Source organism: Schistocerca cancellata, chromosome 6, assembly GCF_023864275.1.
Source record: "Schistocerca cancellata isolate TAMUIC-IGC-003103 chromosome 6, iqSchCanc2.1, whole genome shotgun sequence".
NCBI lineage: Eukaryota > Metazoa > Arthropoda > Insecta > Orthoptera > Acrididae > Schistocerca > Schistocerca cancellata.
This window is the reverse complement of record NC_064631.1, coordinates 457,315,677-457,387,765: the sequence shown is the minus strand read 5'-3', so window position 1 is coordinate 457,387,765 and position 72,089 is coordinate 457,315,677.

Sequence of the window (72,089 nt, the reverse complement as noted above, 5' to 3'; positions counted from 1 at the left end):
AATAAGAAACAAACGGCTGTTGTGACGTAGCGCTGTTTACGTGCAGCCTGATGCTGGCTGAGATGGCCAGTATGCTGTGTCCCATCGCCCACTGTAGCCTGTTGCGCGCCTATGTGCGTTGCTTTGCGAACGCTGAGATCCCGTTGCGATGTCACTGCTGGAAACCAAGACGCTTGTAGTCTGTACCCGTTTCCTCTACTCATGTCACTCAGACATTTCTACCGCCTCTCTGATCTTCCTTCTCAAGGTAACAGGCTATTTCGCCAGTAAGTGGGCTTTTCGAAATATTATCGGTTTGTAGCACTCATCTTGGTGTTCCGCCACCGCTGATTTGCCGTGCTGTCTCCGAAGAATGTAATCTTTAATGTTCAGATATCCGCATATTGATCGGTCGCCCCATCTCGCCTGCGTAGACTGGTGCACACTCGCAGTCGAGTTCATAGACTCCAGTAACAGTCGGCACCAGGCAACATGTACATAACGTTACGTCATAAGTGCACTTGTTTCTCATTTGCCTATTTCCACCAATGGTAAGAAATAAAGGAGGCGTCAATAAAGTATATGAAACACCACTCATCCTCGTCCTCGATACGCTAGCAGCTTACGAAAACGGTCTTTTCCACTAGTATGTAAGAGCATAGGTTTTTCTCATTCAGCAATCAGTTCAACGCCCCAAGGGCCAAGGGATGCCATCTGCAACAGTGTGGTCACATATCCTGAAGAATTTTGTTGACAAGTATACGTCGCCACATTTTTTTTCTTTTTTTTTGGGGGGGGGGGGGGGTGTGTCATGAGTCCTCTGACTGGTTAGATGTGGTCCCTTACCAAGTCCTCCCCTGTGCCAACCTCTTCATCTCAGAGTAGCACTTACAACCTACGTCCTCACTTATTTGCTGGATGTATTCCAACCTCCGTCTTCCTCTACAATTTTTGCCCTCTGGTACTACGGAAGTCATTCCCTGATGTCTTAACAAGAGTCCTATCATCCTGTCCCATCTCCTTGTCAATGTTTTCCACATACTCCTTTCCTCTCCGATTCTACGCAAAACCTCCTCATTCCATACCTTATCAGTCCACCTAATTTTCAACATTCGCCTGTAGCACCACATCTCAAATGCTTCGATTCTCTTCTGTTCCAGTTTTTCAACAGTCCAAGTTTCACTACCATACAATGCTGTGCTCCATACGTACACTCTTGCAAATTTATTCCTCAAATTAAGGGCTATGTTTGATACTAGAAGACTTCTCTTGGTCGGGCATGCCATTTTTGCCAGGGGTAGTCTGCTTTTGATGTCCTACCTGCCCCGTCCCTCACTGATTGTTTTTCTGCCTAGGTAGCACAATTCCTTAACTTTATCTTCTTCGTGACCGGAAATCCTGATGTTAAATTTCTCGCTGTTCTCATTTCTGCTACTTCTCATTCCTTTCGTCCTTTTTCGATTTACTCTCAATCCATATTCTGTACTAATTAGACTGTTCATCCCATTCAGCATATAAAGTAATTCTTCTTCACTTTCACTCAAGATAGCAATGTCATCAGCGAATCGTATTATTGGTAACCTTTCACATTAAATATTAATTTCACTTTTGATCTTTCTTTTATTTCCATCATTGCTTCTTCGAAGTACAGATTGAACAGTAGGGACGAAAGGCTACATCCGTATTTTACACATTTTTTTAATCCAGTGCTTCGTTCTTGGTCGTCCACTCTTATTATTCCCTCTTGGCTCTTGTACGTATCATATATTACCCGTCTCTCCCTATAGCTTACCCCTATTTCTTTCAGAATTTCGAACATCTTACACGATTCTGCATTGTCAAACGCTTTTTCCAGGTAGACAAATACTACGAACGTGTCCTGATTTTTCTTTAGTCTCGCTTCTATTATCAACCGCAACGTCAGAATTACCTCTCTGGTGCCCTTACCTTTTCTAACGACAAACTATCGTCATCTAGCACATCCTCAATTTTATTGTCCAGTCTTCTATATATTATTCTTCTAAGTAACTTGGATGCATGAGCTGTTAAGCTGATTGTGCGATAATTCTCACACTTGAGAGCTTTTGCAGTCTACGGAATTTTGTAGATGATATTTTTACGAAAGCCAGATGGTATGGCGCCAGACTCATACATTCTACACACCAACGTGAATAGTCGTTTTGTTGCCACTCTTCCCAAGGATTTTAGAAATTTTGATGGGATGTTATGTATTTCTTCTGCGTTATTTGATCTAAAAGCCTTCAAAGCTCTCTTAAATTCTAATTGTAATACTGGGCCGCCTATCTCTTCTAAATCGATTCCTGTTTCTTCTTCTATCACGGAAGACAAATGGTCCCCTTCAGAGGGGCCATCAGTGTACTCTACCCACTTATCCCCTCACTCCTCAGCATTTAACAATGGAATTCCCGTTGCACTCTTAATGTTACCACTCTTGCTTCTTATGTAACCGAAGGTTGTTATCATTCCTTTTTCGATTTTTTTCACATTTCTCATAAAGCCATTTCGTCCTTCTGTATTTTCTGATCATCTGAAGAATTTCTTCGGTTACCCATGGTTTCTTCGCAGTTACCTTTTTTGTACCTATGTTTTCCTTCCTAACTTTTGTGACTGCCTACTCTTCATCACTACTACATTCTACATTGTGACCTGACTCCATATCTGCTCCTGGGTATGCCTTTCAATCCAGTTCCTGATTTCGGAATCTCTGTCCGACCACGATGTAATCTAACTGAAATCTTCTCGTATCATCCGGTCTTTTCCAAGTATACTTCCTCCTCTTGTGATTTTTGAACAGAGTATTCACTATAACTAGCTGAAACTTAATACAGAACTCAATTAGTCTTTTTCCTCTCCCATTCCTTGTCCCAAGTCCACATTCCCCTGTAACATTTTCTTCTGGTCCTTCCCCTACAACTGCATTCGAGACCCCCCCCCCCCCAATGACCATTAGATTTTCATATCCCTTTACGTACTGTATTACCCCTTCAATATCTTCATATACTTTATCTCTTCATCTTCAACTTGCGACGTCGGCATGTACACCTGAACTATCGTTGTCGTCCTTGGTTTGCTGTCGATTCAGATAAGAACAAACCTATCACTGAACTGTTTACTGTAACACACTCTTTGCCCTAACTTTCTATTCACAACGAATCCTAGTCCCGTTACACCATTTCCTGCTGCTGTTGATATTACCCTGTACTCATATGACCAGAAATCCTTGTCTTATTTCTATTTCACTTCACTGACCTCTTGTGTATCTAGATTGAGCCTTTGCATTTCCCTTTTCATTATTTCTAGTTCCCTAGCACATTCAAGCTTCTGACATTCCACGCTCCGACTTGTACAGCGCCATCCTTTCGTTGATTACTCAGTCTTTTTCTCATGGCCACCTTCCCCCTTGGCAGTCCCCCCCGGTGATCCTAGAGGGGGACTGTTCCGATATTATTTGCCAATAGATAGATCATCACGACACGTTTTCAATTACAGGCCACATGTCCTGTGGACACACGTTATGTGTCTATAATGCAGTGGTTTCCATTGCCTTCTGCATCCTCATGCCGTTGACAATGGTTGATTCTTCCATCCTTAGGGACAATTCCCCACCGCAAAGACAGGTGAGTGCCCTGAATCTCTATCCGATCATCCTCCATCTTTGACAAGGCCGTTGACAGAATGAGGGTAACTTGTTATGCCGGAAGTCTTCGGTCATCAATGCTGATTATTGATCAAAGTTTAAGCGGTGGGGAGTTTCGAACGCAGGACCAAGGTCATTTTTGGTTATTAATGAAATACGCTACCCCTAGACCATGGGAGCATCACAACAGTTTTCATCAGCTGAACTAAATAGTAAAATGTTATGCAACAGCAAAACAAATTAGAAACCAACTGCGTGTCTGTGATAAAACTGTCCTACCAAATTGTTTTCTGCCAACCTTGTTTAAAACTTTCAGTGTAATCTTTATCCGTATCCCGTAGTCCAGTGCACAGAGACTTCCTAAAGCATGATACATACTTACTACTGATAAAGACGAAAGGGGGGGGGGGGAGGAGTACAGAAACAAGCTGTTCAACTTGTACGTCGAGGACACGATGAAGAAAGTGAAAGAAACTTTCGCAACAATGTAAAGAGTAAGCCCAGATGTAAGGAAGGCTTAGCGGACGTTTTGAAGGGACTGGAGGGTATGATTGGTGCAAAATGTTGCCTCGGAATACGCAAACTAGTGACGAAGGTGATAAAGAGTAGCAGATAGGATAATGACGATTTGCTGACCCCCGGAATTACAAACAGCAGTACAGAAAGTGAGAGAATTCTCTTTTCTCGGAAGCTATAGTATACAGGTTAGCTGAAGCGAGGAATAAATCAGAAGCAGACTGACACAGGCATAGAACTTTCTTCAATAAAAGAGCTCGTATCAGTTTTTATATGGAGTTGAAGAAGAAATTCCTAAACGGACACGTCTCTGGAACAGCATTTAATGGAAGTGAAACGTGGACCACGAGAAATTCGGGGAAGTGTAGTGCTGTCGACGAATGTTGAAAATTAATTGGACATGTAAAACAATGAGTAATTTAGTAAAAAGAATAAGTGAAATATACTAGTCCTTTTTTTAAAAAATGCTACTGCCGTAGCTTTCTAGAATAAGGCATTCAAATGATTTCCGGTAGAACAAGCAAATACGGCTTTTGGAAACAAACGATCTTTGGGTAAATCAGTATTTTGTCAAATCGAAATTACCAAATTTGTTGCAGCTGTCTTGAGTTAGGTGTAGCATATTGTACTTAGAGTCTTCGAAAGTTACTTGTGCATGTCTTCCAACGCAAAAACTATTGCGCAAAAAGAGTGACACGTCATTAGAAGAGAGTAAATGTTCCAGATTTCCTGGCGACAAAGCTCTGCTGCGACGTGGATAACAGATGAATGAAATGGCGCCGCAACTGTAAACGTACTCCAGAGCTGAAGTACGCGGGTTAGTAAGATTCTTGTGAGCAAAATGTCTAAATTGCAGACAGATTCACCGTGAATTTCTGGCGGTGTATGGACCAAATACACTAGTGGAAAATAAAGTACATCTGAAAAGACGACGTCGATTATGATCCGATGATGGTGTGTGCCACCTTTGGGACAGTAGGTGTAATGATAATGGTTTCAAAGTCGTCCGCCAACAGACGGCGTAGTGGCATGGCTCCAAGAGCGCCATCTGTGTCTGCCCTTTAGTATGGAATGCTCACAGTCAGAAGACTGTGTGGTACAGACATGCAAAGCAAGTAGGCAAACATGCCACTGAGTGGCACTCGTGCTTCCTACAGCAAACTGAACGAGTTTGAAGGGGTCAAATTGTGGCCTCCCGAGTGGTGGGGTAGTCAATTCGGAGAATTACCGCACAAATTGGACGTGCTGCGACAGTTGGGCAACGATGATGGTATCATTGGCCAGGTGACCATTTTCACACCTGTAGTCGAGTTTCTGAAAGTCCACGCATGACAGACGCTCTCCAGGATTGTCGTATTGTAAGGGCAGCAGTGGCAAATCGTACAGCTTGAGATCCCAGACTTGCCAACACGAACGTGAAACGGTTCTTAGCAGTGCGACTAGGGACACGCACACCAATAGCCCGTCTGCCACTCATCCTATAGCATCTACGTGCACGGCTCGACTGGTGCAGTCGGAGGGTCACTTGGAACGTCGCGCCGTGGTCTTTAGCGATGACAGAAAGATTCAACCTGCACGCAGGTGACGATTATTTGTGCATACGACAAAGACCTGCTGAGTACTGTCCCGTAGAGTGCATTCTTCGAAGGCACACGGACCTCATCCCAAGCCTTATGGTTTGGGACACGATAACTTCTCGTTCACCATTCGTGTTTCCGGAGGGAACGCTATTCAGCGCTCGGTACATGGTGAGTGTTGTTTGAACCGCTCTTTTGAATTCGTCCAACATATAGGTCATGTGATGTTCCAACAGGATAATTCTCGCCCACATGCTGCCCGTTAACGTCAAGGTGCTCTGCAAGACGTTGTAAGTAGGCTGTTTAGGTTTTTATGTTGGTAACGCCATGTAGCGCTCTATATGAAAATCACTGACTGTGCTGTGTGCAGTCTGTGGCTGGTTTACATTGTTGGACTTCGCTATTGTAGTGTTGGGCAGTTGGATGTGAACAGCGCGTAGCGTTGCGCAGTTGGAGGTGAGCCGCCAGCAGTGGTGGATGTGGGGAGAGAAATGGCGGAGTTTTGGGAGCGGATGACCTGGACGTGTGTCCATCAGAGACAGTAAATTTGTAAGACCGGATGTCATGAACTGCTATATATATTATGACTTTTGAACACTATTAAGGTAAATATATTGTTTGTTCTCTATCAAAATCTTTCATCTGCTAACTATGCCTATCAGTAGTTAATGCCTTCAGTACTTAGAATCTTTTATTTAGCTGGCAGTACTGGCGCTCGGTGTGTTGCAGTAGTTCGAGTAACGAAGATTTTTGTGAGGTAAGTGATTTGTGAAAGGTATAGGTTAATGTTAGGCAGGGCCATTCTTTTGTAGGGATTATTGAAAGTCGGATTGCGTTGGGTAAAAATATTTTGTGTCAGTTTAGCGTTGATCAGTGTAGGTAAAGAGCGAAATGTCTGAGTACGCTCAGTTCTGCTCAATAATCAAATAATGTAAGGGGTTTATCAGCACAGTAATTCATTAATTTTTCTAAGGGGACGTTTCAACGTGCAGCAACTTCCCTGGCCAACATGGCCTCTGAATTTGCCTCCAGTTGAGTACATGTGGGATACGATGGGACGAAAAGTGACTCGTACAACTGGTAAAAAAATAACTTGTACAGAACTACATGAACAAAATGTTCAAATGTGTGTGAATTCCTAAGGGACGAAACTGCTGAGGGCATCGGTCCCTAGACTTACACACTACTTAAACCAACTTACGCTAAGAACCACACACACCCATGCCTGAGGGAGGAATTGAACCTCCGGTGGGAGAGGCCGTCCAATCCGTAACATGGCGTCTGAAACAGCGCGGCTACTCCGCGAGACCTCCGTGTACAGGTCGAGGAGGAAGAGCACAAAGTATCCCAGGACAGTATTCGCCATCTGTACAACTGACTGGATGCCAGTGTCAGCACCTGCACTGCTGCCCTTGGAGCAATGAAGGTACTGACTAATACAGGTTTTTCAGCAGGGGTCGAAACCCGGTACCACAGAACCGCCTGTGTTATTCATCCGTAAACGTAATAATTTCATATACGACAAATGCACTGTTGCAACAATAAACCTTGAGTGAACTGGAAACTTCTAAGGTGGAGTGCTTTTTTTTTTTTTTTTTTTTCCAGCAGGGTATGCGACTATGTTGAAAAATAGTGTCATGTATTTGTGTAAGTGTACTGTGTCGCGTTCTAGCAAAGGTTCCCTACTCCTGTGTGGCGCAGTCAGGACTTTAACGATTTAGTGGGCTTAATTTGATTTGCTATCAGCTTTTATAGCGGAAATAAAAGAGAGAAACTCTCCTTGGTTGGAGGGGGCTATGTTAACAATAGATTGGTAACTTTCGTGGAGTTGGCTGGAATGGTTTGCTCAAGTAGATTGGAGGGGGCTATGCTAATAGTATGTTGGTGACTCTCGTGGAGTTGGCAGGAATGGTTTGCTGAAGTAGCAATTTATTTCTTTTTCTTAAATCAGTTTATTGTTCTAACAGACACATTTACTTAGTGTGGTGTCAGACTAAAACCCCTTAAGAGTATTTCAGATCTCGCTTCCCACGCCCGGGTTCCCGGGTTCGATTCCCGGCGGGGTCAGGGATTTTCTCTGCCTCGTGATGGCTGGGTGTTGTGTGCTGTCCCTAGGTTAGTTAGGTTTAAGTAGTTCTAAGTTCTAGGAGACTGATGACCATAGCTGTTAAGTCCCATAGTGCTCAGAGCCATTTGAACCATTTTGAAGTATTTCAGATACTTTCAATGATTACTGAAAAGTATCTCTACTAGAGGCGAGTGCTTGACTCTTATTTAGTCTGCTAAGTACCAGCCAGATGGCCTAATTAAACCATCATCAGCACTGCGAACTACTATACTAATATTCACAGGCCGCTTCACCTACAGCAGAGGAGACAAATAGCAGGCAGTTAACTTGTTCCTACTATTCACTTAAATCCCGCTATTCTATTTCAGAATGAGACAGACAGTCTCTGTCCATCACTATTCCAATGAATATTGTAAAAAGCTATTTAGCATGCAGTTGCGGTGTGTCCACCAGAGTCTATCAAACTCTTCTCGTTTATTGAACTGCTTAATGCTCCAATATGTGCTGCTGTGGAGCGTCACTGCCCTCTCGGTCAATGATTCCCAACCTTTCTTAGACCTGAGTTCAATCAGACGTTAGCTAGAACCCCTGCCTTGTCATCTATTGCCGCCCCCCTCTCTCTCCCACATTATATCCAACGTTAGCAACTAACTACAATGTAGAATAAAAGACTTTACTTGGAACACTTTTATTTTTGAAATAATGAAAGATGTGAAAAGTGTGTGTGTATGTGTGTGTGTGTGTGTGTGTGTGTGTGTGTGTGTTGTGTTACGATGAATGATTAACATCTTTCATCGTAAGTGCTACCCACAACTCTTTCCCAGATAAGAAACCTAACTGTCCATAGTGAGGGTAGGCATTTGCTCTGACGGATGCTTCACCCACATTACTCCTCTCCACTGCGTCACTTGCTTGACCTGCACAGTGAAAACCCATGTAAAATCAAACAAGTTCTGACGTCTTCACTATACTTATTGCCGGCCGGAGTCGCCGAGCGGTTCTAGCGCTACAGTCTGGAACCGCGCGACCGCTACGGTCGCAGGTTCGAATCCTGCCTTGGGCATGGATGTGTGTGATGTCCTTAGGTTAGTTAGGTTTAAGTAGTTCTAGGGGACTGATGACCAAAGAAGTTAAGTCCCATAGTGCTCAGAGCCATTTGAGCCATTGGAGCCACTATACTTATTGTTTGTGAATCACTTGATTGATAATACCCCTTACTTCTGGACTGGAACAAACTGGACGACTTCAGGCTGTTAATGTTTTGTGTCTAACCAATCTAATAACAATAATAATAATAATACTGTATACAGCCTTATGCTGTTACTGATGTGCTGTGAATTAATTCAGTTATCTGTTTCTAAGCGAGTAATTAAGAAATTTATGGACGACTGTAGGTACTATCTACAACTTAGAAAAGACATTTTCTTGAGATATTTAGCAATTTTTACGTACATATCTCACTTTTATCATCGGCAACGTACACGACAAAGCATAAAATATGTGTGTGGTGGGTGGACAATGTGAGGAAGCTGTAACCTCCTCTGGATTAATGCTACTGAGAAAAAGTAATTATTGATAACTTATGTAAACAATATTGCCAACGGCCTTGCCGGATTGGTAACACCGGTTCCCGTCAGATCACCGAAGGTAAGCGCTGTCGGACTGAGCTAGCACTTGGACGGGTGACCATCCGGTCTGCCGAGCGCTGTTGGCAAGGGGGTGCACTCAGCCCTTGTGAGGCAAACCGAGGAGTTACTTGACTGAGAAGTAGCGGCTCCGGTCTTCTGAACTGACATACGGTCGGGAGAGCGGTGTGCTGACCACAGGCCCCTCCATATCCGCATCCAGTGACGCCTATGGGCTGAGGATGATACGGCGGCCGGTCGGGACCGTTGGGACTTCCAAGGCCTATTCGGACGGAGTTTTTAGTTTTATACAAACGACAGTAGAATCTCACAAAACTGCGATAACAGTAATGATCTTTTGAAAATACACTCCTGGAAATGGAAAAAAGAACACATTGACACCGGTGTGTCAGACCCACCATACTTGCTCCGGACACTGCGAGAGGGCTGTACAAGCAATGATCACACGCACGGCACAGCGGACACACCAGGAACCGCGGTGTTGGCCGTCGAATGGCGCTAGCTGCGCAGCATTTGTGCACAGCCGCCGTCAGTGTCAGCCAGTTTGCCGTGGCATACGGAGCTCCATCGCAGTCTTTAACACTGGTAGCATGCCGCGACAGCGTGGACGTGAACCGTATGTGCAGTTGACGGACTTTGAACGAGGGCGTATAGTGGGCATGCGGGAGGCCGGGTGGACGTACCGCCGAATTGCTCAACACGTGGGGCGTGAGGTCTCCACAGTACATCGATGTTGTCGCCAGTGGTCGGCGGAAGGTGCACGTGCCCGTCGACCTGGGACCGGACCGCAGCGACGCACGGATGCACGCCAAGACCGTAGGATCCTACGCAGTGCCGTAGGGGACCGCACCGCCACTTCCCAGCAAATTAGGGACACTGTTGCTCCTGGGGTATCGGCGAGGACCATTCGCAACCGTCTCCGTGAAGCTGGGCTACGGTCCCGCACACCGTTAGGCCGTCTTCCGCTCACGCCCCAACATCGTGCAGCCCGCCTCCAGTGGTGTCGCGACAGGCGTGAATGGAGGGACGAATGGAGACGTGTCGTCTTCAGCGATGAGAGTCGCTTCTGCCTTGGTGCCAATGATGGTCGTATGCGTGTTTGGCGCCGTGCAGGTGAGCGCCACAATCAGGACTGCATACGACCGAGGCACACAGGGCCAACACCCGGCATCATGGTGTGGGGAGCGATCTCCTACACTGGCCGTACACCACTGGTGATCGTCGAGGGGACACTGAATAGTGCACGGTACATCCAAACCGTCATCGAACCCATCGCTCTACCATTCCTAGACCGGCAAGGGAACTTGCTGTTCCAACAGGACAAGGCACGTCCGCATGTATCCCGTGCCACCCAACGTGCTCTAGAAGGTTTAAGTCAACTACCCTGGCCAGCAAGATCTCCGGATCTGTCCCCCATTGAGCATGTTTGGGACTGGATGAAGCGTCGTCTCACGCGGTCTGCACGTCCAGCACGAACGCTGGTCCAACTGAGGCGCCAGGTGGAAATGGCATGGCAAGCCGTTCCACAGGACTACATCCAGCATCTCTACGATCGTCTCCATGGGAGAATAGCAGCCTGCATTGCTGCGAAAGGTGGATATACACTGTACTAGTGCCGACATTGTGCATGCTCTGTTGCCTGTGTCTATGTGCCTGTGGTTCTGTCAGTGTGATCATGTGATGTATCTGACCCCAGGAATGTGTCAATAAAGTTTCCCCTTCCTGGGACAATGAATTCACGGTGTTCCTATTTCAATTTCCAGGAGTGTAATTTAGTTTTGTGACTGAAACAGAATCGAATTTTTTAGTTTTTACCCCTCAGAAAATTTCATTTTCCCCTCAAGGAGTAATTACCCCCAGTTTGGGAAGCACTACCCTAGCTACTCTGTATTGAAACTGAATTCTCACTCTACTCGCTGCCATATGACTGGCTCTTTTACTTCTTTCTTAATTGACTCTGGTTCCACACGTCCCTCTTCACCCTTTTCCAACAACATCCTTTGGGCCCTTCAATCGACATGTGATCGCCTTAAAGTTTGATTAGCTCTCTAAATCGTACTCGGAATTCTTCCATTACAGGCATTTAAAAGTTTCGTATCATTCCGTTGACCTCGACGCTGCGAGCCGCTGACGAGGTGCCAAGTGTACTATTTTCTGGCATGTTTGACCAGCCTCGAGGAACCAATTGGTGTCCAGCTGCTTTGGGAAGCATTACATGCCCAGATATCCTGTTTGGCTTCCCTCTGTCACGCACATGGTCCGTCTTGCATGCGGAAACTGACTCCCTTCTGTCGTTCTGATCTGACACGTAATGAAGTTTATTCAACTTTTCTATGATCACGGCCTCAGCGTTCAATTAAAGTTGCTTGTCCTAACATAATAATTTCGAACTTACTTACGTTCCTAATTCCTATAAGGGGATGTTGTCGTTGTTGTGGTCTTCAGTCCAGAGACTGGTTTGATGCGGCTCTCCCCGTAAAGCTGCATGCCCTGGGGAAAAATTACGGCTGTAGTTTCCCCTTGATTTCAAAATGGTTCAAATGGCTCTGAGCACTATGCGACTTAACTTCTGAGGTCATCAGTCGCCTAGAACTTAGAACAAATTAAACCTAACTAACCTAAGGACATCACACACATCCATATCCGAGGCAGGATTCGAATCTGCGACCGTAGCGGTCGCGAGGTTCCAGACTGTAGCGCCTAGAACCGCACGGCCACTCCGGCCGGCCCCTTAATTTCAGCCGTTCGCAGTACCAACATAGCAAGGCAGTTTTGGTTAGTGTTACAAGGCCAGATCAGTCAATCATCCAGACTGTTGCCCCTGCAACTACTGCCGGCCGGGGTGGCCGAGCGGTTCTAGGCGCTACAGTCTGGAACCGCGCGACCGCTACGGTCGCAGATTCGAATCCTGCCTCGGATATGGATGTGTGTGATGTCCTTAGGTTAGTTAGGTTTAAGTAGATCTAAGTTCTAGGGGACTGATGACCTTAGAAGTTAAGTCCCATAGTGCTCAGAGCCATTTGAACCATTTTTCTTTTCTTTTTAAGGCTGCTGCCCCTCTTCAGGAACCACACGTTTGTCTGGCCTCTCAACAGATACCCCTCCGTTGTGGTTGCACCTACGGTACGGCTATCTGTATCGCAAGCCTCCCCACCGACGGCAAGGTCCATGGTTCATGGTGGGGGGATAAGGGGATAGCACTAGTGAAAAAAACCCAATGACAGTCATCTGTCTTTTGAAACAACAGTTTTTTAGTGTGGTTTCAAGTACTACAGATTCTCAAACACGCTTCAGTCCTCATAAAAAAAAAAAAACACCATTTGCTTTCAGACTTGGGCACATAAATGAGAATCACAGTCCTGTAACTTGTTCGCTTCCTCAGTGTATGTCGAGCCCAACAATGTCTTTAAATGTGTCCGTAGAGACGGCGCTGGCCTACGGAAGGTGCCGGAAGTTTCACTTACTGCTGCTGGTTGACCACACTTCCGTCCGTACTTGCCCCCAGCTCGGCTACGGCGGCGCTCCCTACAGTCACGTGACCGCGCCGTCCACTGTCTCGCAGCTCCTTCGTGACACTCGGCTAAAATGACTCCCTGGAGGCGAGGAAAATAACCACCCCACTCGACACGACACAGCGCATATTATCCCGTATCTGAAAGGGGATGAAACACCGTACTGAACAATTTGTAAGATTAAATGTGGCGCTGTGGACTTCGCTCGGCCCAAGTTATACTTGACAGTCAATTAACGCTGTCGCTTAAATCATAGACCATCAACTCTTTGATTGAATTTTCTCATTTTGAGAGTACTGAAGGGCGATCTGTGTAACTGTTAAAAACCATTCAACAGCCAAAATGGCATAAAATATTTCTTTATCTAAGACGACAACTACGTTGTGATCTTGAGGTCTCAAAAATCTTTTTGTTGTAAAACGTGATCGTTTTGCAACGAACCTCACGTCAAGGTGTCAGTTCGATAAAAATCAGCGCATTATAAAAGGTTTATCATCTCTAAAACATTTTAAAACGTAAAGGACCTTGTGCAAAAGGCACGTCCGTATGCAGAGTGCTCACAGATGCTTGCTACATCACACAAATACGGTACTTAATAGCACATCTGTTTGCATCTGCTGGATTCACAATGCTTAGAATACGTCCAGCAAATGTAAACACATGTGCTATTATGTACCGTTGTTTGTGTGATGTAACAAACATCTGTGAGCACTGTATAAACGGACATCCCTTTTTGGAAAAGGTGCTTTAATTTCTAAAATATTTTACCGATGACAAACCTTTTATAATGCTATGATTTTTATCCGCTTGACATCTTCACATGAGTTTCAGTGAACACGATTTACAACAAAAAGATTGTTAAGTCCTGAAGATGACAAAGATGTTTGTAACTGTTTATTTATGTAACTTATTCTCGATGTATGCTGCGCACAGCAAATTGCTTTTGATATTTAACATGTGTGAGACTCTGGACAAATGGACATTAAGAAAACTTAAAGTCAAGAGAAACACACACATCAAAAACATTACATAAAAATGGCATAGTACACAGAGGAAAACGCACTTGACAGTGGGAATCATCTCCTGAAACACGTCTTCTAAAACAAATTTTTTAGAAAATCGTGACTGGTACCAGGACAGTTATTTATAAACAAACCCATAACTGAGAGCTGTTAAACTTTTTGCGATTAACCATGATTGCCTATCTATATAAGTTTCCATAATTTTTTTGAAATGATACTGGGACTGTATGGACACGATGGATTCGCGCGGGTTTAGCCGCGCGGTCTGAGGCGCTGCAGTCATGGACTGTGCGGCTGATCCCGGCGGAGGTTCGAGTCCTCCCTCGTGCATGGGTGTATGCGTTTGTCTTTAGGTTAATTTAGGTTAAGTAGTGTGCAAGCTTAGTGACTGATGACCTTAGCAGTTAAGTCGCATAAGATTTCACCCACATTTGAACATTTGATTTGACATGATGGAGTACTGCCCCGATCTCTTCTGATATCTTACACGACCATAGTCCGAAACGCCGCCACCTGCAATTGCACAGTTAAAGTGTCCGCACTATGCTGAGGTAAGACAGCAAGAAGCAGGTACGCAACCGCGCCGCTACACACGCAAAAGCCTCGGTCTGTAGGACCGAACCGGGGCTCGAACCACTAAAAAAGACGAAACTCCTTCCGAAAAGGCCTCCAAATGCCAAACGTCGGTCTTCGTAGCCGGAGCCGCTACTTCTCGATCAACTAGTTTCTCAATTGGGTTTACAAGGGCTTAGTGCACCTCGCTTAGCAGCAGCTCTCGGCAGCCCGAATGGTTACCTGTGTAAGCCCTAGCCGACGGTTCTTAACTTCGGCTATCTGACGGGAACCGATGTTGCCACCGCAGCAAGGCCGTTGGCTGTTCGAACTACCATCCTCCCAAATACGAGTCCAGTATTTCAACCGATGATTCGGTGAAGTGTTGGAGACTTTTCTGTGCGGCCTCACAGATGACTCTCAGTCCCGTGAGGTGGGAGGTCGTCGCCTCAGCGGTGACCCTGCCGCCGTGCAGTATGGAAACGAAGCAGAGCGTGTTCCCTGGCGGGAGATAGCAGCCAGGCGGTGGAAATGCGCGAGCAGAGCGGGGCAGACAAGGCCGCGCAGGCCTCCGCTGCAGCCGGCGGCGTGTCGTCTTCCCTGGGCTGGCCTGCCGGCCTGGCCGCTCGCTTTGGTCTGTTTGCGGTCGCGGCCTGGCGCGCCTTTTTTCCCCGTCCCTCACACACACACACACACACACACACAGGGCCTGATGATATCGCGTCGGCGGCGGCCTGTGGCCTTGCGCGGCTGGCACGACGCATCTAATTAGGGGGACGGCGGAGCGGGACGCCTGAATATTGAGCGCACTTAGGGGACCGCCGGCCGCTCATTTACGTCTTTCGGTGAAAGGAAGGTCTCAGCAGTCGCCGGCAACCGTTTGTGATACCATTTGCACAGAAGGAGAGGAGAATATCTCTCCGCGGTCGTCTTCGAACACCTGTCAAGTGAGTAACTGCATGTAATTATCTAGTTATTACGCCAGTGACTAGATTCGACCCCACTGGGTGCCACTAAATGGATTTATAACCCATCAATTCTGGGTCCAGTGTTAAAATCAGAATTAAAAAGACCTTTAGAAAACTTAAGGACGAATAAGGATGGAGGGATAGATAATATTCCGTTTGGATGTCTAAAATCGTTGGGGGGATTGGCAACATAACGACTAATCACGCTTGTGTGTTGTATGTATAACACTGGCGATGTACTGTCAGACTTTCGGAAGAAACATCATCTATAATTCCCAAGATTTCAGGAGCTGACAAGTGCGGGAATTATCGCACAGTCAGCTTAACAGCTCGAGCATCCAAGTTTCTGACAAGATTCATACACAGAAAATGGAAAAGAAAATTGAGGATCTGGTAGATTACAATCAGTTTGGCTTTAGAAAAGGCGGTTCTGACCTTCCGGTTGATAATGGAAGCAAGATTCAAATGGTTCAAATGGCTCTGAGCACTGTGGGACTTAACTTCTGAGGTCATCAGTCCCCTAGAACTTAGAACTACTTAAACCTAACTATCCTAAGGACACCACACACATCCATGCCCGAGGCAGGATTCAAACCTGCGACCGTAGCGGTGGCGCAGTTCCAGACTGTAACGCCTAGAACCGCTCGGCCACTCCGGCCGGCTGGAAGCAAGACTATTGTATAATCAACACACGTTCTTAGGATTTGTCGATCTGGAAAAACCGTTCGACAGTGTCAAATGGAGCAAGACGTTTATAATTCTGAGAAAAATAGGAGTAAGCTGTAGGGAGAGACGGATAATATATAGCATGTACAAGAGCTAAGAGGGACCAGTGGACGACCAAGAATGAAATCCAGGGATCAAAATGAGAGTAACGCATGCAAGTAGTCTTTCGTCCCTACTGTGCAGTCCACAGATCGAAGAAGCAATGAGGGAACAAAAAGAAAGATTCAAGAGCGGGATTAAAATTCAAGCTGAAATGATATCAATGATAAGATCCGACGATGACATCGCTATCTACAGTGAAAGTGAAGAAGAACTACATGATCGGCTGAATGTAATGAACAGTCTAATGAGTAAAGAATGGGGATTAAGAGTTTATCGAAGAAAGAAGAAAGTAAGAGAAACAGCAGAAACGATAACAGCGAGGAACTTAATATTAGAAATGGTGATCAAAAAGTAGATAAGTTTAAGGTATTCTGCTACCTAGACAGCAAAATAACCCATGAACTTAAAAAGCAGACTACCACTCGCAAAATGGCATTCCTGGCCAAGAGAAGTCTACTAGTCTCAAATATAGGCCTTAAACTGACGAAGAAATTTCTGAGAATGTACGTTTGGAGCACAACATTGTATGGTAGTGAAACACGAACTGTGGGAAAACCGGAACAGAAGAGAATCTAAGTATCTGAGATGTGGTGCTACAGAAGAATGTTGAAAATTAGGTGGGCTGAAGATAAGGAATGAGGAGGTTCTTCGGAGAACTGGCGAGGAAAGGAGTATATGGAAAACACTGACAAGAAGAAGGGACAGGATGATAGGACATGTGTTAAGATATCACGGAATAACGTCCATGGTAACAAAGGAAGCTGTAGAGGGTAAAAACTGTAGAGGAAAACAAGATATTGGAATATATCCAATAAATAATTGAGGAGCTAGGTTGCAAGTGCTACTCCGAGATGAAGAAATTGGTAGAGGAGAGGAATTCGTGGCGGGCAGCATCAAACCAATCAGACGACATAAACTAAAAAAAATTATAAAAAAATGCCTTCATTGCTGAACTGTTTCGGCTGCGAAACCACTTTCAACTTAAGATCAAATCTTACCTCTGGCCAGTTGGATGCGAGACGTCCCTGTGCATCAGGGGCGTCCATTATAGTGTCAGAACATGTGGAAATATTTCTCCCACATCCGCAACACCCGGTACTGAGAACAATGAAAAAGTATTTCATATTTTTTTGAGCTTTTTTTTTAATTCTGACTGGTTTGATGCGGCCCTCTACGAACTCCTCTCCTATGACAATCTCTTCATCTCAGAGTAGAGTTTTATTACGGCATAAAAATTGATTTCTTGCTTCGTTTCTTACGTTTCGCGTCCACCAAACGAGGTTGTGGCGGATCGACGTCCATTCTGTGGAAATCACAGACGTTTGCGGAGATGGCTCTTACATACCCGATCACAATTGTTCGAACACCTATTACAGGCATCGAACGAGGTGGCACGGTGTTTAGCACACTGGACTTGCATTCGGGAGGGCGACGTTCCAAACCCGCATCCAGCCATCCAGATTTAGGTTTACCGTGATTTCCCTAAATCACTCCAGGCAAATGCCGCGATGGTTCTTTTGAAAGGGCACAGCCGATTTCCTTCCCCATCCATGACAATCAGAGCTGTACTCCTGCTCTAATGACCTCGATGTCGATGGGACGTTAAACCCAATCTTCCTTCCTTCCTTTTTTCCTTCCTTTCTTCCTATTAGAGGCTATTAATATGGTAGGTGTCCATCCTCTACCTTTATGGCGACTGAAACTTTGCTCTGGGCACTTTCTATGAGGTGTGTGAATGTTTGTAGGGATGAAGCCCAATCTTCCTCGAGAGTCGAATCCAGGGAGTGCAGTTATGCTGGACGCTGAGGTATGGTGCGAAGTCGACGTTCCACCGTATCCCAAAGGCGTTCCATTTGGTTCACGTCGGATATGTGGGCAGGCCAGTCCATTTCAGGAATGTTATTGCCCACAAACCACTGCATCACAGCTGCTGCTTTATGAAAGGGTGAATCGTCATGCTGATACTGTCATGACCTCAAACTGTTCCTCCACTGTACTCAGTACACAATGCTGTAAAAGGTAGTCATATCCACCCCCAATTAGCGTTTTCTTAAGCCCAATACAGGGATCACATCGCAGCCACGAGAAACACCTTCTCTGTACCTCACTTTTGGCATTGCGTGGTACGGCAGATAATTTTCACCAGGCGTTCGCCATACCCAAACCATTCCAAGGTATGGTGTGATTCATCACTCCAAATCACTCTTTTCCAGTCATCCACTGTCAGGTGACATCGCTCTTTCCATCACCACAGGTGGCGCTTTGCGTCGACTACAGAAATGTCTGCTGCTCGACCATCGCATCACATTCTTTTTAACTCTCCAAGCGCAATCATTGTTCTAGATGGACTGCTGTTAGCACTTTGGAAGTTACTCGTAATTCCTTCCGCTGATTTAATGAGATTTTTTACAGCTATCCACTGCAGTGCTCCATAATACCTGTTCTTCAGTACATGAGGTCTACCATGATTTAGCTGTTCCTGTTATTTCGTGATCTCATTCACAGTCACACCAAAAATAGACGACCTGGGCAGTTTAGAAGGACTGAAGTGCTCCTGATGGATTTGTTACTCAGCTAACATCCAATTACTAGTCCTGCCAGATCCATTCTGCTCTTACTGCTGCTCTGTTGACAGCACAGCCCGACTCTCTTTATATTAGCGGGTCCACTTCTCGTGACATCCAGAGGGTAATTCCGCATTATTTAGGGTTATGCGGATAATTTCAATGGGATGCAGTAAATGTATGCGAATTGCAAGTCTGCAACCACAAGAGGATCAATGTTAGGCGACTGCGCTATATTTTGACATTATCATGTAATTGTTACAAAATTAAAGTGTAATGATTTATTTGTGATGTCCAATTGTTAAGTTTACTTCTAAGATGCTATTGTAATCAGACATGTTCGGTTTAACTTAGGGCAGTAAATCGAATCTGGGCAAAGGTCTTGGAAATTTTGGTATGTATTGAGAATCGACGATTAAAAGAATATTAGATGGGTAATAGTGTTATTTATTTGATTTATATTCTATGGAAAAGGATTGCTGTTGTGTACCTTTTGTAGCAAAAACTGCTGCAATAATTTTAATACGAACGTTTTATATATTCGTTGATGCCAGAACGAACAAATGAGAGTTTTTAACGAAATCAGTGAAGATATGTTGCGGATTACACACATAAAACAGTCCATAATGTTATGCAGTACTATAACCGCAGAGTGAGGATAAATCAAAGGCGTTACATACCGCTTGTTACACCAAACCAAGTATTACAACGCTGAGACAGGGCCAGTGCTTCAACGGATTTCTGAAATCAATGGAAAACAGTATGACAATAACTCGAGAAGCTGTGCATTACGACGTACCATTATCCGTCTCTTTGAGAGCCTGGAACTTATGGAACTGAGTTGAAGAGTGCAACATTCATTAGAGAATAATTTAATAATTTTTAAAAATTTTAATGCTAACATCACTGAACATCTTTCATTACAAACGAGAAATGAAGAATTACTTTTGCGATGTGTTTTTTCGACTGTTTATTGCTGCTGTGAACAGAGTTGTCAGCCATATGACTGGCACAACTGTAGAGGGATTTGTTATGGACTGTATAATTTGAAGGCTTTCTTCTGAACGTTAAGTAGTGGTTTCTTATTAATATGTCTCTACAGCCTCTGGCGATGTTCACCGAAATACGAGAATGACCCCTCACCAATAGGTTTGGGGTAGCTTTAGCAGAAAACCGTGGAAGATAGACCCACATATTTTATCGTTTGTTGATGTATTGCTTAACAACAACATTAACACTACAATTTAAAAACTTATTAAAAGAATCGGAACTCTCACCAAAACTTCAACAGGCTCAAATCATAAAAAAACTTTAACAACTATACCATTAAGGGCAGGACATGTAGATCGGAAGTACGGAGTTTCCAAAAATTAGAAAAAGTCACATCAACTGATTGTGGCTATAAGCAGGTTCAACACACAATTTTATCAACCAAACGATTTAAATAACATCTGTTAAATGCACTAACAAATTGCAATCCTAGGTAACCGTTAAGCAACTGGACAACATTCATCCATAGGCGGGAATGATCACAAGACACACCAATGAATGTAGCTGTTGGAAAACTCTTAGCAATGTATAACCCATAATAAAAAATTCCCTTAAGTAACAAAAGACCCAGTCCCTCAAACAAACCAACTGGGAAGCTATAAAATTTAAACATTAATGCTCGCCCTTATATTGCAACCAAACCTCACCAACAGCCATTACTAAATATACAAATGCACAAAAATCACGATAAGTTGGAAGTACATGCAACTGAAACTTACTTCAACTGGGACACACCAGCAGAAACTGTTACACAACTTTTAATAACAATTTAATACAATTTCCCAAAATTGAAAGTAAGCAGAGAGTTACAGCATAGGGCTACTGCAGCCGACAAGGAACGAGCAGCCAAATTTCACAGCAAGTGTAGTAGCTAACGACTGTGGATGAAGATAAGGTTCGGCAGTTTATACTGGTAAGTAACAGGTCTTAAACTTAACGTACTGAGAAGTTGTAATAAGAGTGCCAGCTTTAAACGAATAGCTACAGAGGCTACCTCAGGCTTGGCAAACATGCCTTAACCTCCTGAGATGTTTAAATTCACCGTACAGGTCGAACTACTGGCTCCCGCTTAAGCGGCGACGCTCCGCCGTGGCACGCATGAATCCATCACCTTAACTTGAGCCATCACGGCGTGACTGGTAGGGGCGGCAGACTGCCGGTTAAACCAGGCGTCGTGCGATGACACGAGTGTCGCCACCGCCACGCCAACAAACAAACACACCTCTGCTCCGGGCCCAGGGAACAGGAACGCGTCCTTTGCCGCCAAAGCTACCCTGCCAAGACACGTGAAGATGGAACTACAATCTGCGCAAATAAACCTTTACACAAGAAGGAGCAAAAGAAATATAAATTAATGGCAAAGCGGGTACCAATACAGGTTAAATTAAACACTCCTTAAAATTTCTAGTATTCACAAGTGATCATATCAGCGCCTGCTGATGTCATATCACAGACATACATATGTACCTCCCACACAGATCATGTTACAATTTAATAGCTCCACGGAACCTATCACAGGGAATACTCTTATACTTGCACGACATATAGCCTAGAACACAAATTACAATTAGTAACACTGGCCGATGGACTTCCACTCAGCCGGTCGGAGTGGCCGTGCGGTTCTTGGCGCTACAGTCTGGAACCGAGCGACCGCTACGGTCGCAGGTTCGAATCCTGCCTCGGGCATGGATGTGTGTGACGTCCTTAGGTTAGTCAGGTTTAAGTAGTTCTAAGTTCTAGGGGACTGATGACCTCAGAAGTTAAGTCCCATAGTGCTCAGAGCCATTTGAACCATTTGAACCACTTCCACTCAAACACTCGTAATCGCGTTAATATAACAGGTCCAGTTCCATATAACACAGCCATGGCCATATATATATATATATATATATATATATATATATCAATTTCTCAAAATAAGAAAAAATCACTTAACTCAACCCAGGTGTGAAGGAGCCGTGACTGGCAGGGTTCCAGCCTCGGCGTTATCCCTCCATCCGACACAGTCGATCGTCGAGGTGCCGTACCTTAAGTTTGTAGAGTAATCCGCTAACCTGCCGTCCAGGTTGCACTCAACGTCCGTCTGTCTTGGCGTCGCGCCGCTTCCGATTCTTAAGCGAGCCGCCCAGACTTGTCCCCGACCGATTTAACCTTACTTTGCTTCCCGAGAACCGCGGCGGATAGCTTTAAAGCCACAGCTTGCCAGCCACGTGTCCCTCAGCCAAGTGACCCTGAAGGTCCCGCCAAACCAACCGCACAGACACCTCGTCCAAAGACATTAGCTCGCGACACGCGGCTGAATCGATATTGGCAACTCAAGTAGCCAGGGCGCCAGTCGAATGCCATACCCCCAATATTAGAACCGCGACTCAGAGAAGAACAAGTAAGCAGGAGAACAAAGCTTAGATAATTCGTAAAATCCCAAAAAAGAAATCGTACGTCACAGGGGAAATATCAGCATGTAATCTTGGCTCTGATCACTATGGCACTTAACACCTAATGTCATCAGTCCCGTAGACTTAGAACTACTTAAACCTAACTAACCTAAGGACATCACACACGTCCATGCCCGAAGCAGGTTTCGAACCTCCGACCGTAGCGGTAGTGCGGTTCCAGACCGAAGCGCCTAGAACCTTTCGCCCACACGGCCGACCATGTAGTCTTGAAGCGATCACTGCAACAGAAAAGAAATTTCACTTTTGTTTAGGGATCCGAAAACGAGCATTTTAACATACTTCAGGGAGCTGACTGCAGGAACGTGATATCTATAGTGGGCAATTCCGCATTACATGCGGGTATGCGGATAATTTTTATCAATGCATTCGTACACGACCTCCTTCGCTTCAATACAGTTATGCTAGACTGTCTTCCACGGGTCGCCAGTAATACAGAGACCACAAAACAGTATGTTTTTGCTGCAGTGCAGGTAAGGGAAGTTCCCACGTCCAGATATGTGAAGCGTATCAACTACAAGTTACTAAGAAAATAACAAACTTCTAACGGAGCTCTTTGGTAACTCACATGCTCGGATTTTGTTCCGCCTCATATAAGATCTCCGAAACATTTTGATCCATCACCAAGTCGTTCCAGCACTATTTCTGAGATGTAACTATCACATTTATTAACGTTTTTATCTATGAGAAATGTTAAAAAGTAACGATGGCTAGAGGCCAATCTTGTAGTGTTCCATCTTTACAGATATCACTTGTAGACATCGGGAACGATGGGTAATGAAATCAGTTGTTATTTGTCTAAGGAACAATTAAATTAGCAAAGGACAGCATTATGCAGTCGTGAAGACAGATTCTCTTACGGACGACGCAGTAATAAGCATACCTAGCGTAGAGAATGATTTGAAAGCAAATAAATCTCCAGGTCCGTATGGAATCCCAGTTCGATTTTACAAAGAGTACACTACGGCATTAACCCCTTGCATTTGTCGTGAATTTCTTGCCCAGAGCGAACTCCCAAACGACTTGAAAAAAGCGCATGTGACTCCAGTGTATAAGTAAGGTAAAAGAACGGACTCGCAGAATTACTGACCAATATCCCTAACCTCTGTTCGCTGCAGAATCCTTGGACATATTCTCAGTCCGAATATAACAAACTTTCTTAAGACAGAAAGTCTTATGTGCACGACGCAGCATGGTTTTAGACAGCATCACTCGTGCGAAACTCAGTTTGCCCTCTTCTCATATGACAAACTGAGAACTATGGATGAAGGGCAACAGCCAGATTCCATATTTCTAGATTTCCGTAAAGTATTTGACAGTGTGCCCCATTGCAGGCTGTTAACGAAGGTCCGAACATATAGGATAGGTTCACAGATGTGTCAATAATCGAAGACTTCTTAAATAATAGAAGCCAGTATATTGACCTCGACGGCGAATGTTCATCAGAGACAACGATACCGCCAGGAGTGCCCCAGGGAAGTGTGATAGGACCGCAATTGTTCTCTATAGCCATAAATGACTTGGCTGCCATGGTGGGCAGCAATGTGCTGATGATGCCGTGATGTACGATAAGGTGTCGAAGATGAGTTACTGTGGGAAGATACAAGACGACTTAGACAAAATTTGTAGTTGGTTTGATGAGTGGCAGCAAGCTCTAAATGTGTAAAAATTTACGTTAATAAGGGTGAGTAGGATGATCTCACCTGTAATGTTCGGATACAGCATTACTAGTGTCCTGTTTGACACAGTCAGGTTGTTTAAATATCTGGGTACAACGTTGCAAAGGGTGTGAAATACAACGATCATGTGAGAACTATGGTAGGAAAGGCGAATGCTCGACTTCGGTTTATTGGGAGCATTATAGGAAAGAGTGGTTCACCTGTGAGGAAGACCACACATAGGACGCTGGTGCGACCTATTCTTGAGTACTGCTCGAGTGTCTGGGATCCGTTCCAAGCCGGCCGGGGGGGGGGGGGGGGCGAGTGGTTCTAGGCGCTACAGTCTGGAACAGCGCGACCGCTATGGTCGCAGGTTCGAATCCTGCCTCGGGCATGGGTGTGTGGGATGTCGCTTAGGTTACTTATGTTTGAGTAGTTCTAAGTTCTAGGGGACTGATGACCTCAGAAGTTAAGCCCCAAAGTGCTCAGAGGCATTTTTGATCCGCTCCAGGCTGGAAGGAAGGAAGACATCAACGCAATTCAGAGGCGGGCTGCTAGACTTTTTACCGGTAGGTTCGAGCAACACGTAAGTGTTACACGGATGGTTTGGTAACCCAAATGGTAATCCCTGGAGGGAAGGCGACGGTCTTTTCGAGGAACACTATTGAGAAAATTGAGAGAGCCGGCATTTGAAGCTGACTGCGAACGATTCTACTGCCGCCAACATACATTGCGAGTAAGGAGAACGAAGATAAGATACGAGAAGTTAGGGCTCATACGGAGGCAAACAGACGGTCGTTTTTCCCTCGTTCTGTTTGCGAGTGGAACGGGAAAAGAAATGGCAAGTAGTGGTACAGTGGATCCTCCGCTACGTACCGTACGGTGTGCAGCTGTAGACACCACAGTCATCCGTATATTCGAATCGCGAGAATGACACAGTCTTAATTATAAATTATTTAATTTCGATTGCCCATACCTGTCTGTACAGAATAGAGAGTGTGGGTATGTTCTGGAGGAAGAGGGTTCACAGAGGTGAATCAGAAGTCGCTTCTTGGAGTCAGAAACCCGTTATTAATTTATTACAAATTCAAGCCCTCATCTACAGTGGCTGGAAGGTGGACCACTTTAAGAGATCCATGATTAAGGAATTTTTTCCTAGCGCACTCGAGCAGATGTAATTTCGATGGATTGCTCACGCGGTGCCTCCGATATGTAAGCTATAAGAGAATCTCAGACCAGAAAGCAGTGTTGTATGCAGTAAGAGCAGTGTCAGTAGCCGTAGGAGTTTGTAGTAGCTAAGAGTCTGGTGTATCGAGTTGGCTGGGCCGGTCGTGGGGAACGATGGCGGTGCGTGGGCGATGTAGTATAACGTAAAAGCAGCCTCTGACATATGTACTATTCTTACATCAAGTTCCATGTAAATGTTTTTTAAAAAAATTTCTTAATATTAATCTTTCTTTGTAAGGTGTCAGGCAAATCCAACACCTTCCATGAAAACCCTGACGTGATAAGCAAATCCAGTAGTATGTCACAAAGCTCCGAATAAATCGTGACATTAAATTAACCAAAGTAATACGAGCAACGAGTGAGCAAATTGAATACCACAGACTAACACAAGAATGCCTAAATGCATGTCATACCTTCCCACCGTGAGACAGACGCAGTTCCGAGGGGAGAAACGAGTACAGAAGCCGAGAGCAGAACCGTGTTGAGCCGGAAGGCCCTACGATAAGGGACGGACGGACACCCACGTCGCCAGCTAACCGCTAGGACCACACCACCAGCAAGTTTTAGCATGAGACTTTTTCGCGTCTCTGTTACGTCAGGACCACCCCCAAGCCCATGTTAAAAGATAGAGCCCTCCAGAAGAACAGTATAGATCTTACGAGAACGCTAAAAGGACCACACCAGCTGCAAGTTTTTGCATGAGACTATCTCGCGTCTCTGTTACGTTGCAAACTTTAAAAAACATTGCCCCACCACGAAAAGTATAACGTTTCTCATTGGATAGACAGAATTTTTGTAGGCGGAGCTTAAGGTTAACATTGAGACCCTGATTGGTCAGATGAAAACACAGCCAGATAGTTTTTTTTAAACCAAGTTCGGTAAATTGTAGTAAGGAGAAGTTAGGTGAGAGTTGCTTCCGACACGGCAAGGTGAGCGGAGCTGTGCTGCCCGCCGCCCCCTGACGGACACCGACAAGGTAATGAACGCATGCGATGCCGCATAACAGCGCATAAAGCTTCACTCAGAACTGCAGAAGTCTCATCTGTTACACCCCCTTTTTGCGTAATACTAGTGTCGATCGTCAATTAAAACTCATGGTGTTCACATTTGCCACTTGAAGTAAAAATCTGAAACGCGATGATTTTTCTGTTATATAGTTATTGAGAAGCCACATCAGCCACTGTAATTTACGACAAGTTAGATAAGTAATTAAAGATAATTGAGGGTCACTGTAGACCATTTTGATAGTTTTCTCTCTTGTGAAACTTAATTTAAACCTAGATTATAGATGTGATATGGCATAGGTCATCCTTCGATCCATTGTAGAACTTGGAAACTCATTCAGGGAATATTCGTTCACATTTTTGTTGAACACAGTCGGTTTTTACCATCCTGTATTAAAACATTTCCTTTTACCAATAGTGCAATTTATAAACAATGTTGTGTGAGCAGAATAAAATTTCCAATGGTAAACTTAACTGCTTTTTCGACGTTATTTTACCAGCTAACTAAAAATAGGAAAGCCTTGAACCCCTTCCACTAAATTTAGTTAGTGTTAAGATTCTTTTACAGGGAGTGCAGTGGAGCTGACGCTGAAATCATTAAGTATTTGGTTATATCATCGCTAGTCTCACTGAACTCTTCTGAATTCAACATGTCATTTGTGGTCTGGCGTCTCCTTACCAGTAACAGGTCCCAGGTTCAAACTAGTCAATTCCCTAAAAAACACGCTCAGAGCGTCGTTGCGCGAAAGTGGTAGGGAGACACGATATAGAACAAACAGACACCACGCAGAATGTTAGAAAATGGCGACCCTGCCAGGATGGTAAAATACCATGATTGAAGGTCGACCACATGCCAAACGAGGTCCGAAAAATATCCTGTTGAAAAATTTTCGTAATAAAAAAAAAGTTTTTTGACCGTTATAAATAGTCGAAAACAGTAGCTGCAGCGATATATAGTGAGACATTCTAGGAGAGACAATAGCATAATTAAGTTATGAACTTTAATATTGTTAGAATTAATTTTTCTCTCCAATGCAAGCGCACAGGTGGCGGATACATCGTTGACAAGTAGGTTCTGACCCAACAAGTAAGTGAATTGCTTGTCAAGTCGTGTGTGCAAAAAGTTTAGAAACGCGTGAAATCGTATGAGCGCATGTTGACTCGAAGTAGGGCACGTGAATTGCTTTTAAAACAGAAAATAAGGGATTCGGGAAGATTAGCAATGGCAGATCGAGACCCTGACCGAATTGAGGTAGAGACCCAACATGAAGATGGACAGAGAATAGAGGACAGTACAACAGACGATGCAGTATCGCAAGAAATAGGACATATAACGCACCATAACGAGGATAATGTACGTCAAGGCATAGAAAACGTAAGTCAGCATACGACAGAGGAGCAGGAAAGTAGAGAGACAGTCGATGAGGATTCTAACTTGCGTCTTTAATACGTAGAACCCATAGTACAAGTAATCAAAGCTCCCTCACCACAGAGTACGAGGAATTCGAGCAGAAACGTGTCACAGCACAGTTCAATGCAATCGGTTGCAAACCAACACTTGGGCGAAAACACAGAGCGTAGGACGTCGGAAGAAAACGCAATAGGACCCACCAATCTGGCAGAATTATTACAATTAATGACGGAAACCATGACAAGACAAAATAAAGAAATTGCGAACGAAATTAAAATTCAGAATGCAGAAATGACGAAACAAAATGCAGAAACCACGAAACAAATGCGTGCGATTAAAGAACAAAACAAAAAAAATTCAGTTACACCTAAGTCATATTGAAGACGAGGCAAAAGAATCTCGAGAAGTGATAGGAAACTTAATAACAGATTACAATCAATTGAGAACAGACATTGACAAGGTACAAGTGGACGTACAAACATTGCGTAATGACACTCACGACGAGATCAAAACATTACGTAGCAACACCCAGGGAGAAGCCAAGAAACTAGAGAAACAGATAAACGTAATTACTAGACAAGCAGCAGGTACAGCGCGTGAAATTGTTGAAAACAGTGTGTTACACAAACGTATCACAAAAGCAGCGCTGAAAAGATATGATAACCGCATAGTCAAAATAGAAGCGGAAACGAAGCGACAATTTCAGAAATTGCGAACAGAGTTGTTGCAAACCATTGAAGAGCGTAGTGAACAGGCTCGAACAAGCGCAGAGTCTGCAACCACATCCGTATCTCTAACAGCACCGGAAAAACAAGCAATTAACGAAGATATTACGCATTTGCGATTCCAATCACAGGCGGAAAGTAACATACGTGAACTCAGACAGCCTGCACAGCAACAAACACGTTTCGAAATTCTTGATGAACAAACGTCATCACAAAAACATGCAGAACCACAAATGTGTATTTCAAGACAGACTGGATCGTGCAATGAAGCAAGAAGGTTAGCCAGACAAGATACCCAATCAATACCTGACAATGGAAAGCCAGGTCGCGAAGAGTACAGTGCAATGCATTCAGTTACACGTTCACAACAGATGGAAGAAAATTATTGCGTACCACTCCAACGATACTACGCAAGGGTAGGCGAAAGTTACAGTGGTCAATATCCAATGGATCTACCACAACCGGAAAGAACGACGGGAGAAATTATCAGAAACAAAACTGGCGAAGAATCGCGAATTTCATATGGAACTATGACGAAGTACGTCAACGATCATTTCTTCACAGTCAGAAAATTTCAGCACTTTCGAGAAGGAAACTCATTACATCCACGAACTTTTATTGATCAATTCCGAGTAAGATTACCAGAACACTGGACGCTAGCACACAATTATATGTGCACACATGTCAGGAACAGTCGCAGAAACCATGCAGAATGTTGCAGCGACATGCCGATCGTACGAAGATTTCAGAGAGAAGTTTCTCTCACGATATTGGTCCAGCGAAGCACAGAACAGACTGAAGTACGAATTATTACAGAACCCATATTTTGAAAATTCAGGAGGGAAAAGTCCCGTGAAATTTTTCGAATTAATGGCAAAGAAAAATCAATGCTTAGATGTACCATACAATGACGGAGAGTTGATTAAATTATGCGCGATGAAGCTACCATTGAAATACCAGCAATCATTAGTAGGTCGCGGAGGCAATGACGTCGAAGCATTTAAAGGTATTCTAAGGGAACTAGAGTTAATATTTTCCGAAGATTACACAAGAAAAAGACGAAGCGCACGTGAAAACGAAAGCGAAAAGCAGTGGAATCCACAAGACACAGTACGAAGAAACAATAATTACGAATCATGTGATAACTTCGCACCAAGAAACGACAATAGATTTCAACAAAGAACCGGTTATGGATTTAGAAGAGAATATGGCAATAACTAAAATTCACCCAGGAACGGCAACAGCTATTACAGAGGGAATAACGACAACCGGAACGGGTACTGGAGAACCAATAGACCGACAAATTATCAACAAAGAAACCACTATCAACAAGCTGAACAAGAAAAGAGAATACAGATAGACGAGGTGGAGGTAAGACCACTAAACCCCGATAAACGTTCGAATTGACAGCTAAGCGCCCATGCCAAAGAGAATGACGCACCGACCCAGGTGCTAACCGCTAGGACCACACCACCAGCAAGTTTTAGCATGAGACTTTTTCGCGTCTCTGTTACGTGAGGACCACCCCCCAGCCCATGTTAAAAGATAGAGGCCTCCAGAAGAACAGTATAGATCTTACGAGAACGCTAAAAGGACCACACCAGCTGCAAGTTTTTGCATGAGACTATCTCGCGTCTCTGTTACGTTGCAAACTTTAAAAAACATTGCCCCACCACGAAAAGTATAACGTTTCTCATTGGATAGACAGAATTTTTGTAGGCGGAGCTTAAGGTTAACATTGAGACCCTGATTGGTCAGATGAAAACACAGCCAGATAGTTTTTTTTAAACCAAGTTCGGTAAATTGTAGTAAGGAGAAGTTAGGTGAGAGTTGCTTCCGACACGGCGAGGTGAGCGGAGCTGTGCTGCCCGCCGCCCCCTGACGGACACCGACAAGGTAATGAACGCATGCGATGCCGCATAACAGCGCATAAAGCTTCACTCAGAACTGCAGAAGTCTCATCTGTTACACCCCCTTTTTGCGTAATACTAGTGTCGATCGTCAATTAACGCTCATGGTGTTCACATTTGCCACTTGAAGTAAAAATCTGAAACGCGATGATTTTTCTGTTATATAGTTATTGAGAAGCCACATCAGCCACTGTAATTTACGACAAGTTAGATAAGTAATTAAAGATAATTGAGGGTCACTGTAGACCATTTTGATAGTTTTCTCTCTTGTGAAACTTAATTTAAACCTAGATTATAGATGTGATATGGCATAGGTCATCCTTCGATCCATTGTAGAACTTGGATACCCATTCAGGGAATATTCGTTCACATTTTTGTTGAACGCAGTTGGTTTTTACCATCCTGTATTAAAACATTTCCTTTTACCAATAGTGCAATTTATAAACAATGTTGTGTGAGCAGAATAAAATTTCCAATGGTAAACTTAACTGCTTTTTCGACGTTGTTTTACCAGCTAACTAAAAATAGGAAAGCCTTGAACCCCTTCCACTAAATTTAGTTAGTATTAAGATTCTTTTACAGGGAGTGCAGTGGAGCTGACGCTGAAATCATTAAGTATTTGGTTATATCATCGCTAGTCTCACTGAACTCTTCTGAATTCAACATGTCATTTGTGGTCTGGCGTCTCCTTACCAGCAACAGGTCCGAGGTTCAAACTAGTCAAATCCCTAAAAAACACGCTCAGAGCGTCGTTGCGCGAAAGTGGTAGGGAGACACGATATAGGAACAAACAGACACCACATAGAATGTTAGATCGTATAAAAATTAACTTTTGACAATCATTTGTCTCAATTTAAAGAATTTACTAATTTCTCCAATCCCTGGTTATCCCGATTATTGTAAAGAAAAATCAGTTGTTTCTTTCTATACATGACAAATCTATCGCTCAGCAATGCACTGGGCTGTGCCAGAAAAATTTCTTGTAATAGCAGATATGTCCGCGTTATCCGGCGACTTCATTGAGGTAAGAATTTTCAATTTATTCAGTATGATCTCTCAGGGCCATGACGCAGCACTGCTGACGTCCAAACTTAGCAGTTTAAATTCACAGTCAATTATTGAAAGGTTATAAGTAAGCCACAATTTTATTGAGAGGTTAGTCACGTTATTATTGCGAGGTTACGGAATTATATAATTATATTTTTTCTGTGAGGAGGTTACACAACGATCTAAGAGCCTCTGGTGCTGCCCACTGCGTGGTTGTCGGTTGATTCCCACTTTACCGTGACGGGCACAGACGTAAAGGTAATGATCCCCGGACCGCCGGATGGCTGGTGGTGGCTTGCTGTGGCCTGCACTGGCGAAGTTCCGCAGCTGGAAGGGCGTCAGCTAAACTCCCAGTCCATCGGCGCAAGCTCCGCCCTCTCCACGGGCGGTCCTGTGAGGATGATGACTAAGTGATCGTGAACTCGCTGGCATGATGGCGTTTGACAACTTGATGACTTACCAGTTAGCATTCGACTTACGAGCAACCTGGCTACACGTCCAATATTTATACCTGAAATAGCGGGTCTCTTGTGTCGTTGTAGCTGCTGAAGTACTCAGTATGCCGAAGTGCATTCTGGTTTCTGTAATCGTCTGGTCACTGACCATCAGACAGAAGCGATACCTGACGAGCGTCGTGGCGCAGTACTGGGTCAGCATATTGCCGCAATTGGTCTGCTTTACGGCATCGAGTCAAATGTTCAAATGTGTGTGAAATCTTATGGGACTTAACTGCTAAAGTCATCATTCCCTAAGCTTACACACTACTTAACCTAAATTATCCTAAGGACAAACACACACACCCATGCCCGAGGGAGGACTCGAACCTCCCCCGGGACCAGCCGCACAGTCCATGACTGCAGCGCCCCAGACCGCTCGGCTAATCCCGCGCGGCGGCATCGAGTCCATCGGCGTTTACAACAGACCACCTTGAGACCTACAAATTAATCTTAAGATTCTGAATTCAACTATTTGCTACATTCAATAAGTATATCAGTCAGCAAATCAAAAGTTATAGACTATATGGAATGTATGTTATTACTTAAAAACTCGTCGCAGTAACTGTAGCGCTTCGTAAACTGAACTATTGGCGGCATATGACTGATTATATAAATTGCCCGAAGGTGGCTCTTGTGTCACGGAAAACGTGAATGCGAAGCTATGATTACAGTGAGGTTACAAAATTCATGGGATAGCAATATGCACATAAACAGATGGTTACAGCGTCGCGTACGCAAGGCATAAAAGGGCAATGCATTGGTGGAGCTGTTATTTGCACTCAGGTGATTATTGTAAAAAGGTTTCCGACATGATTATACCGCACAATGATTGCGGAATGTTGGAACTAGACGCAAAGGGCATTCGTTTTCGGAAATCGTAAGGTAATTCAATATCCCGATATCCACAGTTCACAGTGTCAAGAGTGCGCCTAGAATACCAAATTCCAGGCATTACCTCTCACGATGCAGTGGCAGGCGGCCTTCACGTAACGACCGAGAGCAGCGGCATTTGCGTAGAATTGTCACTGTTAACAGACAAGTAGCACTGCGTGAAATAACCGCAGAAATCAATGTGGGACTATGACGAACGTATCTGTTTGGATAGCGCTCCAAATTTTGGTGTTACTGACCTATGGTAGCAGACAACCGACGTTAGTGCTTTTGATAAAATCACGAGATCGCCTGCAGCGCCTCTCTGGGCTCGTGACCATAACAGTTGGACCCTAGACGACTGGAAACCCATGGCCTGGTCAGACGAGTCCTGATTTCAGTTGGTAAGAGCTGATGGTAGGGTTCGATTGTGGCGCAAATCCTGTGAAACCATGTGCCCAAGTTGTCAACAAGGCACTGCGCAAGCTGGTGGTGGCTGCGTAATGGAATGGGCTGTGTTTACGTGGAATGGACTGTGTCCTCTGGTCCAACCAAATCCATCACTTGCTGCAAATATTTGTGTTCTTCTACCTGGAGACCATTTGCAGACGGTAGCGCACTTTATGTTCCCAAGGATGTCACTTGGCCTCAATTGCTCGCGATTGGTTTGAATATGTCCTAGACAGTTCGAACAAATGAAGTCGACACCCGGATCGTCCTACATGAATCACGTCTAACATTCATGGGACATAATCGAGAGGTCAGTTTCTCCACAAAATACTGCACTGTAGAGGCAGAACGTCTCATTATTTTTGCAGGGGACTTCCAAGGACTTGTTCAGCCCATGACACGTCGAGTTGCTGCACTACTTCTGGTAAAAGGAGGTCCGACATGGTTTAAGGAGATATCCAATGACATCTGTTGCCTCGGTGTATACTGAAATGTACTTACCAGTGTGAGGTGTCACTTGACTATTTGGCATACCTCTGAGATGGTGCAACATCTAAATCCCGTGACCTATTGTAACTGCCCCATTATTGATTTAATATGTCTCTAGACTATCGGACAAATAAGAGTAGAGGGTGGACGAATACACCCAGATACGTAGGTTATCGTTGAATTATACTGTATGCCTGAAAACAAGCTAAGCGCTGCCTCCTTAGATTATAGGGTCTTTATTTAACGATTTTCTTGATATGATAAATGTCACTCTATGGGAATAAAGTTTATAATCTCTCAAGACAAGTGAATGTTCCCATGTGCAAGTACATCGCTCTCACTCCATCTAGTCGAAACTTAAAAGTTAACTTGAAATTTACGTTCGGAACGGTTAGACTGACTGACTCGTTATACAAATTCCGTCCAGATGTGATAATATCAAAGGTCCCTTCTCTAGTATTGAAACACTCACGTGAAATTAATTACGGCAACACACGTAACACCCAAAGATTTCGCTTCTGTTGATAACTTCCGATTACTCGCAAATCATTTGCCGTCAAATTTTCTTCACATTAGCATGAACAAGCCGACACTGGAACTGAACCCGGACTATAGTCACTGACTGCTAGTCCCAGACTGCTGTGCTTCTCATGCATCGGCCTAAGTGTGTGAGATCGAATATGGGGACTTACAGCCAACTGGCGCGAACCATTACGTACTGGAAATTTCCAGAAGCCCAACGATATGACATCCACCGGAAATAGGTGTTAATAATCCATTACTTAGTAATGGAATCGACAACTGGACCCTTACACTATACATTGAACAGCTCACTCACCATGAGATCATGTGACGCGAAAAAGCAAAGTCACACAATGGACAATGAAATAAGGATAGTCCAGTTTTAACATGACATACGAGTATTACAACTCACATAGATACACTGACGGAAAAAAAATCACGACACAAGAAAATAATTAATGTACGGTAATGAAATTAGGGAACACATTAGTTTAGGTAATATATTTAAGTGATTAACACTGCAAAATGGTTCAAAGGGCTCTGAGCACTTTGGGACGTAACATCTGTGGTCATCAGTCCCCTAGAACTTAGAACTACTTAAACCTAACTATCCTAAGGACATCACACACATCCATGCCCGAGGCAGGATTCGAACCTGCGACCGAAGCGGTCACGCGGTTCCAGACTGAAGCGCCTAGAACACTGCAAGATCGCAGGTTAACGTAAGAGCGAGATAAACTATTGAAAATGTGAAATGCTGGTGCACAAATAACAGGTGTAACAGCAGAATGTTAATTACAAGCATACATACGTACATGTGCTGTGTTGCACAGGTTGTAAGACGTATGCTTTGCCGGCAATGGGCGAGGCATGACAGAATCTCTGACCAAAGGGTAGTTTGTCGTTAGTTGTTGCTTGTCGCTAGTCTGGGCTTGTCTGCGCGAGTCGACAGTAGTCGTCTGGTGTAGTCTGCGGGAGTCGGCGGGAGTCGGCGGGAGTCGGCATGCGTCGGCTGTGTTCTCTGGTCGTGACTCTGGTCGGGACTCTGGAGGATGAGTATTGTTGTAGAAGGTAAAGAAGCAGCGTTGCGCATATCTAATAATGTATGTTAATTGTAATTTAATTTGTTCCAAAAAAATGCCCCAATAATAATTTTTATAATATAAAGTAACTCCTTTAAAGAAAAGCATTCATTTCAATTTAAAGAATATTTACAATGCATGATCATTCCTTCCAAGAATTAAAAAAAAAATATACGCCAGCATTGAACGAAGCTGTGTCGAAAAATATCTAATTAAGAGCAGATATAATTGCAGTTTTTATTGAGATAAGAATTTTTGCTTTTTTTATTCAGAATACAGGGCCGAAGGGCAGCGCTGTTGTCCTCATAAAATTTATCGGGTTACTAAACTTTTTTATTATTTTGGTGTTTAGGAATTTTTCTGTTTAGAACTTGACATTAAATGAGAAAAGAATTTTGTGGTAACATTAAATGTGAATGAATTTTTTGTACACAGACAATAAATGGGAGCCAATTTTGTTCAGAGGTTAAAATATTTAAAATTCATTTAATTATTATTTTTGTGCGGAGTTTACGCTTGGTTCACGGTCTATTTTCATATAAATTCATTTAATTATTATTTCTGTGCGGAGTTTACGCATGGTTCACGATCTCTCTCTCTCTCTCTCTCTCTCTATATATATATATATTATTTGTGTGGGGAGGTTACACTTGGCGACATCCGGCCAGGATCGTATTTCTTTGTGAATCTTCTGATAAGTAGTCATATATCTGCTCTTATTTACTGAAATGTAGTTTGGATCTGGCGCAACGCATTTACTAATTTGTCACTCTTTCTTTCACAGATCATCGGCAATTTGTTGCTCTTTGTTGTATTTGTGTTTGTTGCATTTTGCATTGTCTTTGTTTCATTTGTGAATAATTTTGATTTGTGAAAAATGCCGCGAAAAACTGTTAACAGTACATCATGATGTGTAATGAGTGAAATAGCCGACTCGAATAATTTGACTGATAGTACTTGCGACACGCAGTGAAATGATGACAATCCTCCATTTACAGACAATTAGTGCGTACCGACCGCTAGTAATGATTTTAATCCTAATGATGAACAAATAAATTCAATTGTGTCCTCTGTTAATTTGACGACAATTGATGACGCGGGACGTTCTGTTACAATGAACACTGCCCAGCTTGACACACCCGGTTTGCAAAATTTACGTAATGAACAGACAAATTTTTCTTACGAAAATGAACAGTGTACTCAAAGTACGGCAGATTTATTTGATTCCGAGGTAGTGACTAACAGTGCACATCCGATTGGCAAACCTTTTTGTGAATTACAGAATGACCAAATGGTTACACAAAACGCGACAAAAGCAGATACACCATCAAACAGCACAGAGAATAGAGTAGGTAATATTGGCTTGGATCAAATTATGGCAGTATTGCTACAACAGAGTGAAAATTTGAAACAACTTAGTGAAAGTCTCAAACAGCGGAATGAAATGCTAGATAACCGTTTCAAACAACGTAATGAAAATTTCAAACAATTTAATGAAAAAATAGACAACAATTATAAACAACTTAATGAACTAATTAATGAAAGTTTCAAACTGTCGAATGAAAAACACGACAACCTTAACGAACAGAACAAACAACTTAGTGAACAGATTACAGCCGTTACCGTGCAACGTGATGATACTAAAGAACAATTACGTGACGAAATTGAGGTTTGTGTTAAGAACAATAGTGAAGAAACTAGATCTGTTGCACAAGAATTAAGTAACAGACATGCAGGCATAACAGAATCACTTAGAGATGAAAGTAATGCAGTCACTGAACAATGTTCAGAAAACGCAACACAGATACGCGACGAGTTTAATTTAAAGTCACCAGAACTTTCACACACTCTGGATACGGAAGTCGATAAGAAATTTGATGCTGCTAGCGTTGCTGTTTACTGATATTGGTTCTGATGGCAGCGTGGACAGAGCACGACATGTGCTACACATCAGTACAACAGCAGACGAGACACCCTTTAGTTAAACGCACATATTCAACCAGTGCTCCACTGTCGTTAACAACTACCGTATTAATTGGTTATATCTCTGTAAATATTGAAATATGCGTTGTGATTAAACTTATTGTGATGTTCGAGGGTTGTTTTTCATAATGGTATGAACTTCAGTTTCCTACTATAGCTTTAAGAGGCTACTTTTACCTAGTAAGATCGTTAAGTTTTCTTCGACCTTTTTAATAGAATGTTTGCTGTTGGAGAGATCTACCGCAACGACTGTTTTATCATTTTGTACGTGTGTCTGCTCCTTCTAATATATCTGAAACTTTCGCCATGCCTTTGCATTATATTGCTTCTCTCCACACGTTACCCTGTACCGTCCCCGTCGTGTGTGCCTTTTGTTTATATTTGTGTCATATTCTTAACTTCAGTATACTGTTAGATTGAAACGGAATTTTTACATTAGGTCTGCGGAACCAGTTAGCACTTTTATCGCATAATCTAGTATAATATACATATCTTGTTGATAACATTTTATTGGTCTGTCTTCATTCCTTTTATTTTTAGCTTTCGTATAGGACTATAATACGTCAATATCAGATTCCTGGTAGTTACTAGCTGTCGTTATTTGTCTTCGGGAAGCAAGTTATTTCGTGACTTCACACCAAGATACTTTTATTGTATGGGGGATACAGCTAATTTTAAGTTTTTAACAGTTTGTAGATCTGACAATAGCCTATATTGACTGAAAACGATCATAGAAAGTGAATAAATCTGTGATCTAGACTGGTTAGTCAGACAATTTAAATCATTCCATGTTTTACCCAAGGCTGTTTGGAAAAACAAGGAAAGGAAATGCAGGATTGCCGAATGGAAGTACAGAGCGTGAATGTAGTCCACCGATCGGCGAACCTGTTTACATTTCACAAGTAGAGTCTTCTGAGCATCAAACGCTACGTTGTGTGGTTATCCATGTGTGGACCCATCGCTTATGGTCATATAGTCAAGGAGCGGCTGTGCTTACTGTTTAAAACTCTCTGGTCGATACGTGCGCCATTGTCGTGTGCCACGAGGCGCGTTATTTCTATAACAGAGAGGCAAGACATTTTTTTTTTTTTGTGTGCGCAGCGTATCATCTAATTAAACACTATCGCCACAGTGAAATGAGGGGTAAGGAATTTTACACACCAGTAAAAGTACTCGAAAGCAAAAATGACTGATAACACTTGTCAGCGCATACCTGATTTCAGCTGCTAAAAATTTCTTCAGTATTCACAGTCTGAAGGTTTTCCTTGAGATATACTTGAAGCGTATGTAAAACAGGATAAGTTACGGATAAGTTACAGTGATATGTCACAGAATTTCAAAACAAACATTGTCGAAGCTTGACCTGATTCGCATATTATCTGTTCGAGTAATTTAGTTCGTTGATGTCTTCCATTTTAGTCGTGTTTGTCGAAGACGTACTCTATATAAACACCCAACATTGTTAACATAAAATGTTACTACCGAAGAAGGACAGAAGGAAAGAAAATGCAACTTTATGACTCTGTCGACAACGAGATCATTAGAGACGTCGCACAAGCTCAGATTGGGGTTGAATAGGGAGAAGAAATAGGCTGTGTTTCTCCAAAGGAATCATTCCAGCATTTACCTTGAAAGATTTAGAGAAATCGTAGGAAACCTAAGTCAGGATTTCCTAACGTAGAATTGAGCTTCCGTCCTCCCGACTACGAGTGCAGTAACTTTAACACTGCGTCAGCTCGCTCGGTAATGTTCGAAGACCTTCAGAGCGAAAAGTTTGCGTGAGCCCAGTTTTCAGGTTCAGTCTTTCTCAGCTTCAGGAGCACCAGAAAAAGTCACTATATCGTTTAGGTCTATTCTTAATAGGTTTGTATAACGCACTTGTCAGTTAGCATGGCCTATTTATATTAATGACGGATGCAGTTGTCTTAATACTAAAGTGCGTGCTTGGAACCTGCCTTTAACCTAGACTTCACCTTTTCTCAAGTCTTACTGATAGAACTGCTCTAGGCCTTTGAGTCACGCGGATTTACTTTTCTACATCGACGATGAAAACTCAGGGGGATGTTCCTTTACATAACAAGGCTTAAGATAAGTAGTATTTCATAAAATCAAAACAAAATTCTATTTATTACAGGGTCGCTGCATGTTATACGAAATACATCAGCGTAGGATATCTATGTACAGGGGGAAGACGAAAATAAGGAAACATCAAAAACACAACACATTACCACGCCTAATGCGGTGTAGGAAAACCGTTGGTATTTTAAACAGTTTCCCATTGTGTTGGAATGGATAAATACAGTTCCAGTATGACTTTCAAGGAAATTTTATAATATCCTTCCTGTAAAATAGTGGCAAGATCAGATAACGACGAAGGAGGTGGATAGCGACCATGTTCCCTTTTCTTCAAAGTAGACCACAAAAGCTAAATAATGTGGAGATCTGGGCCTGGTGACCAGGACTGATGCGACAATAAATCCTTCTGATCACAGACCAGGCTGGACGGTGCAAGCTGTGGGAAACACAGCATCAGCACTGGGGAACAAATATTCTACCCTGGGATGGACCGTATCGGCCAAATTGGTCACATAATTCGTGACAGTAATGCGAACTTACGCAGTACCCGTGGGGTCCATGGAAAACCACGATATGACTGCACAGATCACCAAACCTCCGCGATGCTTCACACTTGGGGCGTAAACTCGGTCGGAATTGGGAAACGAGACTCACCCGACGAATGACATTGTTCCATTGCTGCATGATCCAGATTTTATGACTCCACGTTTTCCTGTCATGGACAACTCCATCATTGATGAGTGCTTTTGGAAATCCAGCTCGCCAAGCAATTCTCCGCTTATGGAGCTCTCTTGGTGCTGTTTAGTTGTTGACGAAGTTCGCGAGTGCGGCATTGAACTCTGCAGTGACTTTTGCGGCTGTCTTCCCCTTATTTTTCGTCACAATCTTATTCGATAACCATGTACCACGATCACTCAACACACACTTTCATCCACGTTGTCACGTAGCGGGTGATGCTTTTTCGCTTTACCTGTATGCTGTATAGACTTTTGATACTGTGCCTCTTGAAACAACCAACACTTCGTCTACCTTGGTTTCGGAAGCATCCACCATACGACCACCAACAGTTTGCCAACGTTCGTACTCACTTAGAGCCGACGTAGCTCACTCACAGCTACACAGAACACTCTGTTCTGTATATTGTAACAACATACTGAGGACATCCCACAAGTGCTTCATGGTCAAATAGAACCGTGCAACTAGTAGTGTTGACTAGCTTCTGCATTTATGCACAAGTGTGCATTTCTCGCGATGTTTTCATATTTTTGCCCAACCCCTGTATGTCACTACTATGTAATGGAAAGATTATAACTGTTTCATATCATGTTTGGGTACAGAGAAACATTAATTTAATTGGAGTAAATAAATTACAATATTCTTTAACTACACCCTGATAGCTAGTGCACCTAATCCTAATGTCTGATATTGTTTGCAGCTGCCTCACTCAAAGGAAAGTTTTGTAATTAGTCAACATGTTTAATATAAATTAGCTTACGAAACCCATTAAATTAGCTTCCCAAAATGGTTCTGACGAACAGGAACTAAAAAAATTGTGCCCAACTAACAAATCGCATTGCCCTTGACTCATGCACATTACTCCCAACGAAGGAATTACGAGGGTCACTCCAAAAGAAATTCACACTGTTTTTGTAAAAATTCTGTTTTCATTCTGCATGTGTGAAAGTTTTACAGTGTGTAGATACATCCTTCCCGCTTGTTTTCAAACTTAGTTCAACCTGTTCCCGTGAGTGGCGCCGTCACAGCATGTCTTCAAGATGGCTGCCACACTTGACGTTCGTCAGAAGCAACGTGCTATCATAGAATTCCTGTGCTGTTAAAACGAGACCGTGAGATACATCCACAAGATGGTGAAAAAGGTGTATGGAGATGCAGCTGTCGATCGCAGTGCAGTTAGTCGGTGGGCAAGCAGGTTACGTGATGAAAGCGGGCACGGAAATATTGAGGATTGTCCTTGCAGCGGCAGGGGCCGTACTGCACACACTCCAGACAATGTGCAGAGAGTTAACGAATTGGTGACTGTTGACAGACGCATCACAGTGAACGAATTGTCACGCTACGTTGGGATAGGGGCGGGAAGTGTTTGCAGAATACTGAAAGCGTTGGCGTTAAAAAAGGTTTGTGCCAGGTGGGTTCCCAGGATTTTGACAGTGGCTCACAAAGAAACAAGAAAAACGGTACGCAGCGAACTTTTGGAACAGTACGAGAATGGTGGAGATGAATTTCTTGGAAGAATTGTGACAGGTGAGGAAATATGGCTCCATCATTTTTCACCAGAGACGAAGAGGCAATCAATGGAGTGGCATCATGCAAATTCACCCAAGAAAAAAAATTCAGAACAACACCTTCTGCTGGAAAAGTTATGGCTACGGTGTTTTTCGATTCCGAAGGACTCTCGCTTGTGGACATCATACCAAGTGGAACCACCATAAATTCTGATGCATATGTGACGACACTGAAGAACCCTCAAGCTCGACTGAGTCGTGTTCGACCACATCGGCAAAAGCAGGACGTTTTGCTGTTGGACGACAATGCACGGCCACATGTCAGTCAAAAAACCATGCTAGCGATCACAAAACTCGGATGGACAACACTGAAACACCCGCCTTACAGTCCTGACCTGGCTCCATGTGACTATCATCTCTTTGGGAAACTGAAAGACTCTCTTCGTGGAACATGGTTTGAAGATGATGACTCCCTTGTGCGCGTTGCCAAACAGTGGCAACAACAGGTTGGTCAAGAATTTTACCTTGCGGGTGTACAGGCGTTGGTTCCAAGATGAAGTCAAGTGTTTTACTACAGTAGTAGGATCATGGCTACTGAAGTACTGTGGATTTCGTACAAGTCTCCAGAGTGCTGCTGCAAGTACTAGGTTGGTATATAAGCTCGTAGCGTTTTTCCATAAGTTTAATAAACATGACAGATAACACGGAGATTAGTCATCAATAATATTTTCGACTTCAGTACTTACAACAGACTGCCACCGCTGTGATAACTCTCCGATTCCGCGACTGTAAAAGCCACATAGTTTTCAGGCCAAGAGCTCGTTGAACCGTGCTCGGAGCGCATTTTCATGTGCAAAAGGAAGATCCTTGGTGGTGGTGGTAAGTTCCTGTGGGACCAAACTGCTGGAGACATCGGTCCCTAGGCTCACACACTACTTAATCTAACTTAAACTAACTTACGCTAAGGGCAACACGTACACACTCACGTCCGAGGGAAGACTCGAACCACCGACTAATGGAGCCGCCCGAACCGTGACGAGGCGCCTTAGATCGCGTGGCTACTCTGTCCTGTGGGAGATCCTTGGATGTTGTTCGATAGAGAGCGGAAAAGTTGAAAATTTGGGGGCCCAGGATCAGGTGGGTGCCGAATGATTCCCAACCTAACTTCTGTACAGTGGTTTTGTCTGTGTAGCAGAATGCGGGCGGTGGTCATCGTGGAGTATTATCACTTCGCGCAGTCTTTCTCGTCGTCGTTCTAGGATTGCGTCTGAAAGACGGCTCGGTTATCGACATCAAATGTCAGCAGTGTTGGGTACGCCTCGGGGAAGCAATTCGTACTGCACCACACCGCCGCTGGTCCATCTGATGCGTAATATTATCTTTCGTTGATGTGAAGATATCTTTGTACGGGGAGTTGCTGCTTTGTGTAGCGTCAACTATTACTTTCTTTTGCTTATGTTAGCATAAAGATGCCATTTCTCGTCACCAGTATCGATAAGGGGATATGAGTGGTCGGTGTTGTTCACGAGCCATTGATGACGAGCAAGCAGAGCTATATATATGGACACCCTTCTATTTTTGTAATTTTTGTCTTAGAGCATACGTTTCCACACACCCGATTTTTCAACCTCTCCTACTGCGTGCAAATGTCCCACGATTATGGAATGATCACAAATCATCACATTTGCTAATTCTGAAGTACGCATACGTGGATCACTGAGGATCAATGTGTTTAAACTATTTTCATCAAACCCAGAGGTGTTTCTGAAAGTGGAGAGTTACTAATGTGGAAACGATCTTCTTAAAACGAGAAAACCATTTTCTTGTCCTTCTCTGACGAGTCTCATTATCCGCACATACGATGCTAATATTTCTGGCTGCCTCCTCTTCTTTAACCCTTCTATTGAATTCAAACAGAAGAATATGTCAGAAATGTTCCTACTTTCCCACTTGCCTCTCCATTTTCTAGCGTCCACAGCTCCACTGACTATCTCCGAATGATAAAATGACTATGTAAACTCAAATAGCAACAATGAACTACAAAAAAAAGACAGTCGATAAATAAACCCATGGCAATCAGAATACCAATATGTGAAACAAAAACGCTATGGTTCAAATGGCTCTAAGCACATCAGTCCCCTAGACTTAGAACTACTTAAACTTAACCAACCTAAGGACATCACACGCATCCATGCGCGTGGTAGGATTCGAACCTGGGAACGTAGCAGCCGCGTGGTTCCGGACTGAAGCGCCTAGAACCGCTCGGCCACAGCGGCCGGAAAAACGCTATGAAATCATGCGCATGCCTAATACTATTGCATTATACAGGGCGAGTCACCTAACGTTACCGCTGGATATATTTCGTAAACCACATCAAATGCTGACGAATCGATTCCACAGACCGAACGTGAGGAGAGAGGCTAGTGTAATAGGTTAATACAAACCATAAAAAAATGCATGGAAGTATGTTTTTTAACACAAACCTACGTTTTTTTAAATGCAACCCCGTTAGTTTTGTTATCACATCTGAACATATAAACAAATACGTGATCAGTGCCGTTTGCTGCATTGTGAAATGTTAATTATGTCCGGAGATATTGTAACCTAAAGTTGACGCTTGAGTACCACTCCTCCGCTGTTCGATCGTGTGTATCGGAGAGCACCGAATTACGTAGGGATCCAACGGGAACGATGATGGACCTTAAGTACAGAAGAGACTGGAACAGCACATTACGTCTACATGCTAACACCTTTTTATTGGTCTTTTTCACTGACGCGCATGTACATTAACATGAGAGGTGAGGTAAACGTACACACTTGGTTTCCGTTTTCAATTACGAAGTGGAATAGGGTGTGTCCCACTGGAAACGCGTCGACGTATGTGGTATCAGCATGATGGTGCACCTGCACATTCAGCAATTAACACTAGGCTGACCCTTGACAGGATGTTCGACGGGCGTTTCATAGGACGTCGAGGACGCATAAATTGGCCATCCCGTTCTCCTGATCTTACACCTCTGGACTTCTTTCTGTGGGGTACTTTAAAGGAGAATGTGTACCGTGATGTGCCTACAACCGCAGAGGATATGAAACAACGTATTATGGCAGCCTGCGGCGACATTACACCAGATGTACTGCGCCGTGTACGACATTCATTACGCCAGAGATTGCAATTGTGTGCAGCAAATGATGGCCACCACATTGAACATCTATAGGCTTGACATGTCGGGACACACTCTATTCCACTCCGTAATTGAAAACGGAAACCACGTGTGTACGTTTACCTCACCCCTCATGGTAATGTACATGTGCGTCAGTGAAAAAGACCAATAAAAAGGTGTTAGCATGTGGACGTAATGTGCTGTTCCAGTCTCTTCTGTACCTAAGGTCCATCACCGTTCCCTTTGGATCCCTACGTAATTCGGTGCTCTCCGATACACACGATCGAACAGCGGAGGAGTGGTACTCAAGCGTCAACTTTAGGCTACAATATCTCCGGATGTAGTTAACATTTTACGTATTTGTTTATATGTTCAGATGTGCTCACAAAACTAACGGGGTTCCATTTAAAAAAAAACGTAGGTTTGTGTTAAAAAACATACTTTCGTGCCTTTTTTTTATGGTTTATGTTAACCAATTACACTAGCCCCTCTCCTCACGTTCGGTCTGTGGAATCGATTCGTCAGTATTTGATGTGGTTTACGAAATACACTCCTGGAAATGGAAAAAAGAACACATTGACACCGGTGTGTCAGACCCACCATACTTGCTCCGGACACTGCGAGAGGGCTGTACAAGCAATGATCACACGCACGGCACAGCGGACACACCAGGAACCGCGGTGTTGGCCGTCGAATGGCGCTAGCTGCGCAGCATTTGTGCACCGCCGCCGTCAGTGTCAGCCAGTTTGCCGTGGCATACGGAGCTCCATCGCAGTCTTTAACACTGGTAGCATGCCGCGACAGCGTGGACGTGAACCGTATGTGCAGTTGACGGACTTTGAGCGAGGGCGTATAGTGGGCATGCGGGAGGCCGGGTGGACGTACCGCCGAATTGCTCAACACGTGGGGCGTGAGGTCTCCACAGTACATCGATGTTGTCGCCAGTGGTCGGCGGAAGGTGCACGTGCCCGTCGACCTGGGACCGGACCGCAGCGACGCACGGATGCACGCCAAGACCGTAGGATCCTACACAGTGCCGTAGGGGACCGCACCGCCACTTCCCAGCAAATCAGGGACACTGTTGCTCCTGGGGTATCGGCGAGGACCATTCGCAACCGTCTCCATGAAGCTGGGCTACGGTCCCGCACACCGTTAGGCCGTCTTCCGCTCACGCCCCAACATCGTGCAGCCCGCCTCCAGTGGTGTGGCGACAGGCGTGAATGGAGGGACGAATGGAGACGTGTCGTCTTCAGCGATGAGAGTCGCTTCTGCCTTGTTGCCAATGATGGTCGTATGCGTGTTTGGCGCCGTGCAGGTGAGCGCCACAATCAGGACTGCATACGACCGAGGCACACAGGGCCAACACCCGGCATCATGGTGTGGGGAGCGATCTCCTACACTGGCCGTACACCACTGGTGATCGTCGAGGGGACACTGAATAGTGCACGGTACATCCAAACCGTCATCGAACCCATCGTTCTACCATTCCTAGAATGGCAGCCTACATTGCTGCGAAAGGTGGATATACACTGTACTAGTGCCGACATTGTGCATGCTCTGTTGCCTGTATCTATGTGCCTGTGGTTCTGTCAGTGTGATCATGTGATGTATCTGACCCCAGGAATGTGTCAATAAAGTTTCCCCTTCCTGGGACAATGAATTCACGGTGTTCTTATTTCAATTTCCAGGAGTGTATATCCAGCGGTAATGTTAGGTGACGCACCCTGTATATGCAGTCCTCCTTACTTCTTCCAAAATGTAATGCAAGTTTGAACTGGAACACATTACGTCTGAGTAACGCACAGCAATAAAGGGTGAAGCTTTTGATATCGCTGTCCGTGGCGTAGCTGGCCAGAGCTAGCCGGGAACGAGGGGAGGGGCTGGTTCTATTTATCACTGGCGAGAGGTGAGGTTCCTCATGCAGTGCGCGATCGTGCTGCACGTGAGCAGTGCGGTGCACTTTCCCTGCGAGCCCAGCGGGAAAATCGTAGCGGGCCTTCCGCGTGTCCTGGGCGTTCCCATGGACTCGCCGGCCTTTCGTGCATCCAGCACAGCACGATAACTCACCTACCGAGCACGCCACCCATTTTTTTCGAGTTATCAGCCCCGCAGTTCATTAACTTGCTGAGGCAATGATACAGTCCAATTTCCTCGTTCCTAATACGAATGAAGGCTTGTTTCGTACGTAGCCTCACAGTTCTTATTTCGTTAGTCGTCAGTGTTGTGTCCACCACGAAAACAAATTTGTTTTTCACTTTATGAAATTTGGATACGAAAGGAACACGTGGAAAACAAGTGCCGGAAAAAGGGGCAGCGTAACATGACATTCGTTTTCAGAAAAAAAACTTCCATTGCACTAGACTGAGCTGTGCAGAAGAAAAATTATCAGGGAAGACCGACATTGGAATAAACAGGTGTTCATAATTAACGTTCCAGTTTCAAAAGACTGTAGAAAGAAAATAAGTGCTCAGAATGACACGAAATTGAACAGCATGCTATTCACGCAGGGGGAAAAGTCGTCGAAAAAAAGTTAACGAAAAACTTACCAATAGCTAGCGCTGTAAGTGTCTTAAGGTAAATGGGATCGGGTACAAATGACAGATGAAACGCAATTCGATGGCTATACAATACTGAATATATTCAATCCAGTTGTCAGTCGTGTGATTATTCCCACAACATGTTTCGGGACGACATTATCCCATTTTCAAATGCTAAAAACAAGAAAACCAAATAAAACAATCCTCCTCATACATACAGTCATGTAAGAATTATCGACTTCCTGAGTAGTTGTGGTGCCAACGTTAGACACCAGGCTACAGGTTGCGATAATCGATAGCCGTCCAGCACTTGCAACCTCTCTGGACTCGCTGGCGCCGCCGTATGGCACGGACAGAGACCTGCAGATCGCACCGGCCGAGTCAGCTACAGGTCGTGGGCGAAGTCAGATTAGAATAGCTGGCTCTGAGCACTATGCGATTTAACTTCTGAGGTCATCAGTCGCCTAAAACTTAGAACTAATTAAACCTAACTAACCTAAGGACATCACACACATCCATGCCCGAGGCAGGATTCGAACCTGCGACCGGAGCGGTCGCTCGGCTCCGGACTGTAGCGCCTAGAACCGCACGGCCAATCCGGCCGGCATTAGAATAGCCTTCAGCTCGCTAGGTTCGCAGCCTCCAGTTGGCGCATGTATTACGCACGTAGTACCAGAATTGTGTTATCTTGCTTGTTGTATAATCCAGTTAATGTTTGTCAATGAGTCATTTGTACTCAAGAAAGATTGTTGTTATTAGTTATGTTTCTGGAGTGCAGTAGCAGGACAAAGTTAAGTAAAAGTTATTTACTTAAGTATTCCAGTGATAATTATTATAGAATGTTCCAGATTCCTACAACCACCCCTCTCGTGCTAGCCTCTATCATCCCACTGCAAATCCCAGGGGCACCGATCGAAAAGCATCCTTCATTTGTGTGAGGTCGTGACATGCTGCCATCGACCTTCACATCAGTTGTAACCTGCCTTATAAAATATTTTTATGCCATTAGGTCGCGTTACTCCTTATACCGACAGTCAACAGTTAGTTAGGTAAGCCCTTCCATCACGGCAATTCGTGCCCTTGAGTGGGAAAATCGGTTTTTGATCGTCCTCAGGACAAAAGTCGTATAAAAAGCAAAATGACATTGGTTTTGAAGTCCTTGGGCCAAACACCACATGAGAAGCAAAATGACATAAGTTTTTTACTGTCCTGGACCCAAAGACCGCATAAAAAACAAAAGACATCGGTTTCTAACTGTCGTGAGACTGGCACAAGACATGTTCGATCTGCTGTACACTGTTTTCCGCCACAATTGGAAATCGAGTAACAGCCTGTTCCACAACAGAGCGGAGTGTCTCAGAATGCGTTGCGCAATGTGTGCCTTCAAATAGTTAAAATGGCTCTAAGCACTATGGGACTTAGCATCTGAGGTCATCAGTCCCCTAGACTTAGAACTACTTAAACCTCACTAACCTAGGACATCACACACATCCATCCCCGAGGCAGGATTCGAACCTGCGACCGTAGCAGCCACGTGGTTCCGGACTGAAGCGCCTAGAACTGCTCTTCCACAGCGGCTGGCCAATGTGCGCCTTTAATTCAGCTACTGGAGCACTGAACACAACAAGGTTTAAGATCAGCTGAGCCGAACGGCTGGACTGTAGGAAATGGTGGCTGATAATTCTAACATTTCCGAAATGCATCAGCAGTAGCCGCTTAGCTGGCTATGAAATGTGCGGAGGAGCACCATGTTGCACAAAAATGATCCTACCCACACTTAAACTCTGTTGACGTGCTAGAATGACGTTGGTGCGCGAAAGACTCTCATAGCGTTTACTAGTGACGGAACAGGTCACAGGACCCGAAGGATTCATATCCAGACGGCCCTAGATCGACGCAGTCAACCCACACCACACAGTCACCTTCGCAGAATGAAGTGGTATCGACTGATGTGATTTTCCGTTATCTGTATTCTGCAATTCTGCACATTGACGTATTCTTGGAGATGGAAATGGGCTTCGTCTACCCACAGAAAGTCAAGGAGGCATGGTGTGGATGTGCAGCTCAAACCATAGCCGTCGTATTGCCCTAATTGAGGACATTGTGTGTAGATACTGTCCTGAAATCGGCACACGAGAGAAACTGGGCCATATCTACTCAAAAAATTAAACTTTTTCATTTTATCCGATAGGCGTTCCCATGAGTGAGCGGACACTGAGCGACGAGGATTGACTGCTGTAACTTATGAATATATACAAAATCATTTTCTGCATCAGACAAATATTTATTGGCTCTGAGCACTATGGGACTTAACATCTATTGTCATCAGTCCCCTAGAACTTAGAACTACTTAAACCTAACTAACCTAAGGACATCACACACATCCATGCCCGAGGCAGGATTCGAACCTGCGACCGTAGCAGTCGCGCGGCTCCGGACTGAGCGCCTAGAACCACTAGACCACCGCGGCCGGCAAATATTTATTGGACCACTTCATGGTTGGATGTTTCACATCATCATTTTGAGACTGCAATTTACTTAGCTGCATTCTTGGTATAAGCACAATGCACAGACGCTCTTTCACATAAGCGGACCAAATTAAAAACAGGTTATGTTTCGTCTTTTGAAATAAAGTAGGACAAAAAAAATGCTGCTTACTCTTATTTGTTGTATGTGCCGGTCAGCTTATAAAACAAGAAACAGTGCAACACCCTGTGTACAGTGAAGAACAATGCAACGGTTAACAGTATGGAGCATCTTTTTAACTTTACCTCAAAAGTCGATGTATACCCTATTTTGCACTTGATGTGAAGCGGCATCTATGTTCTGTACTAATCTCAAGCGCGTAAATATGTAAATCTCCACCTGAAGATGATGGTTTAATCATAATGCTAGTAGTGCAATAAACGAATGACTACTGCAGAAAACTGTGTTACATACGAGGGTTTGCTGAAAAGTAACGCCCCCGAATTTCTTATGCGAAAACTCTTATTGATGTTTTAAACGAAGCAAACGTTATTAACATTCTACATCTTAATTGCAGCCCTCTGCCACTAGAGGTCCCCGAATTTTGGCGTGTAACATGGCGGCGTGTAACGTAACTGTCTCAGTGCGTGAGAAACAGCATGCTGTCATCGAGTTTCCAATTCGAAGACTTCGTCTACTATGGGACACCCTTTCCTTCAGCTTGACAATGACACACCACACATGAGCGTTGTGACATCTGCAGCAATTCGACGCCCAGGGTCCACTGTCATTGATCACCCTACATACAGTCCCTGCTTTGCCCCATTCGAGATTCATCTGTTTCCAGATCTCAAACAGCACCTTCGAGGACATCACTTTGATAGTGATGAAGCGATGTTATCAGAGGTGAGGTTGTGGCTCCGTTAACGTCAAACATTCGACACTGTGGGCATCAACAAAATGGTCCACCACTGGGAAAAATGTGTTCGTCGCCGAGGTGACAATGTTGAGAAGTAAATATGTAGACATGAAGAACAAAATGTAGAATTTTAAAATGTTTGTTTTATTTAAAAAGCTTTAAGAGTTTTCGCATGAAAAATTGTGGGGCATTACTTTTCAACTCGCTTTCGTATATTAGGTACTAGCAGAAACTAACATGTCCTCACAGCTGCTCAGGTAACACAGCATCCTGTCTATACATGCCGGTCAATAGTCAAGTGGATCACACTCAAACTTCTAGTACAGTGAAAATATCAGTTGGTTTTATTTAAAGCTTAAGATCCATAAGAGTGTTGGACTTTAAATTGCTGATCTGCTTTTGGCTGATGATCCTTTCGCGCTTGAGGATAGTGTTGCTGTACCACCGTTTCAATACCTCGCACAAACATGAATGGCAGGTACTAAAATAAGCACTACGAGTAATCAGAAACAATTAGGGCAGCTGACGATATGTAACACTCCAGCACCAGACGGAAATTCGTTTGACATTACATTGAACAAGCCGTGTAATTAGTAGCTTTCTTGGTTCATATTTATCGACAATATCTGGTGCAGTGAACAGACGTACGTGAGTGGAAAAGGTGCATGTCACTCATTTTCATGCAAAGGATAAAAGAACTAATGAATTAATTTCTGAGCCAGTCACCAACGACCATCTGTTACAAGAATCCTGTAATAGAGGCTCGAACGCTATGATGTTTCGGAGGAAAGAAGACTTTTTCAAGGAACCAGAGGGTATCCGGCGTGAAAAAGACGTTCGATACTGCTTCACAGTAGTGCCAGATAACACGATCTTCGTAAGAATACGATAGCAACGACTTTTAACTAGTGTACCTAGTATGGCAAGAGAAACGTCAGATGTACTCCAAGGAAGAGTATGGAGACCAAAAAATGTTCAAATGTGTGTGAAATCTTATGGGACTGCTAAGGTCATCAGTCTCTAAGCTTACACACTACTTAACCTAAATTATCCTAAGGCAAACACATACACCCACGCCCGAGGGAGGACTCGAACCTCCGCCGGGACCAGACGCACAGTACATGAGTATGGAGACCGCTCACATAGGAAATATAAATATGCGATTTCAAGATAGAGTCATCAGCACATTCAGATTGTTTACTGACATAGTGTTATCTACAGAAAGACTGTGTGTTGATGATCATAAGGAAATGCAGAACGAAGTAGAGCATATTTCTACGTGGTGTGCCTAAGGCAGCTCTTTTTAATTGTGAGTAAATACAAACGACTTACATGTAAAATATAAGAACCCAATAGTAACAACATCAGTCGTAGAACGTCTGGTGCACGACACACGGCTTCAATATCTAGGGCAATGCTACGGATATTTGAACTGTGACGAATATGTAAAATCAGTAGTAGGTAAGGTGAATGGAAAGCACATACAAGACACTAGTAGTATCAATTCTAAATTATCGGTGCAGCTTTTGGAGTCCTTGTGTAAAAGAATTCAGAGACGCGCTGCTAGGGAGGAGCTTCGGTAAGATCGTCTGGGAGAAAGGTTGCACTGGTCTTGCGGAATGCTGTTGCTAAATTTCGAGGACCATTGCTGGACGGGGACTGTGTAGAAATAGTACGTAACATTCCGAACAGTATAATTACGTGCCGCCAGTAGAATTCTACTGATTTAAAGTCATCCACAATTCTCATTTTCTGATATCATTGCAGACTGTTATATCTTCATCTGTAATCCGCTAGCCTCCATACAAACATAATATGCATAATGTACATATGCACACAGGAGCGAAGAATGGAAATTTGTACCAAGGATTGGATTCGAACACCGGTCTCCTGCTAACTAGGCAGATGCGCTAACCACTACATCATCCTGCCACAGTGGCTGCACGTGGCTGCACCGACTACGCCAATGTATCACGGTGACATTATGATGTGCGCACATTTCGAATCCTGACCTTGACCAAGCTTTCATTCGTTGCTTCAGTCTGCATATATATAACATTGATGTTTGACACATAAAAGATCTCTGCGAAAGATGTGCCTGTAAGGGATTAAAATGAGTCTTGATTTGGTTCGGAAATTTTGAATGGAAGCCTTTCCATAGCGCTTGGCGTTCTGCCCACGGAATTTCCCTGTGTTAATATTTGAGCAATTCTGCTACCACACGCTGATCACACAGTCCTTGACGAAGCTTGGAGCTCTTCCTAAAATATCCTTCGTGACTTTCGCCAGGAGAACCGTACTCAAGAATGGGTCAAAATCCATCCTGGATGAATTACACTACCTTAGCATACTCCGAATCAATCTCACTCTGGCGTCTGCCTCCACCTCGTCTAAACTGATGTTTTCACTCCACTACAAATCGTCCAGTGTTGTTATCCAAACACTTGAGCGGTTGCTGCTGATTCCAGTGATTCGTATCCGTGATGCCGTCAAACATTACTGATCTTAGTGCCCTTTTACGAGCACTCCATCAATAGTTAGATTCAGCCACAACTTGGCAACAAGGATTAAACATTTGCAGGTATTTACTTATTTCAGTTGCAGTTGTGACTTCTGTCACAAAAATTTTAGAACGTCACCCGACCATTTATTCTGCATCTTTGTTTCTTATACAAAGCGATTCTCGATTTCTACAATGGTGTCTATTTTCTCACTTACGCTCAGCTTATTTCAACGTCAAAATCATTATTGGCATCTGTTTTTGTTGGCTAGAGAGAGCAAAAGAAGCAGTTCGGGACCACTTGCAGAATGACTGGGACAAGGAAACGTCGCAAATGGTGAAACCCTATTTACAGTGATGTAATGTAGTAACATAAATTATGATGCAGAATGAGGGAGATGTTTCAAAAGTGTGTGCGTGGCGCACAGCAATATATGAAAGTGGAATATGGTTCGTGGTACAACAAGAAACGAAGCAAAAAAAAAAAAAAAGTATTTGAAATATTACAGTGCAGAAGGGCAATATTCTCGAAGTAGTCGGCCAGGAAAGAAGTCTAAGAAAAGCCTTTGCCGAGAGAATGGAAAAGTCACCTATATCTATATAATGGCAATGTATTGAAATTTACTGCGGAAAAGGGACATTGGATGGGAAACATCATCACGGTGTTGCATGTACAATATACACTCTAAGACAAGAAGTTGACGATCCGTGAAAGGATTATCCGAATGGAACGGAAATCGGTAGATGATATACATGTAAAGATATACAAATGGTTACAATTTCACAAAAAAAACTGATATTATACTCAAGAGAAGGAACTTTACAAACTGAGCTAATCGATAACGTGTTGCCGGCCGGTGTGGCCGAGCGGTTCTAGGTGCTTCAGTCTGGAACCGCGCGACCGCTACGACGCAGGTTTGAATCCTGCCTCGGGCATGGATGTGTGTGATGTCCTTAACTTAGTTAGATTTAAGTAGTTCTAAGTTGTAGGGGACCGATAACCTCAGATGTTAAGTCTCATGGTGCTCAGAGCCATTTGAACCATTTTGATAACGCGTTGGTCCAGTCTGGCTCATATGCAAGCAGTTATTTGGCTTGGCACTGGTTGACAGAGTTACTCGATGTTCTCTTGAAGAAAATCGTGCCAGATCCAGTCCAATTGGCGATTTAGATCGTCAAAATCCAGAGCTGGTTGGAGGGCCTTGCCCATAATACCCGTAATGCTCCAAACGTTCTCAGTTGGGGAGAGATCTGGCGACCTTGCCGGTCAGGGTAGGGTTTGGCAAGCTTGAAGACAAGCAGTAGAAACTCTCGCCGCCTGCGGGCGGCCATTGTCTTGGTGAAACGTAAGCCAAGGAAGGGTTGCCATGGTGGGCCAACAAAACGAGCGTAAAATGTCATCGATGTACCGTGGATGCAAGAGGTCCTGCTATGACATGTAATGGCATCCCAGACCTTCACGCCAGGTTATCAGGCCATGTGGCTGGCGACAGTCAGATTGGTATGCCACACGTCGTCGCTCTTCATCAGGGCTCAGTTCGAAGCGAGGCCCATCACTGAAGGCAATTCTACTCCAGTCAATGACATTCTAGATCGAAGATGCGTCTGGAGACGCCCCAAAGGGCGTCAGCCGTAAAGCCCAACAGCCAGGAGTGATGTTGTGGGCGCCATTTCGTTACATACTGGGACGCCTTTGGTTGTCATCCGTGGCATCCTTACAGCACAACGATAGGTCGACGAAATTGTGCGCTCAGTCTCGCTGCCCCTCATGGCAACTCATACTGGTCTTACATTTCAGCAAGATAATGATCGTCCGCACATGAGGAGAGTTTCTACTGCTTGTCTTCGTGCTTGCCAAATTCTACCCTGCCCCGAAAGGTCACCAGATCTATCCCCAGCTGAGAACATTTCGAACAGTATGGACAGGGTCCTCCAACCAGCTCGGGACTTTGATGATCTGACGCGCCATTTGGACTGGATTTGACGCGATATCTGTCTGGAGGACATTCAAAAACGCTATCAATCAATGCCAAGCCGAATAACGTCTTGCATAATGGCCAGAGGTGGACCCACCCCACTCCGTCTAGAGGTCACAAGTGACCCATCGGGACCATCCGACCGCCGTGTCATCCTCCGAGGAGGATGCGGATAGGAGGGGAATGGGGTCAGCACACCGGTAGTTATGATGGTATTCTTGGCCGAAGCCGCTCCTATTCTGTCGAGTAGCTCCTCAATTGGCGTTACGAGGCTGAGTACACCCCGAAAAATGGCAACAGCGCATGGCGGCCTGGATGGTCACCCATCCAAGTGCCGACCATGCCCGACAGCGCTTAACTTCGGTGATCTCACAGGAACCGGTGTATTCATTGCAGCAAGGCCGTTGCCTAGAGGTGGACCAATATGTAATAAATTTGTTCAATTTATGAAGCTCTTTCTCTTGAATAAATAATCCAATTTTCCTGAAATTGTAATCAGTTGTTTGCCTGAGCATGTACATTACTTCTGTCGATTTCCGTCCCATTCGGGTTATTCCTTCCTGGTGCGTCATTTTTTTATTTTATTTTTACTTTTGTTCTATTTTTTGTATTAGAGTGTATGCAAATATGAAATGAATCATTTGATGGACGTCAAGATATCAAGAGACTGGTAAATTAAAGATAAGAAGCCCACGTCTCTGTCATTCAGTTGATTTCTATGTTTCGGACTGATACAAGGACCTTTCATACCGACCTGGTGGTTAAGAATTAAATAGGCGTTTTGTTATTGCAAATTGCTGAGCAGGCGGACGACTGAGGACTACACCTCCGGCGCTTTTACCCGTGGTGGCTTCCCTCCTTCTCTGCTGCTGGACCAGAGCTGCAGGACGGTGCGCTGCGGTCGTGACTGGTGTTGCCGCGTCGTGCACCCAGAGCAGCCGCATGCACGACCTCTTCCACCCACCGCGGGAATATTCCCCTGCTGCTTATGCAACGCCTTCTAACTATTCAGCCCGCACAGTGTTTGTTCCGTCACAGAAATTTACTCTGTGGTAAAGCGGTACGGTAATAACGCCTAGCCAGCCGAGGTCCCACGTGGAACAGTATAAAAATACAGCCCTGGGCGGAAAATAAACTGTTAGATAGCAGCTAACTCAATAAGGAGACCTTTATAGACGCAAAAGCCCTCCACAACACCGAGTATGTATATGAAAACTGCATCAGTATTGTGCGATCTCTCTCCATAAACATTAACACTTTGTAAAGTTATATTCATTATGAGGCAATACTGACCCTACGACTTATCTTAGAAAATAGATTAAGGAAAGGCAAACCTACGTTTCTAGCATTTGTAGACTTAGAGGAAGCTTTTGACAATGTTGACTAGAATACTCTATTTCAAATTCTGAAGGTGGCAGGGGTAAAATACAGGGAGCGAAAGGCTATTTACAATTTGTACAGAAACCAGATGGCAGTTATAAGAGTCGAGGGGCATGAAAGGGAAGCAGTGGTTGGGAAGGGATTAAGACAGGGTTGTAGCCTCTCCCCGATGTTATTCAATCTGTATATTGAGCAAGCAGTAAAGGAAACAAAAGAAAAATTCGGAGTAGGAATTAAAATCCTTGGAGAAGAAATAAAAACTTTGAGGTTCGCCGATGACATTGTAATTCTGTCAGAGACAGCAAAGGACTTGGAAGAGCTGTTGAATGGACAGTGTATTGAAAGGAGGATATAAGATGAACATCAACAAAAGCAAAACGAGAATAATGGAATGTAGTCGAATTAAATCAGGTGATGCTGAGGGAATTAGATTAGGAAATGAGACACTTAAAATAGTAAAGGAGTTTTGCTATTTGGGGAGCAAAATAACTGATGATTGTCGAAGTAGAGAGGATATAAAATGTAGATTGGCAATGGCAAGGAAAGCGTTTCTGAAGAAGAGAAATTTGTTAACATCGAGTATAGATTTAAGTGTCAGGAAGTCGTTTCTGAAAATAATTGTGTGGAGTGTAGGTTGGGTTCTTTGGGGAAGGAGACCAGACAGCGAGGTCATCGGTCTCATCGGATTAGGGAAGGACGGGGAAGGAAGTCGGCCGTGCCCTTTCAGAGGAACCATCCCGGCATTTGCCTTGTGCGATTTAGGGAAATCACGGAAAACCTAAAACAGGATGGCCGGACGCGGGATTGAACCGTTTGTGTGGAGTGTAGCCATCTATGGAAGTGAAACGTGGCCAATAAATAGTTTAGACAAAAAGAGAATAGAAGCTTTCGAAATGTAGTGCAAGAGAAGAACGCTGAAGATTAGATGGGTAGATCACATAACTAATGAGGAGGTATTGAACAGAATTGGGGAGAAGAGAAATTTGTGGCACAACTTGACTAGAAGAAGGGATCGCTTGGTAGGACATATTCTGATGCATCAAGAGATCACCAATTTAGTATTGGAGGGCAGCGCGGAGGGTAAAAATCGTAGAGAGAGATCAAGAGATGAATACACTAAACAGATTCAGAACGATGTAGGTTGCAGTGGGTACTGGAAGATGAAGCAGCTTGCACATTATAGAGTAGCATGTAGAGCTGCATCAGACCAGTCTCTGGACTGAAGACCACAACAACAACATGCATTATGATGTTGTGTTGACTGAAAGTAAAAAAAAATGCAAGATGAACTCGAACTCCCCTGACAGTATTTCGCAGATAGTTGAGCCATATTTTACGAGCATGTTTGTATACAGAACCTCTGGTCTCCAGTGGCTCGTTGCAGGATAATAGTGTAACTGATTTACTCGGGTTTGTTGCTAGCATTATCTTTGTTTGTATCAAATACTTTCGCTGTAGTGAAGAAGCCTTTAATATGCAATCACAAAAACGTAGTCACATAAAAGTATCCGGTTATTTTGGTACAGTATAGAAATGCAAGACAAGAGTGATGTGGTTGACTTCGCTATGGTAACAGCTGAGCATAGATTCGTCCTTATACTTTTCCATCAATGAAGAGATAGAAGAGACAGATATCGGTGGAGTCTTTGTCAGTAAACTAATCCATACTGTAGTGTATCACTGTTAACGTACAACTAGCACTGCCAGAGAAAGAATCCGAGACTGGGCCGAGCAGTACTGAATTCAAGCTTGTGGATTATTGTCAGCAGCAACTAAGTGAGTGAATGTAACAGGTTTGTTCCCAGACAAGACATATATCGCATACGTCAACATATGCGCTCCCGTGTAACACTTGCAGTGCAGTAAAGATACAAATCTTTTTTCAGTTTATTGCTTTTCAGGAGGTGGCCATTCAGTTATCTCACTAGTGGAATGCCACTTATGACGACAGAAATGTAAGGACATCAGAACAATCAGTCCACGAGCGGAGAAAGCCTTCGATGCGGTCAGGAATCGAACACGGGACCCTTCGCTTGGTAACCCACGGCGCTGAACGTGCAGCTACCGACGCTGACGGCACAGAAGTTATTCGTGCAAGAAACCAAACGAGACGCAACAGCTCTTTAACGAGCCGCCAGAGACCATGGGTCCCTTACAGCAATACACGCGAAAAAGTATCCCTGAACCTCTGAATTTTGTCGGTGGAGTTCTGGTTCTTCGTGTATAAAAGAATTTACTTCGTCCTCTAGGCGTTTCGATGGGGGTGCAATAATCATCGGATCAAATGGCAAATTCTTACAGTAGCATGGGAAGTGACGGAGAGCTTAGACTAATAGTTAAATGTATTAGTCATAGCATTTATAAATGTGACGTACAAATAGTTTAAAGTTATAAAAGGTAATTGAAATGCAAGAACAGTGCATGTGGTGCATTGTGATGCGAAAAATAGCATATGTTTCTCACTCTACGTCAGTCACACGATGTTCTGGTTGTGTAGTAAAGAAATCATATTCTTCACCTAAGACTTGACGTAACCGACAGACAGCAAACAGAAGATGAGTTAGGAAACTTTTCATATTGTATTGTGGCACAGCAGAATGAGAATTTTTTAGGTTGTAAATTTAACAGTAGTATGAAGTATTTGAACTACTTTTCAGCGTCACACAATTCACTATTTCAAAATTTTCTATAACAATACAATAAAAAAATATAGCTAAGTAAACTGTGAAACTGTTTCCAGGCACGCGAAAAATACTAAAAAAAATGGTTGAAATGGCTCTGAGCAATATGGGACTTAACTTCTAGGGTCATCAGTGCCCTAGAACTTAGAACTACTTAAACCTAGCTAACCTAAGGACATCACACACATCCATGCCCGAGGCAGAATTCGGAGGGAGGTCGCGCAGTTCCAGACTCAAGCGCCTAGAACCGCTCGGCCACAACGGCCGGCACGAAAAATACTCCATATATATTGTTTACTTTGTATTTCTTATGACTATAAGATATTGGGAGCTGAAATGCAAGTGAGAACATAGTTACACTCCTGACAAGAACAAAGGAGTAACTTAATTTGTAAAAATTGTCCAGTACTGTACCGAAACTTGGAATTCAATAACACGAAACAATAACAATACTGAACGTGCATTGGAGACTTTACGGTGTCAGGTATAGACTCCTGATGAAAGCTATCCCACGTGTGCTAGCAAAAAGAATCCCGCAGTAAATGCGCTAAGGAAATCAAATACACTTTTGGCAGTGGTGAGGCCTGAGAAGGCGAAACTAGTCTTGTGATAAAATAGACATTTCTGAAGATACAGCTGTGATGGTACTTTTTCTCATATATATCATCAGCTGAAGTCCTTCGTCCATGCAATAGGAAGGACATCCATAAATGCAATAGGATGGACGTCCATAATATTGAAAGTTGTTCTTAATCTCGGAGGCAAAACATGTCGGCGCACAAACTGCAAAAACGTGTTGCAGCATATCATTTCCTTTCCCCGCCTGTTTACTCGTTTCTGGGACTACGATTTCGGTAGGGAAAGAGATTACCTCCAAGGTAATGCGCCGCTCCTTCTCTTATCCCCCTAAATGGGCTTAACGTCGAATGATTTCCCTATGTTGATCAGTGTTTTCCAAAACCCACTGCAGAGAAACGTGGAAGTGGTCTAGCAGGAAGCACACTGTAAAAAATTGCTGAATTAGGAGCAGGAAATGGCCAATAAAAAGTCTAAATTCTGATTCTGCTTCGCTGGAAGGCCCAAACATTAGTACATCTTTTTTTTTAAAAAAAAAAAAAACAAGAAAAGTTAAAAACAAAGCACCACCAGGGAATTATCCGAACGACGGAAATTGATAGATTGCAGGGCCCTCAACCAGCTAGGGATTTTCACGATCTTGCATGCCAAGTGGACGGAATTTGGCACGATATAACTTATCACGATCCAACGCTCCAAATGGACAAAACTTGGCACCATATCACTCAAAAACTCTGTCAATTAATGCCAAGCCGAAAACTGCTTGCATAATGGCCAGAGATGGACCAACGCGCTACTGTCTTGCTTAGTTTCTGAAGCTCTTTCTCATGAATAAATGATCCAGTTTTTCTGAAATAAATTGTTTGTCTATATGTACATCACATCTACTGATTCCGTCCCATTCGTATAATTCCTTCTTGGAGTACTGCGAGCGTTGCCTTTATTTATTTATTATTGTAGTTAAATTCTGTCGAGCTGTTTTGGAACATGCAAAGTCGAGGAGTCGGTAGGTAGCCGTCGTATAATGTATAGATCGTGTCATTGGGGCGGAGTTTGTGTTTTACAGAAGTCGACATAATGTGACACCTTGTGGACAACCGAGTTATTTCTTGCTGTACGGAAAACTGAGAGAGTCCGCAAGTGCACACCCACGCACGGGCGTGGATTTCGCGGATGAGTTGTTTCGGTTTTCTAGGCAAATGTTGCCATTTAGCGAATGTGCAAATGCTCAATAAGGCAAAGACCTTATATTAGGTTTTGGAGCCAATTAGCTTGGTGTTTAGCGAACGAGACAGACGGGGCGAGGTTTTCACTGAGGCCAGTAACTTGTATTAGTTTCCGTGGAAATGTGAGTGTGGTTTGTGCGACTCTTTTTCCTATTGACTCTGAACTGTATTCCTAATTTGTTGCTGTCGAGATCATCGGTACATTCCAGAAGCCATTTGCAGGTGCTGTAAGAAACGTTAACGCTGTAGCAGTACATAGAATTAATTCGGATCCGTCAGTAAATGTTTCCGGTTAAACCCGTTGAGCAATGTGTCGCGTAATTCGTCTCGAGGCGCACTTCGCCAAGTGTACGTGGATTAACGCCGCGGCCCGCGGAAGTTGCGAAGAACGGACGAAAGAAACGTTTGACTGCGTCCTTGAAAATCCAGAGAAAGACAACAGAAGAAGCATTACTATGCTTTTGAGTGTCTACTCAAAATTTTCGTCACGTGTAAAATCACTAAGGAGATCGAAGAGTTACAGTTACTTGTCTAACAAAATGGAGCGGGAATAGAAAACAGCAAAAGAGGATGAGAAGCCTTTACTCTGACATTTGAAGAAATCATTCACACAGAATGACTGTATGTAAGAACTGTCGTTCGACCTCCTCATAAGTTAAAAAATTAAGGACAAAAATACAAGCATCACTGATTTTTAAAAGCAGCTGAACCAACTGATTCGAAAATGGTAATACACTCCTGGAAATGGAAAAAAGAACACATTGACACCGGTGTGCCAGACCCACCATACTTGCTCCGGACACTGCGAGAGGGCTGTACAAGCAATGATCACACGCACGGCACAGCGGACACACCAGGAACCGCGGTGTTGGCCGTCGAATGGCGCTAGCTGCGCAGCATTTGTGCACCGCCGCCGTCAGTGTCAGCCAGTTTGCCGTGCATACGGAGCTCCATCGCAGTCTTTAACACTGGTAGCATGCCGCGACAGCGTGGACGTGAACCGTATGTGCAGTTGACGGACTTTGAGCGAGGGCGTATAGTGGGCATGCGGGAGGCCGGGTGGCCGTACCGCCGAATTGCTCAACACGTGGGGCATGAGGTCTCCACAGTACATCGATGTTGTCGCCAGTGGTCGGCGGAAGGTGCACGTGCCCGTCGACCTGGGACCGGACCGCAGCGACGCACGGATGCACGCCAAGACCGTAGGATCCTACGCAGTGCCGTAGGGGACCGCACCGCCACTTCCCAGCAAATTAGGGACACTGTTGCTCCTGGGGTATCGGCGAGGACCATTCGCAACCGTCTCCATGAAGCTGGGCTACGGTCCCGCACACCGTTAGGCCGTCTTCCGCTCACGCCCCAACATCGTGCAGCCCGCCTCCAGTGGTGTCGCGACAGGCGTGAATGGAGGGACGAATGGAGACGTGTCGTCTTCAGCGATGAGAGTCGCTTCTGCCTTGGTGCCAATGATGGTCGTATGCGTGTTTGGCGCCGTGCAGGTGAGCGCCACAATCAGGACTGCATACGACCGAGGCACACAGGGCCAACACCCGGCATCATGGTGTGGGGAGCGATCTCCTACACTGGCCGTACGCCACTGGTGATCGTCGAGGCGACACTGAATAGTGCACGGTACATCCAAACCGTCATCGAACCCATCGTTCTACCATTCCTAGACCGGCAAGGGAACTTGCTGTTCCAACAGGACAATGCACGTCCGCATGTATCCCGTGCCACCCAACGTGCTCTAGAAGGTGTAAGTCAACTACCCTGGCCAGCAAGATCTCCGGATCTGTCCCCCATTGAGCATGTTTGGGACAGGATGAAGCGTCGTCTCACGCGGTCTGCACGTCCAGCACGAACGCTGGTCCAACTGAGGCGCCAGGTGGAAATGGCATGGCAAGCCGTTCCCCAGGACTACATCCAGCATCTCTACGATCGTCTCCATGGGAGAATAGCAGCCTGCATTGCTGCGAAAGGTGGATATACACTGTACTAGTGCCGACATTGTGCATGCTCTGTTGCCTGTGTCTATGTGCCTGTGGTTCTGTCAGTGTGATCATGTGATGTATCTGACCCCAGGAATGTGTCAATAAAGTTTCTCCTTCCTGGGACAATGAATTCACGGTGTTATTATTTCAATTTCCAGGAGTGTATTTTGACGGAATTCCAGTTCGGTGTTGCAATGGGTTTTTTATGGGACTCCTCATTCTTAGCCTGTGTTTATTATGAATCCATTGCGCTAATTTATACTGCGACTTCTCGTACCAGTGACTACCGCAAGCGTGTTTTTTCCAGCCACATTAAGCAATGGTCTCAATGGCAAGTGAAATTTGCCTACGTTGCGACAGTCTCTCGAGCCTCCTTAGATATCTGCAGCTATGTCCTTCATACCACAGTAAAGTGCATGGCAGACTGTACTTACCATCACAGCACGTATTAAAGCTTTTTGCAATTCCATTCTCGTGTGGAGAGACGGAAGAATGTTTGCCTAAATGCTTTTGTGGGTGGGGTTATATGGCTGAGTTTATCTTCGTGGTTCCTACGGAAGCAATACACAGGAGGTTGTAGTGTATTCTTACATATTTAAGTTAGTGTTGCTTATGGAACTTTTCGCGGGATAGTTGGGGTCCATCTCCAAGCGCCCAACAGTTCACATTTTACATCATCGTCGTGACGCTCTCCCTTGTGTCAAATGAACCAATAAAAACATACGTGTTGTCGTTCCTGTAAATGTTCAGTATTGCCTAATAGTCGTGTTTGCTGTGGGTCCTTAGTCGTATTTTGTATCGGTTCCTTATTCACGAGCAATTTTCTAGGATGAGTTGCTTAGTAGACTGATTACAATTTCTCATCTTCCGCCAATGAATCGAAGTCGGTCACGACTGAGCCGGAATGGCCATTTTATTCTAGTTCCAACTGCTAGTCGCTAATATTAATATTGCAGTCATAGGATACTAAGTTGTTTTGTTTGTGAAATGCACAATTTTACATTTCTGAATATTTAAGTTGCCAATTAGAAAACTTGTCAAGATCTGTTTTAATATTTGTGCAGTTTGTTTCGTCTTGTACTTCCAGAATTATGGCCCAAATTTTAGAGCGGGCTCGATTGCTGGGGCTGATATTTTGCGAGTGTGCTTTTTTCTTCTTGAAATATGAAGTAGAGATGGTGGCGTTTCCTTGTCAGACGAAGTGCACGTGAGCTTATCGCAGTCTTCCGAAGATCGAATCAGTGGCCTGAGAAACACAGGAGACTAATATCCATAGACAGATAGCTATAGGGCAATGATTCCACAATAAGTACTGACGAGATGGCCGCAGGATAACATATTGGCAAAAAAGAGAAGGCACGGGTGCTTTCAGAAGACATACAACACTGTAAGACCGTGAGATAGATGGAATGATTGCGATGAACAGAAGAAAACAGCTGAAATCCGCTCAGTGGTTACAAGTCGAGTGTCAACATAAACAGATTACTGATTTGAGAGCTGATTTCCATACGTCGTTCATTGCTAATACCATGCCACACCATACCACTGACAAGAGACTTACATAGGTTATTGGCGTTATGTTGAATTCAGTGAGGAGTCTCTCTTACGTCAGCCGCGGTCAAATCGACGCTAACCTGGTGATAATCATAGGAAGCAACTATTCTTGAAACCTTGAAGTGTTCTGGGGTTAGGCAGGGGTCGTGCAATTTGCCTGCGACACGAACTCCGAAAGAAAGAAGAGATTTCTCCTAGGTGAATAATCATTCATACAGAATATAACAATCCAATTCTTCCACGGAAAACTCCTCATATTGACCTCTGTGGGGGAACCTACATTGCAAGGGATCGCCAGTACAATGAAAGCCTAGATTAAAATAAACTAATGTGACCGAACGTATATACAAAATTCTCAATAATGAAGAGTCGCCTGTTGAAACTCATGAAGTTAAGTGAAATAAGTTAAACTGATCACCTTTAATTAATTTAGTCTATTTCGTTGATGTGGAATATACAATATAATCTAAGGTCTGTGACACTCATAAAAAACAGTATTTGTTGAAAGAATGGTGTAACAAGAGAAAGGTAGCTTCAAACCAAAAATCTTGGAAACTTAACTGTTCACAAAATCCTCAAAGAGTCACGAACTTGGTAGTGCAACACCGTTAAACTGGTTATTCACAAAGACTCTTTACAAAGAAGATCGATTTATCAAACCAGACAATTGATTGTGATTATTTGAATAACACACAAATTTTTATGGATAATACCCCAGTTACCTATGAGCAATTGAAACTAAAAACAAGGAAGACTGCTGGCAGAAGTGCAGGTGGCGTTCAGATAGGTCTCAGCAGCTCACAAAAACTATTAAAGGAAACTGTTGAACACTAAATCCAACTCTGAACTAATACAAATGCAACACATGTTGCGATTTAAAGGACGTGCAAGTTGCGAGCTGCTCAGAGGTAAAAGGACGACGCAGCTGCGGAACTGTGACACTCCCTCCAACAGTAAACCCGCCCAAGGCTGCAGACACCGCCGCAGCAATCAAAAACCGGGTCATGCGGTCCCACGCGCCGCTCTCTGACCTCTCCGCAACCACCCTCCAACGCTCCAAAACACCACGTCCTCGAGGGACGACTCCATCATGATACCAGGAGAACGACCAATCATTTCTCATCCCAGCACAGACCGCTGGGGAGAAATTGCTAGAATTCTAGAATAGCACCCATTGTGTATTCCTTATTGTTTGAAAGTTGGCACGCCGATTCCTGTCTCGTCGGTCGTTGGGTAAATCAAAAACAGAGCTAGGCAGCTGCTGGAGCTCCCAGAATACGAGACGTTTTCACGCTGTGGTAGCACAAAATGGTGGAGTCGCATATTTCAGTGCCCTGCAGGGAAAGCAAATTCGTCACGCCTGGGAATGCTTCCGGGACTCAATGGAAGATTCTGACGTCAAAGGGCGCACTCCATCCCATGAATTCCTTGAATTTCGCCGCCTTTGGGAACCTTATGGAAAGAGCCCCATGCTCTGAAGTGACCGACCCTCCCAGGCACGATGCTGACTCATTTGCTTCATTCAAGAGAAAATACTTGACACATGAAAAAAATATTTTACTTGGCTCCAACAGGCACTACACGTATCTGTTGTCCCAGCACAAGAAAACACATATCTTTTCATACCGAATAAAAACCGCATAGCGACGTATAACATACGAGCTGTGTTACAACCTGCACCTCACCAGTTCCTGGAATCATGGTACGCTATTGGGTGTGCTAACAGCACTGTTGCGGCAATTGTTGAAGGGGGCTGAATGCTCGCCAGCACGTGGCAAGAAACATAAATCCTGCTGTCACACGTTTCATAAACAGGGTATCAAATGATATATTCCAGCAGGATAACGGAAGACCATAGATCAACGCCAACACAACAAACGCATTGAGGAATGTAGAGGTCCTCGGCTGTTCTGTCCGGTACCACTCATAGAGCATGGCTGGAATGCAATATAAGAGACTTACACTTTCATACTTGTCTCCAGCCACAAAAAAAGGCATGCGTTTCAGGCATTGGAAGAAATTCCTCAGGTGATATTCGAGAACTGTTTGCTTGCACACCACAGTGTGTTCGTGCTGTGGGTGACACATCTCATGATGATGATGATAGACATCCGTTCCGAATTGGTTGAAGGTTTAGTCATTTAGCGTGCATTATGTGGAGGATAGCTCCACAGAGAGTGATACGTATCGGACCGGTGATTCATGGCCTAACATTCATCGTTTCCGTCCGAGTATGCGCGACAATACAAATTTCATGTCCTCCTGAACGTGCCATCGTGGTTGCATGTCTTTTTTCCTTTGCCTGACGTCTTCCTCACTCTGCAGTCGGCCCGTCTGCCAGCAACTCGTGAGGGGGCGCTGTAGCGGACAGCCCGGCTCCTTAGCCGGGGGAAGTACACACGTAAGGAGACGGCGCAGAACGACTCGAGAGTGAAAAGAGGAGCGGAATCGATAGGAGAGCGAGGCGAGGCGAGGCGACGAATCCAAACAGCGGCGGCGCTCCATCCGCCCTCAATGGGCAGCCCGGGACGGGTAACGGTGTTTACCCTGGCCGCCTGAGCAAAGAAACGGCCCGCGGGGGCGCGCCGAGTGTAAACTCCACAGCAATCAGCCGCCTCGCACCACCAGATGGGGGCAGGCCAGCAGGCCTTCCCACTACGCTGTTCCCATCGAATTTAACAACTCTTAACTGATTTTCACGACGAAGTATGTGAGGCCTTCCTCTTCCGAAGATTACCATTAAGTTGTCCGAGCATCTGTTTCACAGCTTCATGACCTATTATGGTCCTACCTGAACTCTCTCAATTCGTCCGCTGTTGTTTCTCTCTCTCTCTCTCTCTCTCTCTCTCTCTCCCTCTATCTCTCTCTCTTTCTCTCGTGAGATATTATTTTACTAAATTCTGGCCTTGTCGTGTGACTGCTGGTTTCCTTAGGCAATCGGACTAAAAGTTATTTGAAATTACAATTAAATCAATACCATTAGCTGCTGACAGGCGTTGATATACATCAGTGGGGACAGTTGAAAATGTGTGCCCCGACCGGGTTGTTGCCATTTCAGTTTACGTATTGTTATTTCGTCATTTGGAGATAGTGAGAGGAGCTGTGGGCGCTAGAAAATGGAGTGGCAAGTGGATAAATCGGAACATTTCCGACATATTCTTCTGTTTGAGTTCAGTAGAGGGGTGACAGGAGCGGAGGCAGTCACAAACGTTTGCCCCGTGTATGGGGATAATACAACTGGCCGGAACGTGGCAGGAAAATGATTTTCGCTTTTTAAGAGGATCATTTCGACATTAATGACTCTCCAGCTTCAAGGACACGTTCGGCGTTTGATGAATGTTTAAACGCATTACTCCACAATGATCCACGTCAGTGTACTCGAGAAATGGCAGATTTGATGTTTACACCGTCGTGCGAAAATTGCATGTACTGAGGAAGGTTTAAAAATCGGGTGTATGAGTACCCCATACTCTACGACAAAATCACAAAAATCAGCTTGCTCGTAATCAATTAGCTCTTGAAAAACACCGATTATTCCTGTTCTGTGCCGTTACTGGTGACGAGAAGTGGTATCTTTATGTAAAACATAAGGAAAAGAAAAGAATGAGTGAATCCAAGCAACGCTCCGTACAAGGACCTGCAGGCATCCACAAAAGATAATACGCATCTGGTGGAACAGCGACGGTATGTTGTACTACGAACTGCTTGTCCGACGTCTAACGATATCTTCTGACATTTACTGTCAACAACTGAGATGTTTGCATGTGCAGTCCAAAAACAACGACCAGACGAGCAGGAAGACTGCTTGAAGTGGTGCTACCTCACGATAAGGCCCATCATTATTCCGCAACTCTGACAAGAGACACTATACAGGATTTAGGTTCCTAATCATTCCGCACCCACGTTATTCACCTGATCTTGCACCTTCATATTTTCACCTTTTCCGCTTTCTATAGAACAACATTCTAGGAAATCATGCCGGCCGGAGTGGCTGAGCGGTTCTAGGCGCTTCAGTCTGGAACCGCGCGACCTCTAAGGTCGCAGGTTCGAATCCTGCCCTCGGGCATGGATGTGTGTGATGTCCATAGGTTAGTTAGGTTTAAGTAGTTCTAAGTTCTAGGGGAGTGATGACCTCAGATGTTAAGTCCCATAGTGCTCAGAGCCATTTTTTAGGAACTTCCTTTTGCGCATGAAAATGTACTCCAAACATGGCTCGACGTGTACTTCGCCTCAAAACCATGTCTACAATCGCGGAATAGCGAAGTTAGCCCAGAGTTGGAAGACTGTTGTAAACAGTGAAGGAGAATATATTATTGATGATTAATGTGTCTATTATGTTGTGATGGAAAAACGCTACGTACTTATGCATACCGGCGGGGTCAGGGATTTTCTCTGCCTCGTGATGACTGGATGTTGTGTGATGCCCTTAGGTTAGTTAGGTTTAAGTAGTTCTAAGTTCTAGGGGACTGATGACCATAGATGTTAAGTCCCATAGTGCTCAGAGCGATTTGAACCATTACTTATGCATCAACCTAAGACATAGTAGTCACAACCAACAACAATTCTAAGTGCGAAATACAATCTAAATCCTGACCAATGTTCGTGCTAATGTCCGATATCGCTGCAGTTTCAATTAAATATTTGAGAGCTAAGCTTTTATCAGCTCCCACATTTATTCCAGCTGTCTATTGCTTTTAGTTTGTAGGAAACACTAAGAACAAAGCGTCTGCGCTTTGTTTCCATTACGGACGGACCAGCAACGCAACAGTTTCTCACAAGGGAAGGTTCAGACGTCAACACAGAACAGCAACACTGTCGGCTGTCAGGGAGCGGAAAACCGCCCAGCTAGCCAGACGAGCGCTAGCAGTACTTCTACACGGAGTGCTCGCAAGTATGAACTTGCAGACTGGACCGCTTGCGGTTAACCGATGTTTCGGTTGCTCGGTACTGGTATAATCGATGCTGTACTGTACTTCAACTTATGCGGTGTTATGTGCTCAAGATGCTCACCGATAATCTTGTAATCAGATTTCGGGTTCTTATTCAGTAGTATGGGCATTGCCTTGCGTTTGTCCACATTTAATGAGATATGTCATTCATTGTGCCTGGTGGAAATTGTATCGAAGTCTTTACCATTTCATTACGGTTGTCAAACGAGATTACTTTTCTGAGGACACAGGCATCGTAAGCGGAATATCTCAAAGTGCTGCTGATCCTGTCTGACAAATTATTCATGTACCTGGAGAGATCCTATTACTTTCGCTAAGGGCGCACTAGGTATTGCTCCGGCTGTGGGCCAACTACCGTTCAGTGTAACGTACTAATCAGACAAACGTCTTTTTCCGAAGGTACTGTTTGGGTGAATAAATAGCAAACCAAAAACACGACACATTACCAAGCTCAATACCATGTAGGAAATCCATTGGCATTCAAAACATCTTCCAGTCCCCTCGGAATGGCTAAATACGGGTCCCGTATGGCTTTCAAGGGAATATTCTACCACCCTTCCCGCAAAATAGTAACAAGTTCAAGTAATCGATGACGGAGGTGGATAGCGATCACGCTCCCTTGTCTCCAAAGTAGACTACAAAGGAACAATAATAATAAGCGGCCCTGTCGTCTTGGAACCCAGTATCACCATTTGGGAACATTGTACCGTGGGGTGGTCCTCATCAGCCAAAACAGTCACGTAATCAATTATGATTAATTGAAACCCTCAGCTGCCGACACATGTTGTTGACATATCTTGATGGGGACAGCTGAAGATGTGTGCCCGGACCGGGACTCGAACCCGGGATCTCCTGCTTACATGGCAGACGGTCTATCCATCTGAGCCATCGAGGACACAGACGAATAGCGCGACTGCAGGGACTTATCCCGTGCATGCTTCCCGTGAGACCTACGTTACCAGCTGTCCACAATCTACATACGTGATGTTCCTAATAGATACTTTGCCCATCCACTAGTTACTCGCGCCCACTTAAGTTGAGTAACTTAAGTTGACGATTCCCGTAAGAGTTCGGGCGCCCTGTGCGCACATTACGTGTGTAGATTGTGGACAGTTGGGAATGTGGGTCTCACGGGAAGGATGCACGGGATGAGTCCCTGCAGTCGCGTTATTGATCTGTGTCCTCTGTGGCTCAGATGGATAGAGCGTCTGCCATGTAAACAGGCGATCCCGGGTTCGAGTCTCGGTCGGGGCACACATTTTCAGCTATCCCCATCAAAAATTGTCAACAACACCTGTCGGCAGCTGATGGTTTCAATTAATTATCATTTATTCTAGAGAAGCTGCACGGTGATCAATGGTCTCTGTTCTTTCGAGAACAGTTACTATCTTCATATATAGTCATATAAACCTTTGGAATAATGGGGCCTTGCAGAGTAATCATGGGGCCCGTGGAATACCACGATGTGACTGCCCAAATCATCACCATACCCCGGCCATGTTTTGCTCTTGGCCAGAAGTTGGAAAGAGTGTGAAACAAGACTCACCCGACCAAATGACCACTTTCAATTGCCCCCCAGGCCACGTTTCACGGCTTCGACGCCACGTTTTCCTGTTATGGACACTTGAATCACAGATAAGTGGTTTTTGGAATCTAACTGTGTTCTTGAGTGGGACATTCAGTTCTGCAGTGACTTTTGCAGCTATCGCTGTCTTATTTTCCGGCACAGTTCTACTCATGGTCCATCTGCCGCAATCTCTCAACACACTTCCTTTGTTTTAATTTATTGGCTTTCTGAACTCGCTCATACAGCCAGCTAATCACAGGAAATGCCGTAATACAATTGATTTGATAACTGGTAGGGTAGACACTATTTCTACACGAGCACCAACAATTTGAAAACGTTCGACTTCACTTAGGTCCGACGTAATTCACTCAACAATACGCGGAACACTGTTCTGATCACGACAGACACCTCCAACGAACTGAGGGCACTGCACAGGCGCTTTCGTGGTCAACTACAACAGCGCAATCTGTAGGTCTGGTTAGCATCTGCATTTATGTTTAAGCAAGAATTTCTGGCTCTGAGCACTATGGGACTTAACATCTGAGGTCATATCTCCCCTAGAACTTAGAACTACTTAAACCTAACGAACCTGAGGACATAACACACATCCATGCCCGAGGCAGGATTGGAACCTGTGACCGTAGCGGTCGCACAATTCCAGACTGAAACACCTAGAACCGCTTGGTCACTGCGGCCGGCCAAGAATTTCTCGCGGTTTGTCCATATTTTTGTCCAACGACTGTATCCTGTCGTGTTCGGTTGGCATTTCATTTACACAATACACTGAACTGAACTGTTCGAGTCGCCCAGTATTTTCGACAGGGTCCACAGCGCCCACCAATTTCCTGGATGGTAACATCACGCTACTTCATCTTTTTTTTCGATAGGCCACACTTTACAGACATTTGAAAAGCAAAATAAAGTAATATTTTAGTCCACCCAACGACAACCAGTTTGTCAGAATGTTACTGGGAAGTGTACTCCATTCATCGTGCAAACGAGAAATTTCGTCAGTTCAA